The sequence below is a fragment of the Eupeodes corollae genome, chromosome 2 (assembly GCF_945859685.1).
Source record: "Eupeodes corollae chromosome 2, idEupCoro1.1, whole genome shotgun sequence".
In the NCBI taxonomy this organism is placed as follows: Eukaryota; Metazoa; Arthropoda; class Insecta; order Diptera; family Syrphidae; genus Eupeodes; species Eupeodes corollae.
This window is the reverse complement of record NC_079148.1, coordinates 103,432,441-103,492,827: the sequence shown is the minus strand read 5'-3', so window position 1 is coordinate 103,492,827 and position 60,387 is coordinate 103,432,441. Positions and strand designations below refer to the sequence as shown.

The following is a 60,387-nucleotide window of genomic DNA, read 5'->3' as shown; positions in this document are numbered from 1 at the left end:
AGCTTACAATGGTGGATGGAAAGGTTTGCAACGCTTTGACAGACAACCTATCACAACAGGTATGCTATATTTGTGGAGCCAAACCGTCTACAATGAACGACATTCAAGGTTCCTTGCAAAAGACAATTAACGCAGACAGCTTGGACTTCGGCATATCTCCATTACACGCGTGGATACGTTTTTTTGAATTTTTTATTCATCTTGCGTACAGAACTGAATTCAAAAAATGGCGAACAGGCCCAGATGAAAAACCTCTCTTCGAAAGGCAGAAAAAGCGAATTCAAAATGAATTCAGGGAGAAAACCGGCCTCATTATTGATAAACCAAAACAGGGTGGAGGGAACTCTAATGATGGAAACACTGCTCGAAGGTTTTTTGCAAACCCTTCGCTTTCATCAGAAATTACTGGAATCAAAAAGTCAATTTTGGAGAGATGTGCCGTGATTTTGAAAACTTTGGCTTCTTGCTTTGCTATCAACATCGATGCATTTGAAAAGTACTCCTTGGAAACTGCCAAAGAAATTGTTAATGAATATCCTTGGTATCCAATGCCTGCTTCAGTACATAAGGTATGTAGGCAAAATCTTCACTAATTTAAAAAAAGAAATGTATTTAGGTACCTATGTACATTGTTAATGTTTACATACAATACAAGTGATTAAAATGATTCGTTACATAAAATTAAACGATTTTTTTTATTTTATATATTTCAATCTACCTATAGGTACTTATTCATGGGGCACAAATCGTCCAACATGCTATATTACCCATAGGCCAGTTAACTGAAGAAGCTGCTGAAGCAAAAAACAAAGAGGTTAAAATGTTTAGGGAAAGAAATACAAGAAAAATATCAAGAATTGCGACCAACACCGATTTAATAAATAGGTTGTTGCTTTCCTCAGACCCGCTTTTGTCCAACGCTCGTGTTCTCGAAAAAAGCAATAAATCAAGCTTTCCCAAAGAGGTTGTAGATTTGTTAATCTGATAAGCTTCACTTCAGATTTTCCCAAATTGGCCCTTTTGAGGGCCCCAAAATTTCACTAAGAGATTACAATCTAGTTTCAATTCCTTACTTGACAAATATAACGGAATATAAAAAAATAATTATATTTTTGATTTATCTCAAAACAAAAATAAGGATTGAAGGAAGACAAATTATATTTCAGCGTTCGGCCGACAAAAAAAATATTTTTTTTTTAGTGTGGGAAAGTGGGTTTTTTTTCGGTTTCATTTCGGCATATTCCAAAAAAACGCCATTAGAAAATTAAAATAACATGTTATTTTATATTTGGTTTGTATTATGTGTTATTTGAAATAAAACATTTAATTTTGACCGCTCCTCCCATATACACGAAACCACTGTGCGACGTGACCAAAAATCACTCCATCATTTTTTTCTCGAACCATTATAAGACGTTCTCATCTTTTAGGGTCCAGGCCTCAGCGCTATAAATGAGAAACGGGATGATGATCAGTGTCTTATAGATTGTCATTTTAGAAGCTCGTGAAATGACTTTACTACTTAATTGCCTTTTAAGTCCAAGGAAGCAGCGATTTATTCCCCCTTAGATTTCGGTACTGGTTTCAAAAGTCCTTAACTACCTCAAAATTAAAGCTGTCCATCGTGAAGTTTTGTCCAGGACGTCGTTGTTCGAAGCCCTTCTTTGAAACACTACTTTTTTTCTTTCAATATAATCGGCGTAATTGGAGGGACCTTAGGAAGAATGTGTTGATGGTTTAATTTTGCACAATTCTTTCCAAAATGATGTTTAAGAAGTAACATGACAGTGCATCGCCTTGTCTAAAGCCTTTTTTGAGATCATCGGTGAGATCTTTTCCGACCTTGATAGAGCAATGTGAATTTTTCATAGTTATACTGCAAAAACGGACAAGTTTGACAGGGATGCCAAAAATAGACATTGATCTGTAAAGCTCGTCCCCAAGGTGTTATCATACGAAGCTTTAAAATCAATTAAGAGATCGTGGGTATCGATTTGAAGTTCCTGTGTTTTTTTTTCCAAGATCTGCCTTAATGTGAATTATTGGTCATTGATGGACTTTTCTGGTCTAAAGCCACACTGATATGGCCACATAATACGGCAGAAAGGATCGTATACGCGAATTTTGGGAGACTGATGCCTCTTTTGAGTATTGGGCAAACTATGCTGAGATTTCACTCATCAGGCATGCTTTCTTCCGAACACATTTTACAGTTGAGATAGTGTCATTACCCGCTGCTTTGAATAATTTAGTACCAATGCTCCAAGTTATAGCAGCTTTGTTGGCAGCCGCGGCAGGCTGGAATAAACACCAATCGAGAGGCAGCAATTACGCACTTATGTCAACAATAACGCTCCGAATATTTTCTTGCAAGGTATCAATAGTTTCGGGCTTATCTGCGGTGACAAGCGACTCTACATAACACCAATAATTTCTTTAATAATTTGATTGAAAACCACACGTCTTAGAAAAGCACCAATTTGTTTGTGAACTTTTAAAGTGTACTTTAATTGGATTCAGCGTTTTCTTCAGAAACAAATTCAGAATCAAATGAAAGTTGAGGAACTTGTTATCTGCACTTGAAGCTAGCTACTATTACTCGTAAGATAATTAAAAAAAAAAAAGCTTAATTATATTTCTATATTATACCCAGAGTTCGAGATATTCAAAATATTACCCGTGTTTTTTTAGCATTTTATGAATAGTATAGTAGAAAGCATCGGCAGTAGCCAGATTTTTGTATTTAAAAATTGGTACAAGCGAAAGAAGATCTGTCAGAAGAATAATAAAAAAAAACACACAAATAGAAGAAAGTTTTATGAAAATCAAAAGTTAAAATAAACTTCACCAAAAAAACTAACGAATAAAATATACAATTTTGGTAAGAAAACATCTGGAAATTAAGATTAACCAAAAATTTGACATAAAATAAAAATTTCTAGAAGGGGGTTTGTTCGTAGACTACTAAATTAACATGTGGTGTTGAAGATAGCTTGAAGTTCGCCTCAATTCTTTATATACATGAACTGAGTTGAAATGAGCTTGATTCGACTCCAATGTGTGAAGAAAAACCTGTGTGATAATGCAATATGGTCTGTTTATTTGCATTATTAGCTTTGTTTTAATCAAATTCAAAAAAAAATTGCACATGGAATAGGTAGCGTATTCTTATATGTTGTTGAACTATTAAGTTCTTCATTGTTTAACAAGAATCAAACTATCTCACTTGTGCTTCATAAAAAAACATCGAAACAGCATTTGCATTTTAGAAAGTGCTGTCAAACTTAATCATTTTTAAATCTTTTTATGCGTTGGAAACACCAAAAAGATTTATTTAATCTAAACTGAGATAAGCCTTTAGTGGAAACATAGCAAAACTTAATGATCTTTTCTATTCTTGCAAAATAAGCCCAGTCAATCCATTTTCATTAACAAAATTAAATTATATCAACACTAACAGATTGATTTTGTTTCGCCAATTGAAAACACATGATTCCAAATGCACAACGACTCAACGAACACAACCATCAGGATTCAAATTCAATATCAATCGTACCAACATTTGAGAACAAAATCACATAAGATCCATTCAAGACTCGTAAAATTGTCAAAAACCCATCCCTAGTAAGATTCTACTTTAACTTTTATCGGTAGAATTCATACTACGGACATTGTTTGTGTTATTCGTGTAAAATCCCACCATACTGTTGATAGTTTTTCCAACAAAACACGGGTACTATTGATAGATTTGTTGTTATATAAACTTAAGCAATCGGTCATAACATTTATACTTTTTTTGATATCACGCTAAACATTATTTCAAGACTTTAAAATGATTTATATATTTTAAGTTAATTTTCCAAACTAAAACCTTGATATAAAATAACTTATTTAAAATAATAATATCAAAAATGATTCAATATACTATATTTTTATAAAAAGTGTTTTTCCTTTCTATACTTGGTTTTAGTATTGAATGTTTATGTTAATCTCATCTAGTATTCAAATTTCTCCTACACAAAGCCATTGGGATTTTTTTGTAATCAAAATTAATACGGACCTTCAAAGCGGAATTAATTTTATTGAAAGTTAATAGTTCTATCACCATTTAAAGGTTCTCATCATAAAAAGTATAACACTCACTTTAATCTTTATTTAAACATTTGTTATAATCAATTCAAAAACGTTTAAGTTAAGCAGTTTCGCAAATTGTTAATTTCAATAATGACCTCGTAAAACACCTTTTAAACTGTGAAATTAAATCAAGTTTGTGCTTTTAAAGCTATTAATTAAAATAAATAAACATTTTCATGTGGTTTCTATTCAATCATAGATTTTGACACTGACAGGTCAAAATATTGACAGCAATTTTTCCAATAGAAATCAGTCACTTTTCACAACGTAGAATTGGTGGCACGTTGATATCGCCACGAACGACGAGAAATTATGCGGCCAGGAAATATCTCTTGCATTAAAGCCATATTCGCTCGAGTTGTGTGACATGGGGTGGCACTGCTTTCTTGATTGGTTTTAAAAACCACATCTCGGATAGTCGGAATTTGAAATTGTTTACCACTTTTTCCAGCAAATCTGTGCTTATATCGGAGATTGCAACACGAATATTATTTTTAAGATGACGAAGGGTCTTTGGACGATCAGTGTATACCAAGCCCCACAGGAAAAAATCACATGGCGCTAAATCTGGCGATCGTGCTTGCCACTGAAGATCGCCTCTAAGAGAGATGAGCCGTTCGGGGAAAAGTTCACGCAAAATATTCATTGCCGTGTGAGCTGTGGCGCCGCGCCGTCCTGTTGAAAACACACTTCCCTTACATTAATATCTTCAAGTTTGGGCAGAAAAAAATCTACAATCATGCTGACATAACGTTCAGAATTTACCGTAACTGCCCTCTCTTTTGTTCTCTTCAAAGAACCATAGGCCAATAATGCCGATTCTGGATATTACACACCAAACAGTAACACGTTCTGTATGCAGAGGGTGCTCATGAAGTCCTCTCAGGTTAGTGGGGCTCCAATATCGCATGTTCTGTTTGTTCACACATCCTGAAATATGGAAATGTGCCTAGCCACTAAACAAAACAAGGGCGTCCTGAGGCAGGTTTTCGAGGAAAGTTGCACATGCATTTTTTCGCGCCGTTTTCGAAGAAGTGAGGTCCAATCACACTTCCGATACAAAGAGCGCACCAAACAGTGACTTTTTGTGGATGTAATGGCCTCTCTTTAATGCCTTGAGAATTCTCAGGTCCCCAAATATGACAATTTTGTTTATTTACATATCCACCGGGTGAGAAATGTGCTTCGTTGCTGAAGAAAATTTTATTCAAAAAATAGCCGTTCACCGCCTGTTGTTCAAACACCCATTCCACGTATCTAAGGCGTTGTGAATGGTCAGCTGGCTTCAGTTGTTGTGTGAGCTGGACTTAATATGGATGTAGGTGTAGATCCAAATTCAAAGTACGCCTTAATGTGCCGTAAGACAGTCCTAATTTCTGAGAACGACAAGGAATCGAAACGTTCGAGTCTTCTGCAACACTTTCACTTACAGCAGCGATATTTTCAGCGGCACGTTCGAAACCATCATTCACATGTCTTTAAATATATACAACCAATCCAGTATCTTAAAAATTCTTCACAATTTTGCTGATTTCTTGCGTTTTTGGGCGATTATGTAAACTATAATCTCCTCTTAAAGCACGATATGCGACTGTGGCAGAATCACCATTTTTGAGGTAGGTTTTAACAATTTGTATGCGTTGTGCGATAGTTAAATGATCCATTTTTGTAAATGTCAGACTTTTAACAGAACAACAAAAAAAATTGGTTTAACAACTTAGTTTGACAGATGTCAAATTCCAGGCGTATACTTTTAAAACCGTTATGTTATATGTCTTAACATTTGAGACCAATTTAAAAGTTGTTTTGGGATATGAAAAAAACAAGCTTCAGAAAAGTGTTTTAAACATTTTTAAACTGAAAATCCAAACGAATTTAAAATTTGGTTGCGTGGTTTATTTTTGTGACCTGGCTTATTCTGGGTTGGTGGTCTAATGGTGGGTGGGGCTTAGTTTATGGGCGTGGCTTATTTAAATTGGGATGTGGACTATTCTGGTGTACTGAAATTGCAGACATAGTCATGTCACACTAAAATTTTGCTGACCAAAATCCCAAATTTTGTTATCAGCAGACTTTGGAAATAATTGCGCAGGAGGCCTTATTAATCACAATTTCTTGACCTGCAGACAACGCAGGGACTTGGTGTCATTTCAATTTCTTGGATTTCGTTTTGAATTCCAACACTTAAACAACTACTCTTATAATTTTTTTTCTCAAATACTTAAAATCAATCCAAGTTTTCAATGTAAAACTAGGCACTAATTTTTTTAGAAAATCTGAATTTTTGTTGAACTAAATTGATTTTGTATTATTTTGTAATAATCATCTTTTTATAACAAACTTCTGACGAAAAATGCAAAAATTCAAAAATCGAAAGCAAAACTCTAATCATCACAATTTGACCAAAAGAAAAGAAATAAGTGTACCAAATTTAACACCTATGCAATATTTTGAAGGTCCCGATTTTGTTTGTTGTTCTGAGGTTTTGATAAAACCAAAATCAAAGCTTTGTGAAGGCTTACCAGGGTTTGTAACTTTGATGTTATTTACTCTTTGATGTTTCTTAATTTGTATTTTCTTGTTTCCTCTCTAGGCCTCCTCAAGTGCAAGAGATTCGCTGTTTAAATAAAAATAGACCGTGTTCAGTAGCTTCTCAGTGGGCACCGGAAACTAATGAACGTGATATACTATTTCGACCCATCAGATGGCGTAAGTAGAAAATGATGCAGCCTTAGAAGATAAAATTATTATGATTTCATATAATTTAGGTTGTAACACTCGAAAGAAACGAAATAAAAAAAGTCCAGAACCTTCTCTAGGTGCTCCAATCGGACTTTCAAAATCTTCCTTCGGTATGAAATATCTGGAGAGTAAGCCTTATGATCGTACTCTTCAAGGATTTGCTACGAACCTTGTGGCATTTGCTGAATATTTTATTACACCTGAGATTGAATGGGATGAGAAAGTTCTCAATCGCATTCTGCTTGAAGGTCAAAATCTCTTTGGTGAGTCCAAAGCCAGAATGCATGATGGACAGAAACTCAAAGAAGCATCGATCAGGAGAACTTTCACCCTGTGTGGAAATGCTTTCGATTTATTCGTAAACGAACCATTTATGATAGGTCAAGTAATCGGTCAGGAAGCTGCAGTCCCAAATCTCCATTGGGGCCTATTGAAATTTTTCAAAAAGTTTCAATTCTGCCTCCTGCAAATCGACAAATGGTACACGATGTTATGGAAGAACGCAGATGTCTTCTTTGTGTTCGATTGCTTTGGTAGGAGGTATCTGGATCTACATAGTGATCGGAATCATGGAGTTGCTATGTTGATCTGCTTGCGTCACATCGAAAATGTCAGCCACTTGATATTGAATTTGAGCGGGGTAAATCCTGAGGATTTCTTCATTATAAGAAACATTCAGGTAAAATCATTGATTCCCTGCGGTGGTCAGCCAACACCTGACGTTGTAGACAGATCAGTCGAATTTGAGATAAAAAGCCCCAACTATGCCATTTTGAGGGCTACAACTCATTTGGGATCACTTTGCTTCAAGGAAATTCGACGGCGCCATTCACTTCCGGTAGCATTTTCTGCACTGATCAATGCCAAAGTCGACCCAACTCCAACTTGGAACAAAGCGGTCTTGGATAAGATAATAAAACTTGGAGCACATTTGTACAAACAATGGACGCATTGTGACATCAGTATAGATCTGGGAATTCAAGATGTTCCCAATAGATTTGTTTTTGGACAGTTTATGGTTGAAATAGCTGTCAATGCTATGCCTGAGTGTGGAATTTGGAGATGTAGCCCCAACTATCAAAACAGTGAACTCAGCCAAGCTTTGAAGAGGTCATTTGAAGAGGCTTTAAATCAGATAGTTCAGATTCAGGGTAGAACGTATGCTATCTGGAAGAAAGGTACGTTCTATTACGTACTGGACCCATACTCGCATCAGTGTTCGCTGGAAAAGAAGAAATTACGAACTGCTTCGTTGCACATGTGTGGATCTTTTGACAAAATGTGCTGCATCTTCACCCAAGCTCTTCTGGAATTATTCGAAGAATCGAAATTTATTATTTATAATGTTAAGATTCTTGGTCTTGAAGAGGTGACTAAACTCAAGGAGAATCAATATAGATCACAAATCCCTTGTATGTGTACATCAACACAACAGTCAGATGGCACTGAGGAAGTAAAATCTCTAAATGAATCGGTGCTGGGCTTAGACGAATATGTTTGTCAGGCTGAAGACTCGCCAATAGAGTCTGACTCAGCTGATCTTGATTCGCCAGGACTATCACAAACCCGCCTGGAAGACTACTCGGATTTGAGAAGAGATTTCATTGAAGAATCCGACGAAGAAACCGAGGATGAAGATGAAGACTTTGATCTATTTTCAGGCAGTGACAGAGGACTTTTTGAAGAGTCCGATGACACCGATGATGAAGATGCATCTTCTCGTAGAAATAAAGCTAAAGAAAAAAAAACAAGCAAGAAAACTAAAAAGCCATCGGATGGGAAAAAATCCGATAAGAAAAGCGCAAAAGAAAAATCCGGCAGTGAATTATCGGATGAAGGAATAAAGACAAAAAAAAAGAAGAAAGATAAAGAGGATAAGAAAAATAAAAAAGAAAAGAAAAATAAAGAAGACAAGAAAAATAAGGACGATGATAAGAACACTTCATTGAAAACTGAAGAAAAGGCTGAGAAACCGGAAGAAAAAAAGACAGCTGATAAAAAAGAAGTCCAAAAGGAGACAGACAAAAACACAAAAAATGACGATAAGAAACCGAAGAAAAGAGAAAAACCTGAAGAAGACAAAAATGAAACTAAATCTAATAAGAGAAAACCTTTGGAAGAAAAAGAAAGAAGCCATGAAATTGCACCTGAGACACCAAGGGAAAAACCTGTAGAACAAGACAGTCCTGTGGATGAGAAGAAATCAAAAACAGAAGAAACTCCTAGCAATAGAAATTCAACTGAAATATCAAAATCGAGCAATGCCCCCGCAAGACGACAGCGAAACCGCCAACGTCGCAAACAACAAGATGGCGATGACTCCTCATCAGCAGATGAAAATCGCCGAGGTCGTCTACCGATCGGATGCATACCAAATTGTTATCCAGGTTTTACTGAAGATCCACAAAATCTAGCTGTAATTGGATCAGAAAGTGGTAGCTATGAGAGCTTATGCAATCTGTTCAAGTCCGCATTCCGTTGTGCAGATCGTATTTTAACAATGACTCCATGGGGAAATTATGTGGCTTTCCGGTCGAATGGGACATTTTTCATATTCGATGGGTGTACTTGTAACTTACGTTCAATTCGACACATGGATTTGAGTTGTGGAACAGCTGGGCTTCTTTGTTTCCCTGATTTGCATTCATTGATTAAGTATATTAAGAGTGGAAAGGGTGTACGGAAACCAACGACATTTTCAAAGAGAGATATTGTCGATCAAATTTGTAGCAAGTATTGTAGTCGTTGAAAATGAAGTTTTTACTGATTTCTTGTTTCTTAATTATGTTTTTTAAAATAAATGTCAAAACGCTATGCAAGCAGTTTTTTTTTAAACCAGGATGTGACATAATCGCTACTCGGCCTAGTTTTTTAGAAACCTTAATGGCTTCGTTAAAAAATAATAGACAATAATTATTTTGGTACTTTTTGTACTATGAACTTAAGGTAAAGGTTTGCGAAGTAAAGTTCTGAATTTGAAATTCATGACACTTGAAAAACTAACTGGTTGCTTTGGTCAAAATGAAAGTTCAAAAAATGAAGTTGACTGCAAATGAAGTTCTTTATGTTGCCTGAACCTGCCCATTCTCTGAGATTAAGAGAACTTTAAAGAATTTTTCAAAGTAAGGGATTTTCAATTTCGTTTATATTCACAAAAAAGGGCATTTTCGTTTGTCTCACTTCACTTTACTACGCTGTAAAATCGAAACCTGAAGTTGAAGCATAGAAAAGTAACCGGAAAGTAATGCAGTGAAGAAGGATCAAACAAAATAATTGTATGATTACGATTAGGTATGTGTGGGGTGGGGCAACTCTAACGTTACGGGCCGTATTACCATTTTTTCACATAAAACAACAAATTAACGCTAACAAAAATGTACTAACAATTGTTAGTCTTGTTTCTTTGGCCCAAGTAAGCAACTCTTTCCCAGGTGGATGAAGGATCCTTTCGTGTCTTTGAAAAGATCTAAGGATCTAAATGCTTAACGTTCAATACTGTCCAAGAGGTTTAAGTAAGTTGCAGGAGCACCAGGCCAAATATGGGAATTATACTCAAGCTTTGGACGTATATATGTAAGTCTTGTAAATAACAGCCATAGATCAGAGGGGGAGAAAAACTTCTTGCATCGCTTTAGAAAACCCAAACATCTTGTGGCATTTTTGGCGACATCGCGTTTGTTATCATTCCACAAAAGGTGGTTGGTTATACACATACCAAGAATATCGGTATGTTCAGTCTCCTCGATGCAAGTGCCATTTATGGATAATGGCATTCGCTTTAACGATACAAGACAGCATTGCGTTTTCGAAGCATTAAATTCCACGCGGTTTTTTAATCCCCATTGAACACTGTTGTTAAGATCGGAATTTAATGAACTTATCATATTTTGTCGTTGCAGTTCCACATCCGAAGAAGAGGGGTGTGAATCTGAAAACGAATATAGAAGCTAAGAGTCTATCGTCAGCGAAACAATGTATAGGATTAGAAGTTGCAGACCGGAGATCATTAATAAAAATGAGAAAGAGTGTTTGGAGATAAAACAGAGCCCTGGGGCACACCAGCATTTATGTTCTGGTTTTCAGACTATGAATCCATCCAATACAACTTGCATTGAACTATTCAAAAGGTAAGTACTAATCCAGGGATTCGTGAAAACCGAAAGCACGCATTTTCGATAAGAGAGCCTGATGCCAAACCCTATCAAAAGCTTAATTCCTCCAAAGCGATGTAAAGACTTGCTCCACTGTTCAGTGAGGTGAACCATGAATGAGATCACCAGTGAACCTATTGCTACGAAAGCCGTATTGTTGGTCATTAAGAAGCTTTCGATCTTTGAGATATTTCTTGAGCTGATAATTAATGAGCGTTTCCATGACCTTGGAAAGAAGGGATATAAGTGCAATCGGTCGGTAATCATACGATGAAGAAGATTCGCCTTTTTTGGGAATAGGCTGGACAAATGCGGTTTTCCATCCGCTCGGAACGAGACCTAAAGGTATTGAGATCTTTAAGAATTCATGCCACAGTATGAGTGCGAAAAAAGATTGGTCCCATAGAATCACTAACTCGCTCTAGTACAGGCGAAGTCATAACACTCATGGGCAGCGTTGAATTGGCGGTGAACTGCCTGGCAAAGAGATTAGCTTTCTCTAAAAAGCTAACAAATGAGTGCCATTGACAACGAGGCAGTGTTTACTGCCTTTGGGACATGCAGTATTTTTTGCCGTAATTTTTGGTCATGTAAAAATTTGGTATGAATATGGGCATCGAACCATGCGTTTTCCTTAGGTCTGATGCTTTTAACCCTGTTCGGGATGAAAGTTCTCATTCCCAGGAGAATCAAACTTGCGATCATATCAGCGCTGGCGTCAACGTCACTATCGTGGAAGCATAGTGTCCAGTTAAAGATCCTAAAATAATTGTTGAAACCGTCCCAGTTGGCTTTCTCGTATTGCCAAACGGTTTTTTTAGGAGCTCTTTCTTTAACTGGAGAATTTTTACACAAGAAATTTGCTGATATGACACAATGGTCAGATGAGTCTAGAGCAGATAGAACACTAACAGTTTACTTCTCAGGGTCAGAGGTAAGAAACAAGTCAAAATTGTTTTCTGCTCGACCTTCAACGTCCGATATTCGGGTGGGCTCGTTGACCAGCTGAGTTAGGTGGTTCAACTCAACGAAGATCTCAGCACACACTCCTTCTGGTGTTGTCTGGCCCGAATGTTGAAGCCATGAAGGATTGTGTACGTTAAAATCACCCGTAATAACGATTCCAGTGCGAGGATAGGACGAAACAATTCTTTGAATGGAGTCAGATGTATCAAAATATTGGAAAGAAGTAATAAAAGAAGTTAACAGCTAACCCAGCTTTGGTAAATCCTTCTATAGTCACTCCGACTGTAATAAACGGCACATCGCATTTGGGGGTGCGGCATCTTTCATACAACAATGGCAATCGTGATGCTATCAATAATGAATCAGAAACAAGATTATGAAATCCTTCATATTTTGGCTATAAAACACGAACGAAAATTGGACCATGGAATTTTAGTTTCCTGTATGAACCAGGCAGGTACGAGCAGGTAGAGCGTGAAATGCTTCGGCATAACATTAGCATTCTGGGAGTGAGTGAAACCAAATGGAGAGGAAGAGTTGAATATACGGCAGAATGGGGCTAAACGAAAATGTTGTACTCTGGCGAAGAGGTCCAAGACTCAACGGTGTGGGCATCATGTTGACTAAAGAAGCTACCAAAAGTCTTATATCCTGGAAGCCGATTTCGGCGAGGATTATTACGGCGAGGTTTAGCTCAAAAATCAGAAAAGTCACCATTATTCAATGCTACGCTCCAACGAATGAGGCATCAGCGGACGAAAATACCTCTATTTATACTCATGTAAATTCGGTGTACAACGGTGTTCCAAGGGCCGATATCATTATCATCATTAGGGACTTTAATGCCAAAATTTGGTTCTGATAACGTATGCCTCTAACGAGTTATTGGTAAGCATGGTTTAGGTCAACGTAACGAAAATGGTGATATGCTTGTCAACTTCTACAAAGCTCGTCATCATGTGATTGGGGTTTTTTTATTTCCGCACAAGACCTGCCACAGAATTACCTGGGAATCTCCTGATGGTCGAACCAAAAATCAAATCGATCACTTCATTATACAGCAGAAATGGAGGAAGTCACTGTGCGATGTTCGTAACGAAAGAAAGGCTGATGTAGGTATAAACCATCACTTGCTACTGGGTTTGGTTCGCCTACGAACAGCTGCTGTACAGCGTCGCTCAGAGGGTATAGCAAGGAGACCAAGATTCAACACAAGCGTTCTAAATGACCCTTACTTACGTCGTAATTTCGTCACCACACTCGGCGACAAAGCATCGAACATACAAAATGCTGTGCAGCCAAATTAAGAGCTCTTACATCTAAGATGAAACTGAAACTATACCCAGACAGACAAGAGCTAGAAATTCCTGGATATCCCAAGACTCCTGGGACCAAATCACATATCGAAGAACACTTAAAATGAGAATCAATTCAGAAAGTGATGCTCAGCGGAAATTGATTCTACGAAACGAGTATAGAGCATCTCATAAGACAGTGTAGCAGTGTGTGAGACGTGACAAGAGGGCAAGGTTGGAGCTGTATAAAATAACTAAGGACATTGTCCGACAGCGTAGTAGCATTAGCATTAGCTGAAAGGACACTGCAGCAAACCGCTAGCGCCAAAGGCATACTTGCTACAACAAGATCCAATAAGGACTCTACGTCCAAAAGAGAAAGGTCTCTTGAGGGGGCCGCACTGACACCAAAACGGACTCGGGTGCATAACACCAGCACCCCCCTCAATCCCATCAGAAAACGATCCAGTTTCAGTGACGTCGCGAAGGGCAAAGTCGTTGTTGCGGTCATTGACAGGAGCGATGATGATGGCACAATATCGGCTGATCGTTGGCAGTTGGTCAAGGTTAAGCTCTCGGGTGGCTTTTTCAGCATTTTAAGGGGGCTTCCAGGACCACTTCCTTCCATAAGCGATGGGGGTTGGCATCAAAGCCATGTCAAACTCATGGTTTGTGGCGACCAGAGGTCTTGTGACCTATACAAGCTTGCTGACAGCCGGTTAGGTGAAGTTTGGCCAGGTGCGAAGCTCGAGGTTGTCGCTGTGGAAGACATTACTAGCAGACCTAGAGCCCGCATCTGGATATCGATCGAACCTGCTGGTATCGAGGACATTGTCGAGATGGTCAAAGTTTGTAACCCGTCCCTTGCGACGCATAACAGGAAAATAGCCAAGCTAGAGGAAGTGAAGGGTCTTTATAGGAGCGCCATTGTGGTAAAATAAAGAATCCTTGGCTCCTCTAGCCCTAAACGAGGGCTCCATAAACTATGGCTTCGAATCCATTAAAATTCGAATTGATTAAAAACAAGAGGTTAACGCGGAAAGCGGGCCTTCAAAAACAACCAAAGGTGAACTAGCGGTTGGTGAACCTGCGACGTCGTCTTCTCTCCTAACAGAGGGTGCATCACCCATGTCCTCTCCAATCGCGACTGCACCCTCTACAAAAGTCGTAGGCAGTCCATCCTTAATGGAGACTGAGGACGAGCTTAACATGATCCTTCTGAGCGAGGACGAACTCTTGGGTTCATCCTCAGACTCAGAGGTTCAGAACAAAACCGTGGTGGAGGTTGATCTGCCTAATTGTAGCCAAAATGCTGCAGTTAGTACAGATCCAAGAGCCATGGATTGTAGGATCCGTTGTTCGAGGACTCAGGACTCCTGGATACTACACACTTTGTGTGACAGATTAAGGTGAACCTAGATCTTGCATACTAGTCAAACGTAGCATTAATGTATTTTTACTACATCGTTTCAGTGACAAAGATACCACCGTAGCTAGGCTGGAAACAACCAAAGGAAGTTTCTGGCTGGTGTCGGCGTATATTGGGCATGACCACCTTGGTCCTCTCCCTGGAAAAACCCTGGAGAAAGTTGTCGCTGAAGCGGAAAGGCAAAGGATCCGCCTAATTATTGGGAGCGATGCTAACGCTCATCATACTGTATGGGGCAGAATATCAACGACAGAGGTGAGTCTCTTTTTGATTATATTCTTGGTACTAACCTCTTAGTAAGTAATGTTGGAAACGAACCAACCTTCATCACTAAAACTCGACAAGAAGTCTTAGACATAACTCTTGTCTCAGATAGTATACACCATATGATCTGGGACTGGAAAGTATCCAAAGACCACTTGTTCTCTGATCATAGATATATCCAGTTCAATATAAATGTGGATGATAACCCGAGTCCATTGACTTTTCGAAACTATCGGAAAACTGACTGGGCTTCATACAGGAACTCATTACAGAGTTTACTAGAACCTGGACTATGTATTCCTTCCTCTAACGCTAATGAACTTGACAACAAAGTCAATGAACTAACCTCAGCTATGAACAAATCGCTAGAAATTGCTTGTCCACTTATACACATAAGAGGAAACCTCAATGGTGGGCCTCAGAGCTTGAATGCAGGAAACTTTCCAACCGGGCCAAAGCTGTAAGACTAGCCTCTCATTGGGAAGTAAAGTTCCAAGTTTGAAGATTATGACAGTGCAAAAAACTAACAAGTTGCTTTGGTCAAAATATACGTTCAGAGAATGCAGTTGACTGCAAATGAATGTTGTCTCAACCTGCCCAATGATAACGAAATTAATTCAGTATAAATTAAAAATACTGTCCAAAACAGCCTACAAAGCTTATTCTTGAGTTCTAATCCATTGTGAGATCATTAAATACTTTTCTTTAATTTTCATTATCATCCATTCTTCTTTCTTCTCAAAATCCAAAGTAAGAAAAAAATATGAAACAAAATAATTTAATACAATTTAACAAAACAATTGTAGTTTATTAACATAGAATTTTTAATACAAACTAAATTTTACAACTAAATGTTCGTTTGGATCCAGAACTCGCAAAAATATTAGCGAACTGCTTCGGCAGCCCCGAATTCCAGACTTAAATTCAATACCGATTCGTTTTCGAGGAAAATAATTAAGAAAACAACTAAATCAGCGACACGACGAAAGAAGAGAGAAGAAAAAAAAATTAAAAGAAAAACAGGAGACAGAGACTTCTGCTACTTGGACTTGGCTGAAACGTAAGTCTACAAAATGAACACTTTCGCGTTTCATGAAATAACTTATTCGTAGGTACAAAAGTGATTTCTCAAGAGTCTTTACTAGCACTCCATCGCCAGGGAGTTCGAGTTCTCGTTTAGACCCACGCCATTGGTGTTGTCCATGGGCATAGCCATGCTGTTTTCGTCAGTCGTTGATATGCAGCCGTTCTCCATTACTGCTCCCGCTCCTGAGCAGCCGGCTCCGTTGGCATTCTGGAAGAACTGCACTTCTTCGCCGTCCATGCCGTTTGTGCCATTTGAGACTCCATTTTGTGGTGTATCATCCCAGTTAATTTTGAATCGAGTAACTCTGGGCTTTGAGGCGAGAATGTTTCGCGTCAATTGATCGAAGAGTGGCTTTGGTGGGGGATTTTCGCGCATCTCGGGGTCAGCATAGTCGTTGTTCACGAAATACCCCACACGAACGAATTCCTGTCCCCGATACGAACAGGTGAGCAGGACAATTGTGACGCCCACAGCATCCTGCTCGGGTATCTTTGTTACATCTGGTGGGTCTGCTTGAAATACGAAAATATGGCGTCCTTCGGGCACTGGCCCCACATATATAGTATCCAAAACCTGATCGTGTTCCTCCGACTCCGCCGAACCCACATAAATCATCTTCCATTCGAGGTCCTCTTTGAGTTCCTCGATGCACTCGAAGGTGAGTTCGAATTGGAAAGGATTGAAAAAACTGCTCGGATTATCGAGGACTACCACGTTGGTGATGTGAACTTTCGCCATTGTTGTGTTAAAAAAAGAAAAAGACTTCACATAAATTAGCAACAAAAGAAACAAAACGTTTGAAGCCGACAAGGGGCACTGCAATGAGAAAAAGAAAACCAAAATTCTCCTTAGAAGATTTACTTTTTATAATTGAATGTTTTACTCACATCGAAGAGGGATTCTTTTAGATTAAAACTATTTTATTATTTTTGATATTTAGTTCGTTTGAAATTGTTAAATTCTTGTATTTTTATGTTAGAATTTTATGACCGCACTTTTCTTTAAGCAATTTTGTAATAAATTAGAATTTTGACAGAACATCTGTGTACTAAAAAATGCAGCCTTTCCCGCCAAACAAAATAAGCTTTCCAGCCAGATGAGTGCGCGCAGAGATATTCGTTGAGAATGAATGCATTCAGCTAGATATTTTTGTTATTGATATTTTCTGACAGGTTTTACAATTCAATATTACAACTTGAACATAATCAAGAAGATGAATTTGAAAAACTTGCATGTTTGTGAAAAATTTCAATGGAACGCTCAATTCATGAGTTTTTTTCTTGAATTTCTGTGATTTTCTGCGTCAAAAGTCCTCATAGGTAGTTCAAATTATAAAAAATCAAATTATGGCCCAAGATTGATTTTCAATTGGCCCTTACAAAAGAAAACGCTTTTTCTTTTATTAAATAATATAGGGCCATTAATTTCGTAGTTACAAGTTGAAAGATCTTGTACTTGACACCTGTTAAAATGAAATGTCATGATATTCACTGAAAATGGGCAGGTTCAGGCGACATAAGGGACTTGAGAGTAAGGCAAGTTTCTAGAAATCGGCCAGCTGTCAAACATTTGCCTTCCAACTAAGGCAACTTTATTGGAAAGTTGACTGGGAAATTAGTTAGTTGACTGGAAAATTATCAAGTCAAATCTACTTTATCAAAATTACAATTGACTATGTTTATTCATTTAACTCAAAGCTGAACTTTATTGCTCTATAATTTTTTTTTGCACAACTTCATTTAATGTTTTCTGTAAAAGGGTTCCTTGTCAATTTACAAAAGAAGTAAGTCATATTTCCTTACAGTACAAACAAAAATCGTGATAGTAGGCGTTTTTTATTGGTAAATTTATACGCAGCGCAGCAAAATCTTACACACTAAACAACAACAAAGAAATAGTGCGGATAAATAAGGCAGCAAAAATAGTGCATATAAATAGTTTATATAAAGTTTTGGAATGCTGGAATAGAATGACACTTCATCCAGTTCCAGAAATATTTTTTACTTAAAGGTTGGCAGGATTTTATTATTTCGGGATGCGTTAGTATTTTTCTTGTGCTCTGTTTTCACTAGAATAAAAATAAATTGGTTTGAAATATTAATCTACGATTAGACTGTCAACGTAAATATTCAATGCGTTGACTACTTGACATCACCCAAAAATCATCAATAATCACAGTGCTATCTTTAAATTGACGTGTGATGTGTGTTAGGACTCGCCCAAAACCAAAGCGAAACATTTTATGCGAAAACAAAACTTCCGTCATTGGTCGGGTTTAAAGGCTCTCCCAAACCAACGCGAAAGTGGCACATTCACCGACGCGGCATTGTTTGTCATTTTTGTTATCGTTGTGAATGATTCGCCCTGATTCGCTTCGTGTCAGTTATCGCAGTGTAAGTTTATTTTGAGAAGAGAAAGTTAAATTGTATCGCTGAATGTTTCGCGTTGAAAACTGAGTTGCCAGCAAATGGGAACTTGTAGGCAAGACGGGCTTACGGGGAAGGACAAAATCTCCCCTCACACCCTTCTGTTGGCTTTTTTGGCTTTTAGTGCGTGTCTACATTAGATTTTTAATTCTGGGTTTTATTATGTTCGTTGTGTCCATACGATGAAGAGAAAATCAATCTGCAGATCCCTATCTCACACCCTTGAAATCTATCTATCTTTCACTCATGCAATACAAAATCTTTCATGTTGAATCCAAGAATATTGTTTGCATTTGGGCTTTAATCTACCCATCTCTCTCTTTTTCACTCACATATAATCTACCTGTTTCACTGCTGGCACCTAACATTATGTAAAAATTTAATGTGGAGAGGCACTCTTATGTCATTTCAATCTTTCAATTCATACTCAACTCTATTCTGACTGAACCTGCATGTACACATTAATTTGAACTCTTATTCAACTTTACATAAAAACAATAATACTTTTTCAACACATCCCTTGAGTACGTATTTTCAAAACTGTTATTTGGTGGCTCCGACTCTGAGTGAAAAGAAACAAAACAAAACAAAACAAAACAAAACAAAACAAATAATTCGTGGACAATGGAGAAAAGGTAAACAAACATTTTATAAACAAAAAGTATACTTATACTCGTATTAATAATAAAGTACATTTTTATTCTCAGATCTAAACGTTGGACCACTGATGAAACGAAAGCATTTTTGCATTTTTATGCATCAGAGCTCATTAAGCGATCAAGTTCAGATGATGAACTGCTTTCTTCACTGCTTGATGATGAGTCCAATAAATACTCTAATAGGATCTGAAATAAAAAACATATTATTTTTGGCAAGAAGTTTAAAATTTAATAACTTCTACCTTTTTTGTTTCGTTTTCCATTTTAATTTTTTTCTTTTAAGTAATTATTCTTTTTGTTGACAGCTGATTTTGACATAAGTATGCTTGCACAGATACCAACTTGGAAATTTAAAATAAGAGTGCATATAATAGTGAACATATGTTTTATTCACACTTTCCATTACTGCACTTACTTTCCATTACTGCACAAGCTTATTATTTACCAATAAAATACGCCTAGTATTGTAGCTTGCCTATTGAGTGTTTTGTAGATAGTAATATTTTTGTTAGTTCATGTACTTTAAACTAAAGAAGGGGTTTGTGAAGTAAAGATCTGAATTTAAAACTCATGTCACATGACAAAGTAATTAGTTGCCTAGATCAAAATGAACGTTCAAAAAATGAAGTTGACTGAAAATGAAGTCCCTTATGTTCTCTTAATCTGCCCAATGCAATTGACTTACAATTTCAACGCTTTTAAATTATCAAAACTAACTGATAAATTGGTGATGCAAACGTAGACACCTTTAAGGTATAAAGTGTTTAACACTTAATGACGATTTCCACGCCAATAAATGTAAAAAATGTATGTTAAGCTTTAATATCGATACCAACAAATGAATGACACTATTTCATGTTATGGTATTGTGAAATTTTGATTGCAAACTCTTGATATTTCTAACTATGAATTGCGGGGATTTTTTTGATGGTGTTCACATATTTATAACTTTTTTTCAGGCATAATTGGTTTTCTTTAAAAACGTAAAGTAATCATTACCCAAAACTTCATAAAGTTTAAATAATTCATTCAATAAGTTCAAATAAAAGTGTGTTTTGAAAATTAGCAGCCAAGGAAAAACACTGTATGTGCATTAAATGTCAAAATGTGTAGCCATTTACAATAAATATGCCTGTAAATCAGGAATCATTAGATGGAGATGAATATGGTAGTATTTTGACAGCTTGAAATTGAGTTGAGTACAAATGATGTTGAAATGACATTTGATGTCTCAAATTTCATTCGCAATTTTATGTGATATTCCTATAAATCTTGTAGCATTGTTCTTTTAAACAGTCACAGTCCTATTTAAAAACGCTGTATAGAGCTTACATAAAGTTATGTAATCTCTATAATGTCTCTAAACGCAAAAATGCTATTTATAAAACTTATGCAAGGTTGCCTGGTCCCATAATAAGTCAAACGTGTTTTAAGGTTGAATGGAGCCAACATAAGGACATTTTTGTTATTATTATTTCGTAAATGTCATTTTGATTTCCCTCCACTATTTATTAATGATTTTAATCATTTTAATTGCGTTTTACCAACTCCGTGAAGGCGGAAAAATTATAACAAAAGGTTCAACCCAATAAGCCTAAGAAACGAAAAATTTAAACAAAAATATAGATTTTCAAAAAAGAATATAATAAAAATAATTGGAATCATCCGTTCGGACCTCAGCAGTGACAATAGAGGCGGCCATATCCCTATAGATATTCAAGTAATGGCTGTAATAAGATATTGGGGATGAAACGAGATAAGTTTAAATGTTCACACCAATTCGAAATCCGTACCTTTTATGAATTGTTTATAGATTTAAGACGATAGAGCAGTCATCCACGAATTTAGCCAACCTACGCTTTGCCAAATTTGTAAGCGAATGGCAAGAGCATTAGCTACCAAAAGACCTTTGTTCATTAAAATGCCACCTTCTTTTTCGGGCCAGCTAAGAACTACGAACAATTTCTCTCAAATACGGGAGTTTTCAAAGATGGTTGGGGCCATTGACTGTACCCACATAAGGATCCCAAAAGTAGGTGGCCCATCAGGGCTGTACTATATAAACAGAAAATGGTACTACTCGCTAAATACGCAAGTAGTATGCGATGCATCCCTAAAAATTAATAACATTGTTTGCCGCTGGAGAGGCAGCACTCATGACTCCCGAATTTTTAGGGAAAGCAGAATTAAACAAATTTGATGATGGGCAGTTCAATGGTCTTTTGCTTATGGATGGAGGGTACCTTTGTACTAATATTCTCTTTACCCCGTTTTGAATCCTCGAACAATACGTTTCTACCCATAATTAATAAAAAATAAATTATCTTACTTATCTTTTCTTTCCTGGAAGATGGGTCAATCCATTTTTATACAGATGGTTCAAAAACAAAAGAAGGGGTTGGTGAAGGTGTGTACTCTGAACGACTGAAATGAAGTCTCTTATTCCACCTTCCCAATCATTGTAGCGTGTTCCAGGCGGAACTATTGGCGATAAAAGAAGTCTTGCCCTGGCTTAAAGAAAACGTGATAAAAACATCTGATATCCGTATTTTCTCAGATAGCCAGACCGCTATCAAATCTCTGGACTCTGTCTCTACAAACTCTATAGCAATCCATAACTGTCGATAATCTCTAATGGTGATGGCAATGCAGTTTAATATTCACGTTTGTTGGGTGCCGGGCCATAGAGAAATTCCAGATAACTGTAAGGCAGATCAACTCGCCAGGAATGGTACAGTGCAGCCCATCCTACCACGTTTGTCACATACTGGCATAACAATTGCTACTTGTAAACTGTTGCTAATGTAAGACGCTATGAAGAAGGCAAACACCAAGTGAAACAACATCACCACGTGTCAAGTTACAAAAAACATCTGTCCAACACTGGATTTAAAACGTTCAAGGTGCTTGCTATCTCTAAGCAGATTGCATATAAGCTCGATAATAGGTGCCTTAACCGGACACTGTCTAATAGGAAAGCACGCCAAACCGCTAGGCGTATTCTCAAATGACTTTTGGAGAAGCTGTAGAAACTAGGAAGATGACACAGTTTTTCATCTTCTCTGTACATGCCCTGTTATAGCTCAAAAACGCAAGAGTTACCTGGACGAATTCTTCTTTAACGATCTAAATCATATCAGCATAATCAGCATCTCCCGTTTCGTTAGGGATTCAAACTGGTTCCATTGAGCTTAGGAGGAAGCCTTAAAATTCATGTGGTATCACAAGGACTATCGGCCTGTCATCAGATAATAATAGATAATAGAGACCGACAATCCAGTCCATGATCCGGTCATCGAAGTTTGGATTTTTCGAGCGGATCAAAATCCTGCATTGAAATTTGACGTTTGTGTTGTATGTAGTGGTAAGCGTCCATTTTCCACATTCTTTTTGAAACTAAAATTTCATTTAGTTGAAATTGTCGTCGAGTGCCTAAATTCATTAATTCAAAGTTATCTTTACTAGGCACAGAACAGCTACAATAAAGGTAAACAACAGATTAACCGTTTCTAATGTCAAATGTGACATTTAAGGTTAATATGCCCAGTCAAAAAAAAAACAATGGATTGCAGATGAGATTGCGGAAGAGAAGCTGGAGTGTATTTTACTTATGTGGAGCCTCAGGATTATGCACTGTATAACTATTCATCTGTTTAGCGAATTCTATTAAATAAGACTGTCAATATATAAATACACTTATTTTCCTCACCTACACCCCTGTTTCCATTACAACTTATTGTCATTTATGAACACATCAAAAGCTTTAATAAATTTTAACTTTTAGTACACTTTGTTTATGACATCTGTCAAAATCAGCTGTTGCATTTGACGTGTGAAAATTTTGTTTAGGAATCGGACTTGCTCTTGTATCTAGGATTTTCTTCTTTAATTATTTTCAATAATATTTTGACGAAAATAAAATAAAAATCTAATTTTATTGATTTAAAGTCTTTGGCACAAAATGATTCATTTAACCGGTCAAAGCTACAATGCCCGAGAAATCATACAAAATATCTTCTCTCCCTTGGTTGGAGTAGTTACAAGTCCCATGGCCGATGAAATCTGCCACAAAAACAATTTATCATTTGTCGAGATGTTGCAACCTTTTGCCAAACTTCCAAATGATGGTAAGTCTCTGCTACAAGCAATTTAATCAAAGTAACTCAAAGTTTCTTGGTGGGTTTAGCTCACTTCCGTGATAGCACCGGAACGAGTGTGTCAATCAAGGGACTCCGCTTGAACATTTGTGACATCAACTGGAGACCACCGCAGACAATTTTAGCTCGCAAAATGATGAACGAAGCAGTCACCAATGGAGTCAGTGATAAAATGAAATTCATAACTATTGGTAAGTTCGTTCGATAAACCTTTGTGAAGCACTTAACGATGATGGTCTATCTCTGATTCCATTAGGTGGTAACATGGAACTAGAGGTTCCAATTGCAGAACCTTGGTTCGATAATTGGCGTGAAACTTTCCTTACTGTCCAATTCCCTGCCGATCATGAATTCACTCGTCATTTCTTGAGTTGTCTCATTGTTCTGTCGAGTGCCGATCCAAATGTTGTGGAAACAGCTCAAAAACTGACGCACTGTGTCCAAATCATGCAAAATGTTACCCCCCAAAAACTTCCCAAGTGGTTCCAACCGAATGATGTTCTCAACAGTTACATTGTTTTGCATGAGGGTTCATCAGGGGATCTTTCTAAGTGAGTTGCACCTTCCTTTGAAAGGAAGGACTATTAAATAACTTTCCTCATTTTTGTTTAGAGCTCAACAAAGCTATGAACTGCTAAAAGCTACCTTCGGAGATAACAGATGCTTTCTCATTCAAGTAAATTCACTCAGTGTTGGAGCCGCTAGTGATATTCCAGACTATTGGGCTTCTTATATCCGAAGGCCTCCAAAATCTGTGAGTTTCCCTGAAACACGAAAAAGAAAAGAAATTTTAAGAAACCTCTTTCTAGGATCTACTAGCGGATCAAGGAAGTGCCCCCAAAACACCCCAGGACTCGGTATCGGTGATATCAATGCCTTCAATGCAGCTGGCCAATGCCGAAGGAAGCGACAATGAATCATTCCTTCATCCACTAAGTCCCATTCAAGAACAGGCCACAGAAGCCATTGTAAGGAAATGCTTCAAAATAATAAATTCAATTCCTCCTCAATGAGCTGGTATTCCTCTCTTCCAGCACTCAAAGTTCTCTATCAGCAGTGAGAGCATTGTATCCCAGACAATCAATCCAAATGTCTGGGCAGGAGAAACGGACGCTGATGCAACACACGGGTCATATCTAAATGCCATGGATGTGGAGAATCTTCGTCACTTTGTTCAGGACTACACAGTCCGGGCATTGATTCCCTACGTTGAACGTTTGGTTGTGGTTCTCAATGAAGCAGTAAGATAGAATTCTCAAAGTTGATAAAGGCCAAAATATAAAGTAGAGTTATTTTTAGGTTACAACCAAGAAAGGTGTCAGCAAATCATTATTAAGTGCCACGAAACGTTGGTTTGTGACAAGTAAGCCTGGAGCAGGTGCCAGCAATCAAAATGCTGTGATGTAAGTTTAGACTTAAAGGTCATATAGTTGGAGCAGTCATGATTAGGAAGATCTTTGTTTGTTTTGCAGATATACAAGTGAATCTGTTGAGTTGCAGACACGGAAACTTGGAGACTTATATTTTATGTTTGGACACTACAATTTGGCATTCCAGGTAAATTTTAAAGCTTATGCTCCACGTCACTGTCATCTGAATCCCAAATAAAAGTGGAGGTTCCTTACATCTTACTTACTTTACTTTAGTTGGCGCTACAGCGCATTGTGCTTCTGGGCCTCAAGTAATAACTTTCGCCAGCTTACTCGATCTCTTGCAAGCTGCCTCCAGTTTCAAATACCAAGTTGACGTGCGTCGGCCTCAACTTGATCACTTCACCGGAGATAAAGCCTGCCTCTGCTTCTCGTTCCCTCAGGCTTGGCGTTAACTATCTTACGGGCTGGAGCTTCGATGTTCATTCGCTCGACATGCCCTAGCCATCTTTTTTGACCAGTTTTGACTCCTGATAAAATCTTCTTCGCCAGATGTTACTTTGCCTGTCGACACAAACCGAACCATAGATCGTACGCAAAACCTTCCTCTCGAAGATACCAAGAGATCGTTCATCCACCTGGAAGAGGGTCCATGCTTCTGCTCCATACAGCAAGACTGGGATGTTTAAAGTTTTGTACAGTGTCTCTTTGGTACTTCGCGATAGGGCCCTACTCCTCAACTGCTTATTTAGGCAAAAGAAACAGCGACTAGCAAGGGTAATTCTGCGTTTGATTTCTGCAATGATTTCATTTCGTTTACCACCTCGAAGTTGTACCTGTCAATTGTCACATTTTGACCAAGTCTACGGTGTGTCGATATCATCTGCATATTCAACATATTGTGTGAATTTTTGAAAGATGGTGCCACTTGTATTGACGTTGGTTTTGCGCACCACACTTTCAGGAAGAATATTGAAGCAGCTACATGATAGCGCATCGCCTTGTCGAAGTCCTCTGGTGGTTTCGAAGGTTTCGGTCGAGTCCCTTCCAATTTTAACGCAGCAACGAGCATTTTTCAGCATCATTCTCATAAGTCGTATCAGTTTAGTAGGGATACCAAAATTCAACATGGCACGGTATAGTTCGTTCCTGTCTAAACTGTCATAAGATGCTTTAAAATAGATGAAAAGATGGTGTGTTTCGATGTTATGTTCTTGGGTCTTTTCCAGGATTTGGCGTCGAGTGAAAATTTGGTCGATGGTAGATTGTCCAGGCCTGAAGACACACTGGTAAGGGCCAATTAGTTCGTCAGTAAATGCCTTCAGGCGTTCACATAATAAGCTGGACAAGATCTTGTATGCGACGTTTAAAAGACTAATGCCTATGGATCGGGCAGATGGTGCTAAAGTTCCACTCGTCGGGCATGCTTTCTACCGACCAAATTTTAGTAACTAGCTGGTGCATACTCCTTACCAGATCTGCTCCAGCGTACTTAAAAAGCTCCGCCTCATCACCGCCCGCTTTGTTCGACTTCAGACTGGTGATGGATAGTTTGATCTCACTCTGGTCGGGTGGGTAGAACTCTATCGTCAACCAAATGGATTTGACGTGGCTGCTCGCTGGCGGAATCGTTGACTTCATCACCATTAAGCAGCTGGTTGAAATGATCTCTCCAGATTTTTAGGTCTCGACTACGGTATTCCCCTCCTTATCTCTCCAAATTTTTAGGTCTCGACTACGGTATTCCCCTCCTTATCTCTCCAGGCTATAGAGCGGCTAGTAAATCCCGTTGTTTTCTTTTTGACTCTTCTATAAAAGCTCCGCACCTGTTCGCTGTTAAAACATCCATGGATCTCTTTCATCCCTTCTCTTGTCGACGTAGAGCTTGCGGGAAGATCGTGTCCTCCTTTGCTGCCACAATCTGTATGCCTCCGTTTTGGCTTTGTATGCCTGAGCATATTCAGAGTCAAACCAGGGCTTCCTTGGTGGCGGCTGTGAGAAACATAGCACCTCTTCTGCAGCATTCCTGATGGATTGTTTGCAAAGCTACCAGTGGATCTCTGGGCACATTTCGTCCGTTGTAGGGTTTCTCGCAAGATCTAGGGATACTCGGTCGGCAAAGACATTGGCGGTATCCTCCTGCTACAGTCTTCCAACGTTGAAACTTCTCCTCGAGGTTGTTGTACGCCTAAGAGCTTCAATGGATATTCTTACGCGCAGTTTAGCACCAACTAGGTAGAGGTCTGAATCCATGTTGGCTGATCGGTACGTACGAACGCCAAGTATGCTAGAGGAGTGTCTTCCGTCAATAGCAATTTGTTTGCGAGTCCCTTTGTGGATATCTGGCGATATCCACTCGAAGCTACTCAACCCCATATTTTTCTCGGCTAGGAATTCGATAAGCCTGAGTCCGTTTCCAGATGCGATGTCGTGTAGGCTATGTCCTCCGATTGACCTACCAAAGATGCCTTCTTTACCAATTTTGGCGTTAAAATCTCCCAGGAGAATTTTAACATCGTTTTTGGGACATTGCTCATATTTTTTAGCGAGGTGCTCGTACAATTCTTCTTTGGTATTGTCATCCTTTTCTTCCGTCGGGGCATGCGCGCTGATAAGGATCAGGTGGTGGAATTTGGCCTTAATGCGGGTTGTCGTCACTCTTTCGCTTACTTCCCGAAAGCTTAAAACTCTTTGCCTTAGTTTCCCTCTGACAGCAAAACCACATCCAAATAAGGGCTTCCTCCCATCGAGTAGACACTTACCATAGTAGAAATCACAGCCTTCAATCTTCCTACTGTCTGGCCCATTCCATCTCCTGGATGTCACATCAGCTTTGATTTCGGCGAGGGCATCGGCAAGCTGCTCTGCTTTGAGTGGTCGGTTGAGTGTACGCACATTCCATGTACACACACAAGTTAACCGTTTTCCGTTTTTCATTTGCGTGGAGGGGGGGGGGGGGGTTGTCAACATTATCAGTCCGTTCATCCGAGGCTATTACTTGTGCTTTCACCACACTTTAAAATATCCTTTCATGGCCGGTTCCTTACATCGCAGAGTTTAAATTTTCGCCTCTCTCAAGATTAATTATTTCACTAGAAAACTGCAATGGAATCTCGATGTCAAGCTTCTACCCTAAATGCTGGTTCACTTCTTAAAGAGATTAAGGTTCTAAAATATTTATGTGTTTTTGTATTTCAAAAATAGGCCTACCATCAAGCCAAACGTGATTTCAACGCCGATTCTGCCTGGCAGTACTACGCAGGAGCTCTGGAAATGGCAGCTGTATCGGCTTTTATGTTAGGCACTGCCAATCGGAAGACCTACGACTACATGGAAGATGCTATAGTTTGCTATCTCACAGTTTGCAAGTAAGTTTCCTAGTTTTTGTTTTGTTTTGTATCGAAATAACAACAAATTTTATTTATTCCTCAAGACTTCAGCAATTTGCAACTCGAGCCACTCTTCTAAGCATTGAATGCTTGAAAACAGCTCGTCTCTATGGAGAAGCAGCTAAGCAATTAATTCGCATGACAAGTGAAGAATCTGATCTAAGGTCAGCTCTGCTCCTCGAACAAGCTGCTTATTGCTTTCTAGCCTCCCAACCGGCCTTACATCGAAAATATGCTTTTCACATAGTACTCTCGGGGAATCGTTATTCGCGAGCTGGTCAGCGTAAGCATGCATTCCGGTGCTATAAACAAGCCTATCAAGTCTTCCAGGAGCGAGGCTGGTCGCTTGCCGAAGACCATATTCAATATACAATCGGAAAGCAGGCGTACACTTTGAAGAAACTCGACGAAGCTAGTAAATCATTTGCCCATCTGCTGAGACCAACAAGTTTGCAGAATACTCAACAACAGGCGACATTCCTCAAGGAATACATTCAAACCCAAAAGGTAGGTGATTTTTAGTTTCTGTGGATCCAAAGAGAGTATGGTTTGTTTTCTTGGTTAGGAACTCCTTCAAAAAAGTCCTGAATTGGGACTTTTGGAAATAGCTTTACCCAAAGTTGAACAAACATCGATAAGAGTGCTGGTTACAGCTCAGCCGCCGGCAGCTAATCCCCTCTATGTGGCTGCGTCAAATATAAGCATTCAGGTGGGTATCAAGTAATTCGAATTCCAGAGAGTTCATGTGGCTCATTCTCTTTCTCTCTCTCTCTGCCAGTCAAATCTCAGTGATGAATCAACATGGCAGAAAATCGAAGAAATGATCGCCACCACAGCTTCTAATAAACCAATGGTGTTCAAGCCGACGAAAACCCTCTTCACGCACGAGAATCCCTCGGTGGACTATCCTCTGGCTGTTCATGGAGGTAAGAAGCTTACTTACTTTTTTTCAGTGAACTACTAATCGACACCTTTGGCTTTTCTTCTCAGAACCTATTGAAGTTGCTGTGACAATTTCCAATGCCATCAAGACAAGTGTGACTCTTGCTGACATCGATATCCTTTGGAAATTGAGATTGGAGAATGAAGAGACTTTGTCAAATCTCAGTCTTTATGCCGAAGGTGGTTATAAAGGTAAGCTTTTTACCCTTCGATTCCTTGAAATCGTTCTATAAACTTGGAAAAAAATTTTTCAGATAAAACAGCTATTAATGCGGCTATCATAACCGCTTGTAGCCAAGAAATAGTCCTTGAGGAACAGGAACAAAAGGTGCTCTATTTCAAGATGACTCCCAAACTCACAGGTCAGCTGAACATCATTGGGATTGTGGGACGTGTCTCGGCGACAGCCGAACCCAACAGTCTTCTCGGATGTCTTCACTTTGAAACGCAACAAATCAAAACTAGTGGCAAACAATCGAATGCCACTTTGTTCGACAATAAGTTGGCTGTGAAAATCCTTCCTCCAGCACCATCGCTGAGTGTGAGTTTCTCTACTACGCCCACTGATATTCTTGTTGGGGAGATAATTCCGGTGATGATCTCGTTGCGCAACACCGGAATCATGCCAATCGATGATGTTTTTGTTGGTTGCGAGTGTCCCCGGTGGATAACGTTGCTGGACAAGGAAGCCGATGTTCCTTTGTCAATTCTTAGAGGTTTGTCTTGCAAACACAGAAAAACGAGAGAATCATCATTAACCTTATCTTTATTTTCAAATCTGATAGATTTCAAAGACTTGAACAACGAAGCTCTGAGCAAAGACCGTGAAATTCGCAAACAACACGTTTTCCGTGTTCTCAAACGTAGCGACGGTCAATCGCTTAAAGCCCAAGAAGCCACCACCATACCAATGTGGATTCAAGCTCCCTACCAAAAGGGTGAATTCACATTGCGATTGATATTCTACTATACAATGCCACAAAATTATCCCGGAATTAAATATCGGCTGGTGCGGCATGAATGGAAATTCATGGTACACGAATGTCTACAAACCGAGGTGAATTGTGTGGTGAGTAATTTGATAACAAGCGAATTGGGCCTGGATGTGGAATTCAAGAATCTAAATCAAACACACCATCCACTGATGACGGAGTTGTATATCAATTCGGTGGATATGTATTGTCCGCAATATAAATTGAATAAGAGTCATCTATATTGTAAGTTGGAAGATTTAGAGTTTTAGGGAAAGGCAGTGATCATCTGTTTCTGTTTCTTTGCAGTTATGAATCAAATGGAGATTACGCCAGGACAATTGGGAGGTAAGTTTCTTGGTTGAGATTTCATTTGAGAGGATTTTAGGAGCAAAGATTCCAAAGTAGACTTGACTCTTATGGTTTGATAGAAATGACTGATATGGCTTGAATAGCTAACAAGCGCTAATACAAACAATACGGAACTATTTTAGAATCGACGGGTTAAAACACCATAAAGAAGAAGTAGTGATCTAAGACTCTGCTTGCTGGTATGTGCCAAAATAAGATCATAAACAGTTTTAGCAGAATGAAACTCAAAGATATGTTCAAGACGGTAAAGTCTCTAAGTCTAGGTAAGGTTAGGTTAAAGTGGCTGTCCATGATTAATAGCCAATTGTGATACTACTTGAATCTTGAGGCTCCCTCCTAAGCTCAATGGAACCAGTTTGAGTTCCTTACAGAGGTTGATTATGCTGATATGATTTAAATCGTTACAGAAGAATTCTCCTAGTGTCCTTTCCTCCTCTTCTTCGTCCATACATCTTCTGCAAAGGTCTTTTGAGAATACGCCTAGTCGCGTGGCGTGCGTTCCTATCAGACAGTGTCCGGTTAAGGCACCTATTATCGAGCTTAGATGATCTGCTTAGAGATAGCAAGCACCTTGAATGCTTTAAATCTAGTGATAGCCGGATGGTTTTTATGACCTCTGCACATGCCTTCTTCATAGCGTCTTGAATAAGCAACAATTTACAAGTAGCGATTGGTATGCCAGTGTGTGCCAAGCGTGGTAGGATGGGCTGTACTGCACCGTTCCTGGCGAGTTTATCTGCCTTACAGTTACCTGGAATGTCTCTATGGCCCGGCACCCAGCAAAGGTGAATATTAAACTGCTGTGCCATCTCCATTAAAGATGATCACAATTCAGAGTCCAGAGATTTGATAGCAGCCTGACTATCTGGGAAAATACGGAAATCAAATGTTATTATCACGTTTTCTTTAAGCCAGGACAAGGCTTCTTTTGTCGCCAATAGTTCCGCCTGGAACACAATACAATGATTGGGAAGGCATAATGAGAGACTTAGTTTCAGTCGTTTAGAGTAAAAACCTCCACTAACCCCTTCTTTTGTTTTTGAACCTTACTTACTTACTTACTTAAGGTGGCGCTACAGTCCTGTGTGAACTAGGGCCTCACCCAACAAACTTCTATATCTAACTCAGTCCCTAGCTAGATGAAAACGAGGCTTGTTGGTGCTTCGCAACTATGATGTCTTCAAGTGGTCAGGAATTTACCCCGACGGCACAACCCCCAACCTGGAGGGCCAGATCCTCAGCATAACTCCAAGGACGGGGAGCCGGATAAAACCGCTCCTTATAGACCTGGGCTCCAAATAAGTCGTAAAAGACCTTTAAGGTGTTCACTGAGTAGTTCAACCTTACTGAAACTGTAGACGCCACCGTTGATTTCATCTCGGGAATTCGGAAGGAAAGGTGCCTTAGGTACATCTCTCGTTTGTTGCCCCCAACAACTTTCCACTGGGGTTAGAACCCAATTTCCAGTTGAGATACTAGACACCCGATGTTCACCACGGGGAGGTGAGAGTAGGAGTTGATAGACAGAGGTGGGTTTTGAGAAATACCTGTCTACGCTTGTGTCCTCTTGAATGCACATACCATTTGAACCATCTGTATAAAACCTCTAAGGCTAGAGATCAACTTACTTCGTCGGTCTTGCAGATGACTCCGTCATCCGGGATCCCAGCGGAGGCTTGATCTTCCCCGTTTTCTTCTACCATAAATTGTGCATTCTTCTTCGCTCATGTGTGCTTCGTGCGAAGTTCATCGGAGTCTAACAAGTTTTAAGTTCGTTGCTATATCAGCTTCAAGGTATATTTCCTTCAACTCATATTATAACTCCTCTGAAATTGTCTTTTCTTACCAACAATTCTCCGTAAGACTTTTCTCTTGAACGCGAATAAGAGGTTAAGGTGTGTTTGTCTTAGCACCCAAGATTTATATATATAAGTAGTTACTGGTAAGACCATAGTCTTAAAAACCATCAGTGGGAGAATAAACCCTACGAAAATTTTAAAAACATTGATTCAGACGACATAAGGGACTTGAAAGTTATGCAAGTTTCTGGTATCTGATTGGCCAGCTGCCTAAAATTACCTTCCAATTAAGGCAACTTTAATGGAAAGTTGACTGGAAAGTTATTTAAGAAGAATCTCCCTAATTATTAAGTCAATTCTACTTCTATCAAAATGACAGTTGATCATGTTTTTTCATTCAACTGAGAGCTGAATTTATTACTGTATGATGTATTTAGTTTCTGCACAATTTCATGTAATGCTTTCTGGAAAAGGGTTCCTTGTCAATTTGGAAACGAAATAACTAATATTTCTTTGCAATACAAAATACAAATAGTGATGGACTTGTAGCCTGCCTTTTTGTACTATGAACTTGAAAGTAGAGGTTTGTGAAGTAAAGTTCTGAATTTGAAATGCATGTCACTTGAAAAACTAACTAGTTGCCTTGGTCAAAATTTACGTTCAAAGAATGAAGTTGACTGCAAATGAAGTGCCTGAACTTGCCCATTCTTTTTATCAGCCCGACTTTATTTTGAAAGAGGTAATGCTCTTTTGAAACTATCAAATACATGTTACCTCAGGCGATTCAAGAAGTTTGTCTTCCTCTCCGATCCGGATATTATGAATAAAACTTATGCACTTCCAAAACTTGAGTACAACTCCTATCTCTGGGTTGACGCTTTAGTAACTTACTTGAGTCACTTGGGCAATGTTAAAAACCCACTTGAATAAAATTAGTATTAGCTCATCTAATTTTTGTAGAGGGTTTGAAGAGAAATAGACGGAAGTGATGGAGGCTACAGTTCACTTCCTTTCTATATGTCAAGCCTAGCTAAGGCGTTTAAGCATTGTGTTATTTTTGCCATCAGCGCAAATATTGGAAACTTTCCTATAATTAAGCATGGCTCAAAGAAAAGCTCTTAAAAGTATCTACATATCGTACGGTTTCCGGAGATGTGTTTCAGCTCCCTCCAACTCGACTGTCCTGCGTTAAGTGCTTCTCGGTCGTCCAGCTCTTCTTCCTTCTTGTGTTTCCACTTCATTGTCGTTACCTTTTTGAAGAATATGTCTAAACCATTGCCACTTACGTCTTCGTATTATAGAGTCTATAGGTTCTTGACCTGTCCTTCAGTAAAGGACCTTATTTGATATACTGTTTGGCCAGAAAATCCTTGGGATGTTATAAAAACTTCTATTCACGAAGGTTTTGCAGTATTCTTGTAAGGGCTGAAGTAACCTTTCAGGTACTGTATCCATAAAGAAGCACAGATTCGACATTTGTGCGAAACAGTCGTAGCTTTGTTCTTAAGATGATAGAGTTATTCCTACAATTTCTCAACAGCATACCGAACTCCGCTTTTGCTTTGCCGATGCTGCCAATGACGTCTTGTTCGGTTCCGCCTTCGATGGAGAGGATATTTCCAAGGTATTGAAAGCTCTCTACTTTTTCCACCGGTTGCGAGGAAATATTTATTTGATAGAATGGTCGGGTTCCGGGGCTGATCATTTTTGTTTTGCCGGAATTAATTTTCAGCCCCACAACTTCTGCTTCTCTCTCGACACTTGCTGGCATTTGATGGAGGTCCATGATCCTATTAGAGAGCCGACCGAATTCTGAAAGAGTTAATGGTCTTTTAAAACTATTACCTCAGGCGATTCAAGAAGTTTTTCTTCCTCTCCGATCCGGATACATAAATCCTATGCATTTCCAAAACTTGAGTACAACTCCCATCTCTGGGCTGAAGCTCTAGTAACTTACTTAAGTCACTTGGGCAGTTAGAGAGTAAGCAAACATCGTGCACGTAATTCAAGTGCTTTAAATAGGATGTCAAAGTCTATTAGATCCCTTCGCTACCTGACAAAGATGCGCGCAGTATATCGCTTATAACCAAGAAAAACAATATTGGAGACAGAATACAGCCCTGCCTGACTCCGCTACAGATTTCAAAATCATCTGACAAACTACCATCGTGCAGAACGTGACACTTGGATCCGTCATATGTTGCTTTAATAATAGCAATTAGTTTTTTTTTTCTGGGATGCCTCTCCTCCTCAAAGCTAACCAGATGTACTCCCTGTCAACGCTATCAAAGGCCTTCTCGAAGTCGATGAAAAAAGCAGGTGTGGTGATCGATATTCAACGCACTGTTCAATAATAATCCGCATGGTGTTGATATGATCAATACAGGAGGATCCAGCTCGAAGTCCAGCTTGTTCGGCATCGAGTGTGGCCTCAAGATGTTCTCTGATGCGTTTCGGTGTGACTTTTGCTACTATTTTGGCAACGGCAGGTAGAACGGAAATTCCTCTCCTTTTTTTGGGAGCTTAACGATAATTCCCTTCTTCCACTCATCGGGCAAGCTTTCGGTGGTCCAGGCTTCTTTTATGAGCGGATGAAACCGATCGATTGATGACTTTGACGCTGCTTGTAAAAGCTCTGCGGGTATTCCATCAAGTCCTACCGATTTGTTGTTCTTAAAAGCTTTGATTGCGGCAACGATCTCATCTTTACTGTAATGCGCGGTGAGGATTCGGGGATTAGTTTGTTCGGGCGCATTGCTGGCAAACACTCAGTTTAAAACAGGGAAAAAGTGTTCTTTCCACCTTTTGACTTTCTCATTCACTGAACTTATCACAGTACCGTCATCTACTTCTTTCACCAGGGGTTGCTTTGAGCTGTGTGTACCCGTCAGCTCTTTGGTTATTCTGTAGACGGTCCTGCTGTCGCACCTTCTTGTAGCATCTTCTGCTTCTTGCGCCAATGCGTTGATGTAGTTACGCTTGTCACGGTGCAAACTGCGGTGAACCTTTCTTTTTTTCATTTGGACTCCTGCTCATTTTTGTCTTCCCCTTGTGCAGCAGTTATTCGAGTCCTTAACTGTTTGCGTTCGTTGATCCTTGCCAGGTGTTGTTGCTTTCTTCTTCACGACCGACTATTCTGTCAGGACCTGAAATGAAAACATTTTTCACAGCATTCCAATGGTGTTCGATGTCGTCATGTAGCGTGCTGCTGATTGTTCTCATTTCGTGAGACAGGTGATCCCTGAATTGTTGACGGTTCGTAGGATCCTTTAGTCTAGCGATGTTGAATTTGAGGGCTTCTGTTATTTCGTTTGATCTTCGAACTGTAGCTGTACACAATCTTAGGGTGGTCATGGGCAAGTCCCATGTCGGCACTCATGCTACACTTAATCTACTTAAGTTTCCTTTAAAAAAAATTTCCCTAATTTTTGTCTTTTTAAATTTTAATTTCTAGATAAATGTCTCAAAGCAGCCAAATCAGCGAGCATACAATGTCGCCTAGCCCTCTCGGAGATCTCATCTGAAAAACCCACAACAACAACTGACTTCATAACCCAACGCCTATCAACTGTCCCAATTATGCAAGCTGACATCAAAGACAATCACATTCCAACATTCGATAAACTTTATAGTTTTCTAATGAAACACGAAACTAAATTTCTCAATCCCTTCAATTCGAGCATAAACACCGAAGAATTCAATAATATCCTGTCGACCAGTGATCCTCACATTACGACTTCCATAACTTGGAGTGCCGTTGTGGTTGATTGTAATTCAACCCAACGAATAGCTCATGGTCAACATTTTGTACAACTGAGGAATCTATACGAACAAGTATCGTGTCCTGAGACGGCTGATTATCGAATTAAGACTTATTTGGGTGATACTTCAGCTTACAGGAAGATACATGAGTTCGAGGGGATTTCCTATGAAAACAATTGCAATGGCAATGAAGACGATGAAGATCAATGGGAGTTTAATAATAATTTTGTTGGGAAGCGATGTTTGCTGCAGGATGAGACGTATATTCCATCTACAACGTCCTCTGCTGCCGCCGTTAAGGCATAGTTGATGAGATCTGATAAAGATTTGGAAGGACAAATCAACACACGCATATAAACACATTTAATGTTATTTATTAGGATAGTTGAAATATAGAATATCGTAAATATAGATTAAAGTAAATAAATAAAATAAATTCAATAATGTTTTTTAATCACAACTCGTCCTATAAGATTAAGAAAGTGCTTCGAGGTATTACATAACAAAAGAGCTCCAAAAACTCTGCCTAAATGTCTCCAACAGAAACCATTACGTTGAAACTAAATAATTAAATTTTTCTCAATACGATTGACACACACATTTTTTTGTTTTATTGATCAAAGAAGATGAATGAAATATACAATAATCATAATAATAAAGTTTAGAAAAAGAAATGCTGCTTATTTTTTGTTTATTGTTTTTGTTTGCTTTTAATTTCTGAACACGTTGTCTTCGTCGTTTTGAGTTATTTGTTGTGACTAGAAAAACCATCCCGACCGCGATGCCGAAGACACACGCAGCGAATGGCATTGGACAGGATAGTGGGGATGGATATTTATGAGCGCTTCTTGCTGATGTACACCTTAGCAGTTGAGTAGAGGACCTTGGAGCACGCATAGATGTTACCTAATCCACAACCGAGCAAGGCACCGACGACATTTGGAATTGGATAGACCTGCCAATCGCGATCCCAGTCGAGTGGAGCCACCACAGAGCCCGCCCAGGCACCGAAAATTGCCCCCACTGCATTGTACTTGAACAGATCCAATGATATCTCTTCGCTTTTGGTTAGGAATTCGACTTTTTCACAGAAGCACACTTGCAGTGAACCACCACCGCCCAGAAGGAAAACAGTCGGCGAGACGGTCATCAAAGTAAGGACCATTGCGAGGACGAATGTCTGTTCATAATTCTGCAGAACTGGTGCTCCTAGTATGATACATATGAAGGCATAGAGCATAGTGCACAAGAACTGCATCAGCAGTCCACCGAATATTTCACGGGCCGAAAAGTAGGCAGCCTTTTTCTGTCGTTGTTTTGCTGTGAGATTACTCGTTTCCAATCGACCGCAATACCTTGCGAGAATCACCTTCAACAGCTCCCCGGTGAAGACGATGGGAATAATGAATGATTCCCAGAATTTGCCGACATGTGCCCAGTTTCGGCGGAATTGCATGTAAGTCATGCAAACGAGGACAGTGGCCAGGCTAATGGACAGATGAAATAGTTGCTGTTTGGTCTTTTGTTGGTCGAATTTTATTGCCATTTTGTTAAAAGAGTTGTGTAGTTTGTCGATTTTTAATAAATTTATATTAAAGTTTATGTTTTTTAGTTTAGTTTTTTTTTTTCGTTTATAAATTGTAAATTAATTTAATACACTTCCGCATTTCATTCGCCCTTTTTTCGTATTTTTTTTAATTGTTTTTTGTTTGTTGACATAACGATGACATTTCGATGATGGGGGTGCAGAATGGATGACAGTTGACAGTAGTAGGCTGGAATGGGCGAAGTGATGAAAGCGTTCAGAGTTATATTGTTTTTGTTTCTGTTTGAACATTTGAATAAATAAAGTTTGAAAAGTTGATAGAAATTTTATATTTAATTCAATAGAAGAAGGGTCAGTCAATTAATGGCGTCAAACTCAGCTTTCATTTAAAGTGCATTGTTGTTTTCTTTGTTTATAAACGACGTAGTAAGAATTGCAAATATTACCATTAATGCGTAATTATATGCAGATGACTTTGTCAAACTCTCTGAATCACCAGAACATATGCAATTAATGATTAATCGCTTATCGTGTTACTGCAAAAAGATGGGGACTAACAATAAATACAGAGAAGTCAAAAATGATGGTGTTTGCGATATCCAAGAGTTCACAATGGTCATTTTCTAGAAACAGCTGAAGAGGTCAAATATTTGGGAGTTAAACTAAATCCGGCTTTAAATTTCAACAAACACCTAACCGAAAAAGCCAATAGCTCTCAAAGCTTGCTTAACCTATCATGGCAAAATGTGTTTTCCAACAAACAATAAATTTATCTCAAAAAATATAAAATATTCAATGCAGTAGCTAAATCAACTCTTTGCTATGCTTCTCAAGTTTGGGGTTCATTATGAGTACGAGGAAATTGAGAAATTGCATAGGAATTTCATAAAAATACGTTATATATGTACTTAGAAAGCGGTTTACCAAAACTCATGACAAATACACTCAAGTCACAGGTTGACTTCATAATAAAGGTATGCTGTCATTCTGAGAAATCAAGGCTTTCAAAAACACTACTTTTGCATGAGTTGAGGAATAAAGACTGGTGGTATAAAAGATGGCAATCTATTGTGAACGCTTGTGGGTAAACCCTACATATTGCTGTGAACAACCAACGTAAGACTAACTCTACCGCATTGTTCAGAAAATTGAAGACTCTATTCGAGATGCCTTCATCGTTAAGGCTCCAAATTCTGAGAGTAGAATTTTATACAGACAGCTTTATTTGAATCTAAACAAGAAAAACTACTTTCACGACTCACTTAGCTATGATGAAATATATGTGATATTAAGGGGCCGGTTATAGCTATCAGTAAAATCCATCAGTAAAATTTTTGTTTTTAGTTTTTGAGCGTGTTATAGATTTATTTCTAACAAAAGATTGATGCAATAAGATGAATCCTATATTGAAGTATTTTTTTCAAAAAGAAACAATCTATTTAAAGTTTTATTTAATTTATAAATCCATTTTAATTTTTTTAATGATGAAATTTCATTTTACTGAACAGCTGACTGCCAAAAGTCAAAAGAAATTCCATTTCGTTTTATTGTTCGTGTTTCAATTTTTTGCTGTTCCGATAACATCATTAAAAATTTTACTGATGAAAGCAACAGCAAAAAAATTGTCTGAGGCGCGAAGCTCGATGTTATGATCGAAAGTAAACAACATTTTCCTAGCAAAACAAATTAAAAAAATAACAAAAATGACTTCAAAAAAAGAGTTTGAAACCAAATTAATACTTGAAGTGAAAAACCATATGTCTCTTTATGCCAAAGACGACCAAAAGTATTCAGACAAAATGGCACGAATAAATGCTTGGGGGGATATATCCCTTGTCTTGGGAAGGCCTGGTAAGTTTATAGTTATGGAATGATTAAACCTGAATTGTTGACAATAAAATTTGTTATTTTCAGTCGAAGAGTGCCAAAGTAAATGGACCACGCTCCGAAACTCTTTTCGGATATCACTTCGTATTTTTAAAACTATACACTGGAACTGCTGACGGCTTATCCGAAAGTACTCAAAAAACTTTATTGGGAACAACTCGAGTCTCTCAATAAGTGAAAAATATTTGCCATGTATCTTCCGAGCATGGAAAAGCGGGTGTACTTGAAAGCGTCGTATTTTTTGAGAAGATCTTTTATTTATTATACACAAAGCTGTTGCAATCAATAAATTTTGTTTATTTTTTGCACGACCCATGATAAGATCAACTTAATTTCACAGAAGCACAAACGATAACAAACAAATGAATAACAAAACGAACTCTTCAAATAGAAACTTCAAAGTGACATTTAATTTAATGACGTAAATTTACTGATTGCTATGATCGCTCATCAGTAAAACATTTCAAATTCCTCCTGTTTCAAATTTTACTGATGCATTTTACTGATAGCTATAACTGGCCCCTAAATGTTAACCCTTATAATGAAAGCTTTAGAGTGAAAGCAATCGTTCCACTGATTTGTGTTCCAATTTCACACAATTCCAATGACAGATTTCTGTAGATTTCAATCAGAAAATTTTTTTCAATAACAGAAAGGCGCCAGTTATAGCTATAATTGGTTTTCATCATTGAAAACAAACATTGGAATTGTCTTGACAGGTCGTTTATAGCTACCATTAAAAGTTTCTGTCATTGAAAAAAATTTCTAGAAACTTTCTGTGGTATCTCAAAAACCTTTGATTTTTGTTGGATAATGCTCACGTTTGTTTTGCAATGCTCTTAACAACCTTCAAAATGAGTAAAGTGTCATGAATATTCACATTACAGCATCCTGGATTACAGATCCTGGGAAAAACCCAAGAATATCAAATCGATACCCACCATCTTTTCATCGATTTCAAGGCCGCATATGACACCATCTACAGGGACAAGCTTTATAGAGCCATGTCTAGTTTTGGCATCCGTTTGTGCAGGATAGCCATGGAAAATGTATGCTGCTCCATAAAGATTGGAAAGAACTTAACAGAACCTTTCGATGTCCAAAAGGCTTTAGACAAGGTGATACACTGTCAGGCTATTTTAGTAACATCGTACTTGAAAGAATAGTACAGAGCTAGCACGTTAATACTAAAGGCACTATCAAAAGTCTGTGAAATTACTAGCATATGCTGATGACATTGACATAATTGGAAGAACTCAGTGTAATGGCAATGGGGCTTTCGTGAGTATTGAGGCAGAGGCGGAAAAAATGGGTTAAACGGTTAATGAGGGCAAAACTTAGTGCAGGCTGTCGTCAAGAAAGGACATACAACACCGACGTCTTGGTCAAATGGCCAAAACGTCATCATCGACAGACGTAACTTTGAGGTGGTCAGGGACTTCGTCTACCTAGGTTCCGCTATAAACACAGAAAACAAAACCAGCGCTGAGATCAAACGAGGAATAACTCTTGCTAACGGTTGTTTCTTTAGGCTAAGAAAGCAATTGAGTAGCAAATCCCTCTCTTGAGGGACCAAAGTTACGCTGTATAAGACTCCCATCATCCCCGTCCTGCGATACGCTGCAGAAGCATGGACTATGACAAAAGCGGATGAAAGCACCTTGGGTTGTTTCGGGAGAAAAATTCTTTGTGTGATCTACGGTCCCGTATGCATCGAAGGTGAGTGGAAGATGGAACGACGAGCTGTACTGGCTGTACAGCGACGTAAACTTAGCCAGAAGCGTAAAAGTCCAACACCTAAGATGGCTGGTTCATGTAGAGCGCATGGAACAAATGGCCCGGAAAGTCTCGAATCCACACCCACAGGACAGCAGTAGAGGAAGACCGCAGATCAGGTGGCGCGCACAAGTGGAAAGTGACCTTACCCAACTTGGAGCGTGAAACTGGAAACTGGGTGGGGCCCTAGTTCACACAGGACTGTAGCGCCACCTTCTTAAGTAAGTAAGTAACTTACAAAATACTGCGTTCTCATGAATAATTTTCGAAAATTAGACCGATTAAAATCCGACATTACTAAGATTATGATCAAGAATATGCCTATGCCCATAATGTCGGAAAAATTGGTATAAAATTACCTTAAGATAATGGCATGTTGTGAATTCGTCTTAGAGTTGAAATCTTATGTAAATCATGTAATTCTACACAAAAATGCTTCAACTCATTTTTCGTAAAAATTAAATAAAACAAAATTTTTGGGAAGATAAATGCTCGTTATTGTGGGACAATTTGGTTTTGCACCATCTTCCGAGATTATGACTTTGAATGTTTTAGTGGTATTTCAAATACCTTTGATTTTGATGCTCATCTCATAGACTGTTTTTCAATTCTCTTAACAACCTTAAAAATGAGTTAAGTATATTTAAGTCTGTCTGTTAGCGTCACAGTTACGAAATAATCATTACTTTTAGTTAATAATTTTAGCTTTTATTATAATTACAACTAATAAGTAGTTATAAATATTCTTAATTTATTTGTAATTGCAATTGATTACGTATAAAGTATTTCATTTTCTTATTTATTTATGAATTCAAAGGAACACACAATACAACAACTTTGCATTCCAGGAAATTATTTGTAACATCGCATAAGAAGTTGACGAAAATCATAATTAATTAAATTTGTGACTTGTGAGTAGTTGCAAATAACTGTCACCTTGTAAAAACATGTAATTTTGTAGTTGAAATTATTGAATTAAATTTTAAAGTTATCATCGTTACCACTTGCAAAAAAAAGGTGGAAGTAGATTTTACGAAAAAAATGAAGTAGATTGAGAAAAATGGAACAAGATTGCAAAAATTAACTTTTTCATATTATTCCACATATTTTTAAATTACATTATTTCAATAAAAAAATTAAAAAAACTATAATTATTTAAGGTTTTCACATCATATAATTCAATATGTAAATGGTATTTTTTTAATTTGCAACGAAAATGCAAATATTGGGCTAGTTTTGGTCAAATTAGATGACTTCAGAATGTTTTCATTGCAAAGGGCAAGTTCTACAAGAAATAGTTATTATAAACCTTTTATCTTTGTTTTTGGACAACTTGAAAATATCTTTTCATAGTGAAAACAAAAAATCAAATCCAAAATAAGACCAGTGCACAACTTAACACTAATAACATTAACAAACAGAAAAGAAATACAATGCAAGACTGGTTCGCATGAACTCGCTCATGTATCCAAAAAAGTCTGTTTAAAACGATTTCCTGTATTTTAAGAATTAAAATGTAACTGCAAAAAAGTTTTGTTTTAAAAATGTAAATGTCATTTGATTTCTCAAGAAAACCTTACTTTTTTAAATTTCTATTTGAACATGGTTTTTGAATTTTAGTTTAAAAATATTTTTAGTATATAGTTTGGAACTTATTCGTCTTGCATTTCAATTTTGTAAAAAATGATGACCCATTTTCAAAATATAAAATTATCGATTTTTTAACGTACAAATTTGTATTGGGAAGCAGGAAAGACATACAGGGTTAGGTTAGGTTAAAGAGGCTATCCATGATGGAATCGGACACACTTAGACCAGTTTACTTGCCCATTGTGATACCACTTGAAAGACATACAGACAAACCGACAAAATCAGAGGACCCACATTTTTCGATTTCTCTACCATCGTAATGTCATGTTTGATTAAAATTTTGAATTCGAATTTGTTTGCGAATGCAAAACTTGCCATATAGGTCCTATATGTCAAAAGTAAAACAGACAAAAGGGTTAAACTAGAATACATTATATAAAACGGAACCTCACCGCAATGTAAATATTCAAGCGATTTTGTATTCTCTAGAAAGTTTAAAGACTACATACATACAAGAATGATAAGGAGAAAAAAGGAGTAGATTCAGTCTATTTTTATTAAAATTGAAGTAGGTAGAAACACAGATCTTAAGAATAAAGTAGATTTCAAGGTTTGGTGCGAAGAAGAAAGAAGATTTTTAATTTATTTGAAAAAAATAAGTAGACCTACTTCAATTAAAGTAAAGTGATAACGATGAATTGCAACAGCGTTTGGAGATTTGTTCAAATCATTTTTCAGTACATAATACTGATTTTTTAATAGAACGATGTATCCCGTTCACGTATAACAATGATAAAATGATAACATCAACCGAACTTGAAAATATAGGAGTTAATAATACCCTTAACACGTTTAAAGTTTAAACACAGAACGAGCTTTAGGAAAACAGGGAAGTATTAAAGTGCATATTGGTCTTAAAGTTTTGAGTATCAAAATGATAGGAAAAACAGAGTCAGGTTAAGCATTCCACATTCTCGATTTGTGGTTAAAAAATAATCGCTATACTTGGTAGTATTTCCGAAATTGAGCTCAAGGGTAAATTGATGAGCATTCCTGGAAGTGCGAATATTATGACTGAATTGTTTAAGACGGGTAATGTAACTGGCTTATTCAACAGGATGCTGTTTGTAAAAATATCAGTTGAACAACGAAGGACATAAGAGATATAATTGTTTCTCTTATAGTTCAATTACGTATCATTTTCAAAGCTCTTTTTTTTGGACCCTATCTAAAAGACTTAAACTTATTTTGGGTGCACTTGCCTAAATATATGCGGGTTATATTTAAATTTTCTACCAATAAAGGCTTTGTAAATTAAAGCTAAATTATAAGGGGTGACAAATTTTTTGCACTGTAGGAGAAATCGTAAGCACCTTGCATCATTTTTAGCAATATCGAATATGTGATCATTGCATAAGACTGTGATACGATATAGTTATAGACAAAACGGGTTAGGTACCCTAGCCCCAAAGCAAAAATCCCCAAAATAAAACCCTTAAAACATAATCCGAAACCATAAGCAACAGAACCAAAATCCCCAAATTCAGAATTCCCAAAATCAAAGTCCTCAATAACAAATTCACCACATTTTGAGTATATCTAAGAAATTATGTTTGGCAAATCTATGTTCTTGAAAAATAAGAAATACATTTTGAATTTATGGTATTAAATAAACAAATGAAACAAATAAGCTAGCATAGTATGATATAAATTTTAAAAATTCAATTTTTTCAACTTTTGACCGCCTTGTTTTTATTTTTAATTTTTTGTATCTTTCACGGCCGATTTTTCCAATTGATGTTTTTCACGGCTGCTTATTTTTCATTTCCGATTGTAGGACAAAATTCCTAATCCGTGTGTCCCAATGTCCATTTTTCCAAAAATGTAATGTCCCAATTTTTGTCATTTCCAAGGCAATGGTTTCCAATCATTATTTATCCCAATGCCAAGTTGTTCTTTACTAATGTTTTGAATTGATAGTACGGCGGACAAGGACTACAACTAGGTATGTAGGGGGGGTATGTTGCCCCACTGCAACCCCCCGCCTGGAATCACTATAGGATTTGGGGTGAGTGCGAGTTTGGGTAAATGGATTGGGAAAAATTATGGGAAACTTGACCCCCTACGATCATTTCCTTTGATAAATCTCTTATTACAGAGTTTTTTATTCCTACAATGCACTTGAGGCGGCGATGCCAAGCTACAACCACAATTTTGTGTGCTAGGAAAAGTATTTTTTAGACAATCGGCAATTGACTTTAAATCGGATTCATGTTTTCTTTTTGACGCATCCAGAAAATTGGTTTTAAACCAGAAGTGAAGTTTTGAAAAGTCGTAATCTTCTGAACTTTTGTTTAGCTCTGAAAAGTACACTCAAATGATGAAAACATAAATGCATTGACGGAGTTTGAAAAAATTAGATTTGGGAATTTCGTTTGTGGATTATTTGTTTTACTTGGGGATAATGATTTTGTGGGTTTTAAGTGTGGGGATTTTGTTTTTAGAATTTTTGAACTACTCTCAGTGTGAAAAGATTTCTTATAAAAACTCAAATACTTAACGCCTCATCTATATGTACATACATAGTATACAATTTATTATTTCTTGAACGGGTACGAACACAATTTTAATCTAACTAATCAAGAAAAAACAATAAATTGGTCAAATAAAAGTATTAAACAAAGATGGAGAGAACAGCACAAAACAAAAGGACCACTTTAATGAATGTTATTACATAATGGCATAATTTATAGCAGAAATCTTAGGCTCAGCATTTGAAGCTTCTGTACAGGTCATGGCGTTCTCCGATTTTTCCCGCATTAAGCTTTAATGTCTTAATATTTAAATTGAAAAACGTTAAATACTGTTATAATGGAGAAAATTCAATACAAAGATTTCATATCAATACAAGGTCTTACTCCCAAATCTTAAGACAAATTATGAACCTACATAGATCATCTGATAAAAACGCCTTACTTTATAAAAAGATTAAACAAAAATGTATGTAGACTCTACGGACCTTGAAACGTCGGGATATGTCAAAATTCTCAATTCGACAAATCGGACCGATTGCAATATGGGAAGTTAAAAAAAAACTCAGTACACTAGAACGAAAAGTTTATGCCAATTACTGTGTAAGTAAATTCCTGTAAAAATAATTGAAATAGTGCACGACGAAAGCTTCAGTAATAAATGCAAAGATATAAAATAAGCCATTGTATAATAAATTGTCAATATTTTTTCGCAACATCTATTTTAATTTTTTATTTTTTAAGAATTAATTGTTTTCTCTTCATTACTTCAATGCAATTTATCCTTGTAGCAGTTCAAAGAATAATAAATATTTGAGCTTTTGAGTGTGTGTCATACCATTGTTAAATTATCAAAAAAACAACAATAATTTTAAGCAAATACTTTATTTTATTTTATTGATGAAGTTTTTAACAAATTCAAACAATAAATGCAAATATAAAATCTATGTATGTATGTCATTTCTATCAACTAAACTTAACTTAAAGTAAAAGAATATAGTTTATAATTTATGTGTCCTTATCTATGAGAGTAAAAAAAAAATAAGCAAATGAACTAAATCATGAGTGATGTAAATTTATATGGTCATGCGATGTACTTATTCTAGGTTGGAAGTTTAAGATTCGCCTTGTCTTTAGTGAAGAGATTCTCCCTGTGTACGTTCACGTCGTAAGAACTGCCTAAGTGCACTACGATCGTTTGAATTGTTGTACAAGTCGTAGATGTGAACAAAGCCGAAATAACCGGCTAACATAAGAATACCAAAGAACAAGAAAACCAATAGAATAGCTCCTAAGCAGCCAAACAGGAGGATTGATGCTATTGTTAGAAGAGTTCCTTTAAGGAGACAATACAATTTTGTAAAATGTCATAATCAGAGAAAATTAAAGCAATCTATTTACCCTCAAGAAGCATAAACCCGGTAAATGTTATGGCCATGGTCGATAATCCGAAAGCCATGAGAACCAAGAATGGAAGGAAAATTACAAGAAATCCAAGCACAGCACTTAAGGCAACAAACGGGTACTTGGCTGCAAGTCGGGCGCTCTTGTCAATCAAATCGTATCCTCCCCAGTCGTACAGTAATTTATTCCCAGCCGCCTTGAATTGTCTCCCTTTAAGAACAATAAGAAGTTGATAAAAAAACAATAACAAAGTTTTATTAACTTAAATTTACTTACACAATCTGTGAGCGCTCTCGGTTAGCATCTGTGCTAATTCTTCTCTTGTGTATTCTTGTTCGGTATTCATTTTGTTGAAAAATTAAATATTGGAGAAGAATAATTGTTTTACTTTCTTGGATTTTACTCCAATTTTTTTTATAATATTTGTGTTTTTAATAATTTAATAACTTTTTAAAACTTTCAGCTTTGGTTTTGAAATTGTTTGACATTGACACACAAAAACTAACTAAACATAAAACAAAGTGATGCCAATCATCTTATCTTTAATTTAGCTGTCAAATTTGAAAAGATCTGTTTGTGTATAAATTCTGCAATATTCGGATTCCTCAGTGATAAGATAAAAAGAACAAGAAAACATCTCTTATCTAGTTTTACCTTTGGATGTTTTTGTTTAATTTTGCAGCCACCGAAATAGGTTTGATTTTAATTTCACTAAAATAAATATTTTGATTAGTAACTACAAGAATACATATTGTGCTTATTCCTTACAAACTTCAAAGTCTCCTACTTAAGGGTTAGTTATTAATTTAATTGAAATCAAGACTGAAACTTTTTTGAATTAATATTTTACTGTATTTACCTTTGAAAATACAGACAATATGTTGATTAATTGAAAATCACTCAGAGTATTTTTCTTGAGATAATTTCAGAATGTTGTTTTGCTAAGAGGACAGTTATACCTATCATTCGTTCTAATCATTGAAACCAATGATTGAATTTTATTTGAAACCAATCATTGGAATTTTTTTAGAAGTTTGTTTATAGCTTTCATTGAAAATTTCTGTCATTGGACAAAAATGTCGTGTTCAAATCAAGCATTTGACTTGTAGAAACACAAACAAGAAGCAACACTTTCAGTGGAATGAATATGTTCCCAAATGTGAATTCGACTATTAGCTGTTCATTGAAAAATTGAAAACGAACTATGTTATAGGTAAAAAAGTATACTTTTCTTAGTTGAAAAAATCTACAACTGATCATCTTCATTTTGACTCCAAACATTATAAATTTGACCATTTAATTGTTTTTAAATCTCGACTTCTACTAAAAAAACTTGCTGTCAAAATCTTCTCATCAAATCTTCCTATCAAAAGAATTACAATAATTGGTTTCAATGATCAAAGCTTATAAAAGCTATAATCGGCTCCTTAAAAAGAATACGGGCAACATGATGATTGAGAAAAAAAACAAATTCCTAAAAGTTGTTTCAACTTATTTGCTCACAGTTCTGTTATAGCCTTTTAACACCAAACCCGAAACCGCGTTTTCGGCTAAATGTTTTCGAAAAACCGAAAATCGTTCACACCAAACATTTGCACCATTTAATTTAAATTTAAATTTGTTTAAGACCAGCGGTCAAATTTTTTATTGATGACAAAATTTGTGAATAAAAAGTTTTGTTCTTCTCAAATTATTTGTGAACGCTCACTACATTAAAAAACAAAAACTACAAGCTCGTTTGGTTGCAGCTATCCTCTTAGTTCACTTCAACCGGTCCCAACAATTCACTAAGAAGAAGAAGCTAATCGTGTAGAAAATATATCATAGGATCAACACCAAACAAAACTGTTGCTATAAAAATTAATTTTATTTAAAAACATTTTTCTTCTTCTTTCACAACAAATTCAATCCAAAATACTGAGCTTATGACTATTGCTTCTGTTGGCCAAATGTGCCTTCAGAATCGCCATATATTGTGGCCGTCTGAGCAACTTATAGGCGGGGTTGAGAAGAATCTAAACGATTTCGTGTAGGTCCTTATTGCCGGAGCAGAAAAAGTTAATTGATAGTTCCAGATTCGTACCAAAATCACACTCATCCAAAGCGATCACTGAAGATGTTATAATGGGCTCCAAATTCTCTATGACTATCTCTTTGGCGTTCCTAGATATTAAAGGAGCTTTCAACAACGTTAGTTACCAGGAGATTACAACAGCAGTGGATAAGCTGAAATTAGAGAAATCACTCATAGATCTTTAAGTCTCATGCTAAAAGCAGGACAATAATTTCTAACATGAGGAGTTTTACTACCACCAGATCGGTGAATCGAGACACTCGCCAAGGTTGGGTCCTTTCGCCTCTTTTATGGAACATGGTAGTAAACGACCTACTAACATCATTGGAAGCAAAAGGTTTCAGGGCAATTGCCTATGCTGACGACGTTGCAATATCTGTATCTGGGAAGCACCCCCAAGTTCTCTCGGAACTCCTAAAAAATGCCATTGGAAGCAAAAGGTTTCAGGGCAATTGCCTATGCTGACGACGTTGCAATATCTGTATCTGGGAAGCACCCCCAAGTTCTCTCGGAACTCCTAAAAAATGCCTTAAATACAATAGGCTACAAATCCATCATAAGCTGTCTTTTATATTGTATAGAAAAATTCCTTATTCCTTTACCCAAAACTTTAAATAAAATTTATACCAACAAAATAATCACAGAAATCTGAAGTTCAGCTTTTAGTTAAATTAAAAATCATAAACAGCTGACATTTTAACAAAGGCAGATTTTTGACTACCTCTTTCCAGTCAACTTTCCAATAAAGTTGTCTCAATTGGAAGTCAATTTTTTTGGCAACCATCTACTAGAAACTTATTTTACCTTCAAATCCCTTATGTCGTCTGAACCTTTCGAATATTTATCTTAAAAGAAATCGTTAGAATAACGTTATCTTAGGGCCCCTTTTTAAAAATACATTCTTCAGTCCGCCCATGGTCATGCAATCATAAGATGCGTTGGTAATTTTCAAAATTAGCTAAAAAGAACATGTTTTCTATTTTTGTTCATATTCTATTATAAAATTCTAAATATGTTTTAATTTAAATGATAATCTTGTCGCTAAACCAATTGTTTGTTTTTATTAACGGTTGAAAAATTATAACGAAAAACCCAAACCGATTCTTAATTCCTAATGCAAAATTATGTATATCATCGATCTAAGGTCAATCATTTTATTATTTTTAACAAGTATTGTTTGTTTACATTATTTTTAATGTATTCTTATTTTTTTTAAATATGACATAATAATACGTTACAGATTTTAAGAGGAAAAGTTAGTACATGGAAATGGAACTTGTTTTAATAAGGAATATAAAATTACCAAATTCCTTATTTAAGGACATAATTATTGAACACATTGATTTATTTGACTCTCAAGTAAAAGGACGAAATTCTTGTACAAAATTCTTTTATACAAGAATTGTACTAACTTTCCTTCCTTAAGACTAAGAGTTAATATTTATTGTAATTGCAAGTTTCTACGCCAGCTCTTTTGTTTGTAAAACTACAAACGAATAAAGAAAAGAAACATGGAATTTAAAAAGTTGGAAGAGAATCTTCTAGAAGTAAGGAATCGTTTTTTGTTAAGTCAATTCAATAATTACATTTAAAAATGTAACTAATTACATTCTTTTGATCTTCCGACATTTTTGTGTACTCTTAAACGAATTTGTTTACACGTTAACACCAGGAAGATTCTTTAATTGTTCAATTTGTCCAAACACCTTTTGTAAGGCTAGAAAAAAAAGTTATTTCTTATTCAAACATTCTACTATCCCTATAGACTATTTCTAGTTCTATATTGGACGTTAATTCTCAAGATTTTTGCAGACTTTCGGTCCATATGAATAAACGACAACGTAACAAATTAGCATACCTAATCATATTCAAAAACCTTTTTGTAGCTCAAAACGGAGATGAATTCCAATTCCGCAATCCGTACATTATCTGAATTTTTACAAACCAAAAAAAAAAGATAAACAAACAATAAATGTTTGAAAGCTAAATAAAAATAATAAATTCTTAAATTTTTAACCGAACTTGGCAAATCCAATTGAGGGTTAATGCGAGTAAATTTATTTTTTTCCTAGGTATAAATAGTAAGAGACTTGAGATCTTCAATCACAGTTAAACATTGCATCTCAGACGGTTCGGTTTTGACACACAAACTACAAACAAAATAAATAAACATGAAGTTCTTATTGTTGGTACGTGATGTGGTGAATTTACATAAATAATTGTCATTTTTAATTCATTTGTCGGGTGTGGTTCTCTTTGCTCTTTGATGATAATTTGTTGTTGATTTTAATGATTTTTATTTAAGTGTTGCCCTTTGAGTGTGTAAAATTAATTCGATTTTTTTTTATTCTGCAGACTCTTTTGGTTTGCTTCGTTGCTTTGGCTCTAGTATCTGCTGCACCATTGGAAGAAGGAGCTTTGGCTGATGTTCCCGGAAGTGCAAGTGATGTGATCAACCCTGAGGACAACGAAGAATTTTTTAAATTGTTCTTGTTGAAGAAGAAAATTTTATGGTTGGGTTAAAAAAAGTGAACAAAAACAAAGAAAGGAAAACCTGAGTCACAATGCCATTGGAAATACCCTTTTAACCAAAATTAAGAAGATATGTAGTCTTAGCTTAGAGCACACACTATATGAATTATTTATAAGTTATGGAAGTAGAGTAAAAATAAAATAAAAAAAAAACTATTAAAAAAAAAAAAAAACTGAGTTTTTTTTTCTAAATTAATGCTCCAAAACGATGTTAAGGCTGTTTGAATAGGTTCGGGATCAAAGCAAATGAGATTGTATTTAGTACGCCTAACATCATGCTGTGATGAGATGATATGATAAGTCAGGTGTGAAGTTAATTATGTTGACATTGACATTTTATGGTGAATCAGATCTCAATCAACATTTATTTTATTCATTTGGTGTTATGGGCAAAACGTATTTGTATGTAGATATATATTGAGGTCGGTCAATTGGCTAAGAGTTGTCCTTGTTATATGGAACATGATACTTAGAGTATTCACCTCTATCTTCTTTGAAGAATAATATTTAATGTCCCTCTTGCAATTTTTTAAATATAAATTTCCATGATAATTTAATGTAAGATTTGTAATAAGCAGTTTTCGGCAGCTGTTCCTTTTGAAGCTGTCATCTTTGAAAAGGAAATGATACAAGCTTCAAAAATGAAGTGACATTCTTCAAGTTCACCATAAAAAACGTTTACCGTTTGCAAAATTAAAACACTTTAGGGTTTGCGTCTCTCAAGAACAATTAAAACATTTTTTTTGTTGCATCCCATAGTGTAGATCCAGGCTTGTCAAATCGTTGGCGGTATTTCGAATGAGTCGTTCACAATTATCATTACACCGTAGTATATGAAGATTTAGGTTTTACCTTAAGTTATTGGAAAACCCACATTTATGTTTGGTATTTAAATGAAAGAATGAATTTCGAAAGTTTTATGAGCAGTGAAACGAAATTCACAAGTGCATAAACCAAGAACTGTTGAAAAGACGAAATTGGAAACATCATAGTAGAACCATAGTCAATGCTGAGGATATAGAAGGACCACTTCTGCAGTCTGTATAACAGCGACGACAAACTAAATTCCACTGTCAGGCAGAATGATCCATTCAACATAGACGATAAAAGCCAACAATCCCGTCTTCCCGACTTAGACGAAGTAAAGATTGCCATACCTAAGCTGAAGTCAAGCTGCTGGAACAGATGGCTTGAAAACCGAGCTCTTCAAAGCAGTTGGAGATAATTTGATTAGAAGCATGCACCAACTTATCTGTAAGATATGGTCGGAATAAAGCATGCCCGATGAATGGAACCTTAGTAGTGTTTAGCTGAAGCTGAAAAAAGGAGACCCTCTAAACTGCACCAACTATAAAGGCATCAGTCTACTCAACATCGCTTATAAAATTTTCTCTGCCGTAATATGTGAATGTCTTAAATGCATTGTCAACAACCTGATAGGTCCTTATCAGTGCGGTTTAGGGAAGTTCACAGTCAATCAAATATTCACCTTACCGCAGATCCTGGAAAAACCCCAAGAACATCAATTCGACACTTACCATCTTTTCATCGATTTCAAGGCCGCATACGACAGCATATACAGTGACGAGCTGTATAGAGCCAAGTCTAGTTGGGCATCCAACCCAAACTCGTCCGTTTTGTGCAGGATGACCATGGAGAGTTCACGCTGCTCCATAAAGCTTGGAAACAACTTTACAAAACCTTTCGTGAAAAGTCAAAAAAGGCGATTAATTTAACATAGAATTTGAAAGAATAGTGCAGAGTTCCTACGTCAACGCTTGAGGCACTTTTGAAAGATCAAAAGTCTGTCCATTTACTATTATATGCTAATGACATCGATATAATCGAAAAAATTCAGGGTGATGCCAATGGGCTTTTGTGAGTATTGAGGCAGAGGCTGCAAAAATGGGTTTAACTTTTAATGAGGGCAAAACAAAGTACATGCTGTCGTCAAGAAAGGACTTACAATACCGACGTCTTGGTCAAAACGTCACCATCGACAGATGTAATTTTTAGGTAGTTGAGTACTTCGTCTACCTAGGCTCCGCTTTGAACGCAGAAAACAACACCAGTGATGAGATAAAACATAGAATAACTCTTGCTAACCGCTGTTTCTTTTGGCTAAGAAAGCAATTGAGCAAAATGTAGCTATATAAGACCCACATCATCCCCGTCCTGCTATGCGGTGCAGAAGCATGGACTATGACAAAAGCGGATGAAAGCACCTTGGGTCGCTTCGATAGAAAAGTTCTTGGTGTGATCTACGGTCCCGTATGCATCGAAGGGGAGTGGAGGAGAAGATGGAACGACGGCTGTACAGCGACGACGTAGCCTTAGCAAGAAGGGTAAAAGTTCAACGAGTAAGATGACTGTGTCACGTCTAGTGCATGGAAACCAATGCTCCAGCCCGAAAAGTCTTCGAATCCACACCCACAGGACAACGCATTAGAAGAAGACATCGGATCAGGTGGAGTGCACAAGTAGAAAGTGACCTCACCCAACTTGGAGCGCAAAACTGGAGACATCTAGCTAGGGACCGAGCTAGATGGAAAAGGTGTTAAGTGAGGCCCTAGTTCACACAGTACTGTAGCGCCACCTAAAGTAAGTATTAAAATGACGGTCATGAGTTCTAGCATTGTGATTGTTAAAAAAATACTTTATTAAATCCAGAACTTTTCTTTTAGTTAGTTTGTAATTTTTCAATGAAGAAACTGTCTTCAATGGACATCTAACTCTTGATTTCACATTCTTGAATTCCCACCTATCAGTTTTACTTTAAAAGATCAACTCTAACCACTAATGGTTGATTTAAGGAAATTCTTACTATTCTATACAAATCAGGAAACTTGTGTAAAATAAAATAAATTTTTAATGAAAACTGTAAAATCAAATCTATCAAAATAACTACAACGATTGGTTTCAATGATGAAAACCAATAACAGACAATTATTATTAAAAGTGGGACAAGGTTTTAAATTTGATGCGACAGAAGAAAAGTATCTATTAAAATTATTACCGATACCAAATGGATAAGATATAACTTCATTATTAATTCTTATATTTTGTATGGAATTACTATTTTTTGCTTGTTTAAGATAGGATGAACTACTTTCCATTCTTCCTTAAATTCCCTCTACAGGATTCAAACATACTAGAGTAGAACTTATCACGACTAATTTCTATTTGATTTTTACCTTTTCACTAAGTTAAGAGTAGTATTTTTTCCAAACCGAGTTTTTCTTTTTATTTAAAGTAACTAAGTTCTTGCTAATCCATGGCCTAAAACGTTTAAGATTCCAAGCATTGTAAAGATAAGTAGGAGAAGAGGTTGATTCATTATTATGTGATTTAAGAATGCTTATAAATATGTCATGCTAAGGATTAGTTTTACTGTAAATCTGATCCCAAAATTCGAACTTTAATACCCCCAAAAGATTTTTGGAATGTTTTTGTAACGTTATTCTGAATTAATCCTTTTAATTTTTAGATCATCATGCAATGGTCTGTGATCTTGAAATCGATTACTTGACCTAATAACCCATCAAACCAAATAGGTTTCAATCTTAAAAATATGTGATCGATACAAGTTTGGGACGTATTTGTGATTCGCGTAGGTTCATTTATAATTAACTTTAACCCATAAGAAGACATAAGCATTAATCTATATTATGTACAAGAATGTCTATGTTAAATTCTACTAATAAAAATGAGATTTGTTGTTTTTATATTCTTTAACATTTTCTTACTGTTGAAAAAAAATATTTCATATTTACTTTGGCTATAAGATGCTTTTCAGCAATTATTATTCGCTTTTCCGAGCCCAAAATGCTATACTTCTGCTTATAGCCTCCAAGATTAAAAAGGAGGCCCCTCAAACAATTTTTTTTTAACGGATTGACTTCTTATTTTTTTTTTAACTTTTACATCCTTAAGATCCAAGTCTTTATCTCAAATACGAACTAATGTCGTAAGTGGAATATTCTATTCCAAAGATTGACGAGGAACCGATTTTTGTTTTTATCAACATTACAAGTACGTTCTCCAACAGCAATATTATCACTTGTTCTTGAATAACGTACATAGTTTCGGTTTTTCTTTTAACTGCTCAGTTTTTTCCAAAAATTGTATTATTATAGATCAAAAACGTTCTTTACGACTACCCAAGAGTGCTATGGTTTTTAGAACTGTGACTGGAAAACGTCCACCTGTTTAATAAAAAAAATTCAAATTTTTGATCTGTTATTGAAACGTTAAATGATACATTTGTAATAATACTGTAATGTGTATACACTCTTTAAATCTTTCTTGAGCACTCACCAGAAGGTTCTCAAGCTTTCATCTTTTGCACTTTTTCTAGTTTATTTGTAATGGTTTCGATTTGTTCGTCCATTTTCTCGAAACGTTAATTTTGTTTTTCGACGTGCTCATCAACAGTTTTGATTTTCTCCTCGAAAAGGTTTTTCTGTTCGTCGAATCGCTCTAGAATATTCTGCTGTTTTTGCTTTTGGTTACTTCTTTGGGATTCTAGTTGTTTCTTTTGAGTTTCTAGTTGCTTTAGAACATTCTTTTTATTCTCTTCAAATTTGGCTAACAGAACTGACATCATGTTACATAAGGCAACATTTGCATTTACCTCTTCCACTTTTACTTCTAATTTAAAAGCAAACGTATGTGGTTCTTAATTTTGCTGCTCCAGATATTCCTGCAGCCGTTTAAGAAGTTCGTTTTTTACTCCTGTCCCACTTAAGCCACGTTTGCTTGTTTACTCATTTTTAAATTTATTTTAAGCTTCTCAAAATAGTTCAATCACTGCTCACTGTTTTTATTCTCAATAAGTTTTAATCCCACTTCTGACACCAAATGTAATGTGTATACACTCTTTATCTCTTCTACTATAGCACGATATTAGAGTAAAAGAGATAAAGAGTGTATACACATTACAATACTGCAAAAATTATATCTTCTTAAATATTCAAAATGAGATCTCTTACGAATTTTAATGATAATGGGCAGGTTCATGTAACGTAAGGAACTTTATTTTCATCAGAAGTCATTAATTTCAAACTTGAATCTTTACTTGCAAAAACAACCAACAACATTATTATCTACACAAAGATTATAAAATTCTAAATATGTTTTAATGTTACAGATTTTAAGAGGAAAAGTTAGTACATGGAAATGGAACTTGTTTTAATTAGGAATATAAAATTACCAAATTCCTTATTTAAGGACATAATTATTGAACACATTGATTTATTTGACTCTCAAGTAAAAGGACAAAATTCTTGTATAAAATTCTTTACAAGAATTGTACTAACTTTCCTACCTTAAGACTAAGAGTTAATATTTATTGTAATTGCAAGTTTCTACGCCAGCTCTTTTGTTTGTAAGACTACAACCGAATAAAGAAAAGAAACATGGAATTTATAAAGTTGGAAGAGAATCTTCTAGAAGCCAGGAATCGTTGTTTTGTTAAGTCAATTCTTTTGATCTTCCGACATTTTTTAACACCAGGAAGATTCTTCAATTGTTCAATTTGTCCAAACACCATTTGTAAGGTTAGAAAAAAAGTTATTTCTTATTCAAACATTCTACTATACCTATGGACTATTTCAGGGGCGATTCCTCATAGTTAGCTGGTTTAGCGGCGCTAAACCAAGAATTTTAGAATAAATATAATTTTCTAAAATGTATATTACTTGGTAATTGAATTACTCAACAGCTAACTATAATGTTAAACAATTCAGTTGAAGTTACATTATATGCAACTTTTCTACAAATCTTCATTTTATGAAATAAAACTCGCATACAATATATATCTTAAAGCATTTGCCTTTGGGCCCCGCCCATCGTATGGACTATGTGAGGAAAAACAAGACCGACCGCGACGGCGAATCGAACATGATCTTCGAACACGGCGAAAATTCAAATCATATCATATTCGTTTTTAAAAGGAGAATATTGTGTTGTTTTTTTTTTCATTTGTATGAAAATGAGGTTTGCTAGCGAACTTAACCCAATACTACGACAGGAATATGTTCGTTGTTTAGCGCTCTTTTTAGAGATATTACTGATCTTTGGTGTCGATGTGGAAAGAGAAAATGGAACACAAGTGGTTTTTGAGTTTAGAGGGCGGATTTTTCAAATGTTAAAGTATAAAAAGTACAATAAAAATTGTATGATATTTTATTTGCAAGTAATTGTATTCTATTCTATTTTAGCCATGGAATTGTAATTCATTGGCCATCTGAATCAAGTTCATCTTTAAACCTAGGCAACTATATTGAACTACTTATTTTACTAAAAATATATGATCCAATTCTATCTCAACACCTTGAAACATCAACAGTTTTTAAAGGAACCTCAATGGCTATCCAAAATGATTTAATCGAAGCTGTTGCTGACCTTTTACGCGATCAAATTTCCGATAGAGTCGTTTGACTCTCACAATCAGAGTTTGTTGCAATTATGCTTGATTAGACTTCTGACATTCAATTAAAGTCCCAATTATCCATTGTTTTCCGATATTACTTAAATAAAAAAATTCAAGAAACAATTGTTGGATTTATCGATGTAAGCTCAGGGCGGATTTATTTAAAATAGTCAAGACTCTCTTGAAAAAGTATGAAATTCAAGATAAACTTGTTGCACAGACTTACGACGGAGCTTCCGTTATGAGTGGTCATTTGAATGGACTTCAAGTGAAGGTGAAGACTATTTGTATGAAAGCAACATTTGTTCATTGTTACGCCCACGTTTTAAATTTAGTTCTGTCTCAAGGATTAAGTAATATAAGAGAGTGTAGGATATTTTTTAGCACTCTGAATGGCATTGCAACGTTTACATCACATTCAAGCAAAAGAACGTATGCTTTAAAAGAAGTGGAGTAGAACAAGATGGAGCTTTAGTTCTTGACTTGTAAATATAGTCCAATCCTACAAAGAAAACGTCAACAATATTTTGAAGGCATCCAAGATAATGTGACAAATATATGGGACAGTAATGATCGAATGGCTGCAACGGGTTATTCTAAATTTTTAAGAACCTTTGATACAGTCTTTCTGTTGAATGTGTTTTCAAAACTTTTTGCACATTCAGATGTACTGTTTAATACCTTACAAAACCCAAACATAGACATTGTGTTTTGTACGAACAAAATTCAGAAGATGAAACAATTTCTGGAAGTGCAAAGGAAGCAACGTTGCTCACTATCCCATTAGAAGATGAAAAAAGAAAATCAAGAAATGATAACATGCTCTCGAGTAAAATAAAATATACAAAATTGTTTTTTGAAATATTAGAAAGATTTTCATCATTGGAAAATCTGAAGTATTTTGATTTACTTAATGGAAATAAATTAAGTAATTATTCCAACAAAACTAATTTTCCGGAACCATTGATACGCAATTTAATAGAAATCTATCCAGATATATTAGAGTTCACGGTATTAAAAAACGAATTAACTGTGTTTAATGAAAATATTCACTGTGAACAGCCAATGACCACCTCAGCTGGATCATCAAAGATGATAACCCCACTAGATGTCTTGCTCTGGATAGAATAAAATGTAGCTCACAGTTTTGAGCAAGTTTACAAGCTTTCAAAACTGATCTGCGCCATACCAGCTTTAACGGCTTCTGTGGAGCGTTCCATTTCAGCTTTGAAAAGAATAAAAACGTATCTTCGAAATACGCAAGGGCAAGAACGTTTAGTAAATTTAGCACTTATTTCTATTGAGAAAGTCATTTTAAGAGAACTCAAAGAAAAAGTTAATTTTTATGATAAAGTCATAGACAATTTTACAAAAGTTGAAAAGAGAATTGATTTTATTTATTTTTATTTTTTTTTAAATGTAAGATTTTATATTTCGAACGGAGTTTATTTTTGTGTTATTATCTTTTGTTCGTGTTGCTCGTTATTATTTTTTTATTTATTTAAGGATTTATTGAAAATGAATTATTATTCTTGAAAAAGTATTTTGATTTTCTAGAAGACCAGTAGCTAAACCTAAAATTATGACCATTAATAGCCACTGGACTATTTCTAGTTCTATATTGGAGGTTAATTCTCAAGATTTTTGCAGACTTTCGGTCCATATGAATAAACGACAACGTAACAAATAAGCATACCTCATCATATTCAAAAACCTTTTTGTAGCTCAAAACGAAGATGAATTCCAATTCCGCAATCCGTACATTATCTGAATTTTTACAAACCAAAAAAAAAAGATAAACAAACAATAAATGTTTGAAAGCTAAATAAAAATAATAAATTCTTAAATTTTTAACCGAACTTGGCAAATCCAATTGAGGGTTAATGCGAGTAAATTTATTTTTTTCCTAGGTATAAATAGTAAGAGACTTGAGATCTTCAATCACAGTTAAACATTGCATCTCAGACGGTTCGGTTTTGACACACAAACTACAAACAAAATAAATAAACATGAAGTTCTTATTGTTGGTACGTGATGTGGTGAATTTACATAAATAATTGTCATTTTTAATTCATTTGTCGGGTGTGGTTCTCTTTGCTCTTTGATGATAATTTGTTGTTGATTTTAATGATTTTTATTTAAGTGTTGCCCTTTGAGTGTGTAAAATTAATTCGATTTTTTTTTATTCTGCAGACTCTTTTGGTTTGCTTCGTTGCTTTGGCTCTAGTATCTGCTGCCCCATTGGAAGAAGGAGCTCCTGAGGACGACGAAGATGTTTTTAAATTGTTATCATTGAAGAAGAAACTTTTGGTGTTGGGTTAAAAAAAAGTGAACAAAAACTAAGAAAGGAAAACCTGAGTCACAATGCCATTGGAAATACCATTTTAACCAAAATTAAGAAGATATGTGGTTTAAGCTTAGAACACACACTATATGAATTATTTATAAGTTACGGAAGCAGAGTAAAAATAAAATTAAAAAAAAACTATTAAAGCAAAAAAAACTGCGTGTTTTTTTTTCTAAATTAATGCTCCAAAACGATGTTAAGGCTGTTTGAATAGGTTCGGGATCAAAGCAAATGAGATTGTATTTAGTACGCCTAACATCGTGCTGTGCTGAGATGATATGATAAGTCAGGTGTGAAGTTAATTATGTTGACATTTTATGGTAAATCAGATCTCAATCAACATTTATTTTAT

At 36.4% G+C, this 60,387-nt stretch overlaps 5 protein-coding genes and 2 long non-coding RNA genes across 8 annotated transcripts; 4 read left to right on the top strand and 3 right to left on the bottom strand.

Moving 5' to 3' along the window:
• Positions 1 to 6,365: 6,365 nt before the first annotated feature.
• On the top strand, positions 6,366 to 9,685 carry LOC129948356 (uncharacterized). Its single transcript, XM_056059323.1, has 3 exons — positions 6,366 to 6,660; positions 6,728 to 6,843; positions 6,903 to 9,685. Exons 1-3 carry the CDS (start codon positions 6,488 to 6,490, stop codon positions 9,623 to 9,625), a joined length of 3,012 nt encoding a protein of 1,003 aa, XP_055915298.1. The 5' UTR covers positions 6,366 to 6,487; the 3' UTR covers positions 9,626 to 9,685.
• Positions 9,686 to 15,758: 6,073 nt separating this feature from the next.
• On the bottom strand, positions 15,759 to 17,114 carry LOC129945376 (histone chaperone asf1). The gene is made up of 2 exons (XM_056055067.1): positions 16,956 to 17,114; positions 15,759 to 16,884 (listed from the first exon to the last, which is right to left on the bottom strand). Exon 2 carries the CDS (start codon positions 16,804 to 16,806, stop codon positions 16,123 to 16,125), a length of 684 nt encoding a protein of 227 aa, XP_055911042.1. The 5' UTR covers positions 16,807 to 16,884; positions 16,956 to 17,114; the 3' UTR covers positions 15,759 to 16,122.
• A 5,890-nt stretch (positions 17,115 to 23,004) lies between these two features.
• On the top strand, positions 23,005 to 36,589 carry LOC129944069 (trafficking protein particle complex subunit 8). The gene is made up of 17 exons (XM_056053228.1): positions 23,005 to 23,280; positions 23,340 to 23,501; positions 23,567 to 23,861; positions 23,923 to 24,064; positions 24,120 to 24,278; positions 24,345 to 24,551; positions 24,610 to 24,713; positions 24,783 to 24,867; positions 27,885 to 28,048; positions 28,114 to 28,576; positions 28,635 to 28,778; positions 28,848 to 28,995; positions 29,060 to 29,203; positions 29,266 to 29,727; positions 29,797 to 30,228; positions 30,292 to 30,330; positions 35,608 to 36,589. The coding sequence occupies exons 1-17, from the start codon at positions 23,115 to 23,117 to the stop codon at positions 36,219 to 36,221; spliced, it is 3,930 nt and encodes a 1,309-aa protein (XP_055909203.1). The 5' UTR covers positions 23,005 to 23,114; the 3' UTR covers positions 36,222 to 36,589.
• A 3-nt stretch (positions 36,590 to 36,592) lies between these two features.
• On the bottom strand, positions 36,593 to 37,634 carry LOC129944070 (uncharacterized). The gene has a single exon (XM_056053229.1). It carries the CDS (start codon positions 37,459 to 37,461, stop codon positions 36,751 to 36,753), a length of 711 nt encoding a protein of 236 aa, XP_055909204.1. The 5' UTR covers positions 37,462 to 37,634; the 3' UTR covers positions 36,593 to 36,750.
• Positions 37,635 to 46,166: 8,532 nt separating this feature from the next.
• On the bottom strand, positions 46,167 to 47,165 carry LOC129944071 (uncharacterized). The gene is made up of 3 exons (XM_056053230.1): positions 46,926 to 47,165; positions 46,647 to 46,859; positions 46,167 to 46,581 (listed from the first exon to the last, which is right to left on the bottom strand). The coding sequence occupies exons 1-3, from the start codon at positions 46,993 to 46,995 to the stop codon at positions 46,379 to 46,381; spliced, it is 486 nt and encodes a 161-aa protein (XP_055909205.1). The 5' UTR covers positions 46,996 to 47,165; the 3' UTR covers positions 46,167 to 46,378.
• Positions 47,166 to 47,328: 163 nt separating this feature from the next.
• Positions 47,329 to 51,428, top strand: LOC129944072 (uncharacterized). Of its 2 annotated transcripts, XR_008781390.1 has the most exons (3): positions 47,329 to 47,343; positions 50,796 to 50,912; positions 51,079 to 51,428. It is a non-coding gene; the product is annotated as an uncharacterized LOC129944072 (long non-coding RNA). The 2 variants fall into 2 exon arrangements; XR_008781391.1 differs by lacking the exon at positions 47,329 to 47,343 and having other exon boundaries at positions 50,775 to 50,912.
• Positions 51,429 to 59,574: 8,146 nt separating this feature from the next.
• Positions 59,575 to 60,173, top strand: LOC129944074 (uncharacterized). Its single transcript, XR_008781393.1, has 2 exons — positions 59,575 to 59,715; positions 59,882 to 60,173. It is a non-coding gene; the product is annotated as an uncharacterized LOC129944074 (long non-coding RNA).
• The last annotated feature ends 214 nt before the right edge of the window (positions 60,174 to 60,387 follow it).

Bases quoted from the DNA above. Each gene is read 5' to 3' on its own strand.
- LOC129948356 (XM_056059323.1), top strand. From the start codon at position 6,488: ATGCAAAAATTCAAAAATCGAAAGCAAAACTCTAATCATCACAATTTG. The intron at 6,661-6,727 runs GTTTGTAACTTT...TTTCCTCTCTAG, and splicing joins CTTTGTGAAGGCTTACCAGG to GCCTCCTCAAGTGCAAGAGA. The intron at 6,844-6,902 runs GTAAGTAGAAAA...CATATAATTTAG, and splicing joins ATTTCGACCCATCAGATGGC to GTTGTAACACTCGAAAGAAA.
- LOC129945376 (XM_056055067.1), bottom strand. From the start codon at position 16,806: ATGGCGAAAGTTCACATCACCAACGTGGTAGTCCTCGATAATCCGAGC.
- LOC129944069 (XM_056053228.1), top strand. From the start codon at position 23,115: ATGATTCATTTAACCGGTCAAAGCTACAATGCCCGAGAAATCATACAA. The intron at 28,577-28,634 runs GTAGGTGATTTT...TTTCTTGGTTAG, and splicing joins AATACATTCAAACCCAAAAG to GAACTCCTTCAAAAAAGTCC. The intron at 28,996-29,059 runs GTAAGAAGCTTA...TTTTCTTCTCAG, and splicing joins TCCTCTGGCTGTTCATGGAG to AACCTATTGAAGTTGCTGTG.
- LOC129944070 (XM_056053229.1), bottom strand. From the start codon at position 37,461: ATGGCAATAAAATTCGACCAACAAAAGACCAAACAGCAACTATTTCAT.
- LOC129944071 (XM_056053230.1), bottom strand. From the start codon at position 46,995: ATGAATACCGAACAAGAATACACAAGAGAAGAATTAGCACAGATGCTA. The intron at 46,860-46,925 runs GTAAGTAAATTT...TTGTTCTTAAAG, and splicing joins CGAGAGCGCTCACAGATTGT to GGAGACAATTCAAGGCGGCT. The intron at 46,582-46,646 runs GTAAATAGATTG...GTCTCCTTAAAG, and splicing joins CGGGTTTATGCTTCTTGAGG to GAACTCTTCTAACAATAGCA.